This window comes from Pongo abelii, chromosome 23 (assembly GCF_028885655.2).
Source record: "Pongo abelii isolate AG06213 chromosome 23, NHGRI_mPonAbe1-v2.0_pri, whole genome shotgun sequence".
Lineage (NCBI taxonomy): Eukaryota > Metazoa > Chordata > Mammalia > Primates > Hominidae > Pongo > Pongo abelii.
Window position 1 is genome coordinate 42,041,251 of NC_085929.1, and position 71,186 is coordinate 42,112,436.

Sequence of the window (71,186 nt, forward strand, 5' to 3'; positions counted from 1 at the left end):
GAAGTCCCATTATTGGGTGACTATCCAAAGGAAATGAAATCAGTTTGCTGATATATCTGTACACCCATGTTTATTGCAGCACTATTCACAATAGCCAAGACATGAACTCAAACTAAGTGTTCCTCAATAGAAAACGTGATATATATGCACAATATTATTCAGCCATCAAAATTAATGAAATTTTGTCATTCATGGTAACGTGAATGAGTTTGGAGGACATGATGTTAAGTGAAATAAGCCAGGCACAGAAAGATAAATACTGCATGTTCTTACTGCTATGTGTTAGCTGAAAAAGTTGATCTCGTAGGAGTAGAGAGTAGAATAATGGTTACTAGAGTCAGGGACGGGTAGGATTGGAGGACAGCCAGAGGTTAGTTAACAGGTACAAAAGTGTATCCAGATAGGAGGAATAAGTTCTAGTATTCTACAGCACTGTAGAGCGACTGCAATTAACAACTTATTGTATATTTCCAATTCGTCAGAAAGGCAGATTTTACATGTTCCCAACACAAAGAAATGATAAATGTTTGACGTGATGTATATGCTAATTATCCTTATTTGATGATTATGCATCATATACGTGTATTGAAATATACTGTGCTGCATAAATGTGCACAATTATGTGTCAATTAAAAATAATAATAAAAGCAAGAAAGAGAGCATGTTCTTAAAAAAAAAAAAAAAAGGGTTCCAGCCTTCCCACCCAGATGTTGTCTTTGGGGTTTTTATGATGCAGGATTGGGAGACTCAGAACTGCAGGGGTTGGGGAAGGGCAGAGAGTGTGGGGAGAGTGGACTCCACTTGGAGGAGGAGTTTCCTTTTTTGCAGGGACAAAATGACAGGTGACAAAAGCAGCATGTGGGAGACAAAAGGGATTTTAAAGAAGTATGGCTAAAGACTGCATACTTCACAGAGTGAGAAAAACAAGCAAGGAACATGAGGGCTTTTTTTTCCCAAGTCAGGTCTATCAAGGTGTAATTTACATGCAGTACAATTCACTTTTGGAGGTGTACAGTTCAGTGAATTTTGATGACCGCCTACAGCCATGTAACCACCGTCACAGTCAAGATACAGAACATTTCCATTACCTTGAAAATTCCCCCATGCCCTTTTACTTAGAAGGATGTTTGCTGTTTTGTGAACAGTGTTGAAGAATCCATCCTTACCTGAGATCAAGTAATAGAGAGGAGAGAGAACTGGGTGTAGGGGTGCCCAGGGCACCCTCTCTCTACTCGAGCTGGTGAAAAACAAACCTGCAGTATTCATCTTTATATACACTCACAGACGTAAATACAGAGAGATACAGACGAGCAAGCCACAAAGCCAATTACATACCAAAGTCATGCCATTAACCTATACAAAGATTTCATAGGTTGTAGTTCCTCTTCCAGCCCCTGTTCCTGGCAACCACTGATTTGCATTAAAGATAATTCAACCTATCTCAATTTAATTTCTGTCCCTATGGTTTTGTCTTTTTCCAGAATGTCACATACATGTAATCATACAAGGATTAGCCTTTTGTGTCTGGCTTCTTTCACTTGAGAGTCATCTGTGTTGCTGCATGCGTCCATCTTTGTTCCTGTTTATTGCTGAATAATATACCAGGCACACCACAATTTGTTTACGCATTTACTAGTTGATGGATGCTGCAGTCGTTTTCAGTTTGGGGTTGTTTTGAATAGGGCTGCTATGAACATTCATGTAAAAGTCTTTGTGTGGACATACGTTTTCATTTTTCTTGCATAAATATCTGAGTGCAATTGTTGGGTCAGGTGATGTGTCTGTTTATGAGAAACTGACAAACTGGAATTACTTTTGTTGATGAACTGTGTTTCTCTGACTATGACCCTATTGTGAAACTGAGCCATGTGGCTCACAGGTTTATAAGGGTTGCTTTGTACTCTTGTTGGACGAATTTTAGGTGCATATGTTGTCTCTCCTAAAGATATTTGCATTTTAAACAGAAGTCAACTATTCCGTTCAACAAACACTCCCCCAAGCTTCAAGTCATAGAATTGGCTTCATTCTCCATGGGAGAGGTTTCCTATGAGCTAGCAGGCAGGAGGTTCTGGTTGCCTTAGACAGGGTGCACTTGGAATGCCATGTGGGTACCAGTGAACCATATGTGTGCCTGCAACTATAGGTAGATGAATCCCCTGAGTACTCCCACATCCAGGATTCTGCCAGGCAGAGGAAGCAGCTCTGGAGAGAAGAGGTTGCCGGAGTGGTCCTCCTCTAACACTGCTCCTTGCCGTTTTTGCTCAGGTCCCGCGTTCTTTCTTTAGACTCCACTTTTTCTGTCACCAGTGCAAAGCAAGCATCTTTTAGAGACAAAGGAGCGTTGGATGAAAGGTCCTCAGGGAAACCTCTTTCCTGTCTCCGATGCTTCCTTTAAGACGAGGACAGAATCGGAGCAGAAGGGGCTATCCAGATAACTCAGTTTTATTTCATGAATGTCTTTTTTTTTCTTTTTCTTTTTCTTTTTCTTTTTCGAGACGAAGTCTCACCCTGTTGCCCTGGCTGGAGTGCAGTGGCACAATCTCAGATCACTGCAACCTCCGTCTCCCGGGCTCAAGTGATTCTCGTGCCTCAGCCTCCTGAGTAGCTGTGATTACAGTCACTCGCCAACACACCCGGCTAATTTTTGTATTTTTGGTAGAGACGGGGTTTCACTGTATTGGTCAGGCTGTTCTCAAACTCCTGACCTCACGTGATCCGCCTGCCTTGGCCTTTCAAAGTGCTGAGTTTACAGGCGTGAACCACCGCACCCAGCTCATGAATGTCTTTGACTCCATCTGCTTCTCTATACCCCCACAGTGTAGGCCTCCCATTGTTACAGGAGCTAAAAAGAAATGATTTAGGCAGCTAGCAAGGGTAAGATAGTCCTTGGTAAGGCTTCCCTTTTAACAAAAAGCAGTACCCAAATCATTTCTTTTCTAACAAAGAGCAGCCTGTAAAATTGAGCTGCAGACATAGCTAAGCAAGCTGGAAGTTTGCACAGGTGAATGCTGGCAGCTGTGCCAATAGGAAAAGTCTATCTGGAAGCCAGGTCTCTTCAACATGGAGTCTCCATTTTCCCTTTTCTTTGTCACCACGTGTACAGAAAGAAACAGGGGACATGGAGCCAGCCAGGTAGATTACCCATCTGCATAATAAAAGATTAGGGGCTGGGTGCAGTGGCTGATGCCTGTAGTCCCAGCACTTTAGGAGGCCGAGGAGGGAGGATCAGTTGAGGTCAGGAGTTCGAGACCAACCTGGCCAACATGGCGAAACCCCGTCTCTGCTGAAAATACAAAAATTAGCCGGGCATGGTGGCGTGTGCCTGTAATCCCAGCTACTTGGGAGGTTGAGACAGGAGAATCACTTGAACCCAGGAGGTGGAGGTTGCAGTGAGCTGGGATCACACCATTGCACTCCAGCCTGGGTGACAGAGCGAGACTCTGCCTCAAAAAAAGATTAGGCGGGGAAGCCAGCTTCTTCGTGAGCTATGTAAATGGAACACCTGGTTTGCTCAATCTTCTGGGCTCTATGTAAATCAGACACTGTCTCCTCAAGCTCATCTATAAAACCTGGTGCATTTCACCAGGGAACCAGAAGACCCTCTTGGGAGCTCCTCTTTCTCTGCAGGAAGGAGAGCATTTCTCTTTCTTTTGCCTATTTAAACCTCTGCTCTTAACCTCACTCCTTGTGTGCCTTGTGTGTTCCTGTCCTTGATTTCCTTGGCGGGAAGCAATGAACCTCAGGTATGACCCCAGACGACCCCGGTGGGTGCCTCACTGACCTGCTGCCTTCTACTCTCAGTCCATCTTCTGGTCTCCACGTGGCAGCCAGAGGAGCTGCTTTATTTTTAAGGTTTTGATGGATTGATTTAAACTGGTAAACACATGGTTCAAAATTAGAAAGGTACAAAAGGGTAGGCAGAGAAAAGTCTCCTTTCACCTCCCCCCGCTCTTTAAGAGACAGGGTCTCACTATGTTACCCAGGCTGGTCTCAAAGTTTTGGCCTCAAGCGATCCTCCCACCTTGGCCTCCCAAAGTGCTGGGATAACAGGTGTGAGCCGCTGTGCATGGCTGAGATACATTTTTTTTAGAAACACACACACACACTCACAATGATCATGTCATTCCTCTGCTGATAGCCATTCGATGGTTTCCCATTTCAATGAGGATAAAACACCAAGTCTATAATAAGGCTCCAGGGTCAGGCTCAGGCAGCCCTGACTCCCTCTTTGGGATCTCCTTGCCACCCAGAGTTGGGACCCTTGGGCCTCCTCTCAGTCTCTCCAGCATGCTGGCTTCACCCACCTCAGGGTTTGTACACACACTGCTCCCATTGCGTGGAAGGTTTCTTTCTCCACTTCACCTAGTGAAGCCCCCTCATTTTTCAGATCTTGGCCTGAGAACTGCTTCCTCATGGATACCTTCCATGATCCCCATGCCTGGCCAGGTCCTAGGGTCGTGGGACTCTGCGATGCCACTTCAGATCTCTTACCACCATTTATCGCCATTCTGTTTTGAGATATTATTTGTTCACGGGACTTGAGGAATCCTGCACTAGACTGGCAGTGCCAGGGCAGCAGTTCTGCTTTACTCATCGCCATATCTCCAGGATCCAGCACAGTTCCGTGGAACACAAAGACAGCAGCTAGCATTGGCCAAGCACTTACCATGTGCCAGGCCCCGTTGTCAGCACTTTACACATAGCACATTCCTGTAATCAGCATGAATGCCTGGAGACAGGTACAATGATCATGTCCATTTTACAGACAAGGAAACTGAGGCTCAGCTAAGCAAGTCAACTAATATCACTACTAACTCTGACATTACATGCCTCCTGCAGGAGTTTGGTAAGTATTTGTTGAATGAGTGACAATAAGTAAAAGAGAGAATGAAAAACAAAATGAATCAAACTCTCATGTAATGGACAGAAAAGCTGAGACCCCCCTGGAGAGGAGCAACCTGACCAGGTTATTCAACGAGGTGGAGGTGGGGCTGGGAGGGCGGTGCAGGTGCCGCCTGTGGGGCCAGATTCTCCCAGCTGCCCCACCTGGCCTCTCAGCCACATGCCCCTGCTAGCCAGTAGCCCCAGCCCCAGCGGCTCAGCCTGGCCCTCACTGCCCTTCCCTCCTCCCTCGCAGTGGCTGTCCTACCCTTTCCCTAGAGCTTTCCAAAGCCTGTCCCTGGATGCCTCCTCCCAGAAAATCGGCGGGCCTCTCCCAAATCCCCCCAGCCCCTCCACTTCTGCTCTCAGACACCCTCTAGCACGGACCCACACAGCCAGGGCTACAGGTGCAGCCCCTGAATCAAGAGACATCTTCACCCTCCCCCGGCCATCTTTTCAGTTCTTCAAGCTGTTCTTGTCTTTTTTTCAATACAAAGTCCCTGTGTGATGCTGGGAGTTAATTAATTGTATTCTGGCCAATTAACTGTAAGGAAAGTTTTTCCTTCCCTATAGAAGAAAGGGCTTCCCTGTAGAAGAGATGGCTACCTAGGGAGACTGCAGCTCTCTCTCTCTCTCTCTCTGTGTGTGTGTGTGTGTGTGTGTGTGTAAAACTCCATCTAGCTTGGATATCATTTGGATATCATTTATGGGGACTTGATGTCCAGAGCTGTGGCAACCATTTTGTGACATGAGGCAATAAGCTTGAGGCTGAAAAGTCTAAATGCTGAGAAAGGCAGTGTGGAGAGAGCCTGGATCCCTCTTGATAATCTCCCTCCGGAGGGTTCATTAGGTAAGCACTATTGTCCTTACAGCCCAGTCACCATTGCTCTGATTTTCTGCAACTTGAAGCTGAAAGCATTCTTTACTGATTGGGTGAGGATGCCTTCACCTCCTTAGGAAGCACATAGGAAGTTCAGGCACAAGGAGACAGGAGGGAAAGCGCTGACCTACGGGTCAGCCAACATGGACTCTCCCTGACTCCACCACCAATTAGTGGCCTGACCCAGGGCAAAGTCACTTCCTCTCTCACTCCATTTTCTTCCTGGGAAAATGAGGGGCTGCATGACAGCAGCGGCATCTCCTAACAGTGACTCACAAGCCCCCCAAAGCCTCAGTGAGCTGCTTGAACTTTTACTGTTGCCAGTGAGGGGTGGAGAGGGTCTGTACTGAGCTCAATTGTGATGGTTTGGAGGTGACTCAGTGAGGAATCAGACAGCCCCGGAGTCTTTTTTTTCATCCCTGTTCCCCATTTGTCAGCAATCCTTCATCGTGCCCCAGTTTCAGGGTGTATTTTTAGTGAAAATAAACTTGCACAGCTCAGGATTACACAATTCCTTCAAGAGCTTCAGCATCACCTGCTGATGGACCCAAGCTAATGAACAGGTCACGTGGAGGTGGTCACCCGCTCCCTGACAGCGGCTGGGAGTAGCTGGCGAGGCCCACTGACCCCAAAGTTCAGGAAGGTGGGCTAACGAGGGAAATAATTTAATTTTGCCAGAAAAACAAAAAAAATCTCCACGGCCTACAGCCTGGGGCGAGATGAGTGTGTTCAGCCTGGGATTCAGAATCAGGCCTTCGAGGTATCCGGCATCTAGTGAGGAAAACAGAGCTGCTTTTTGAAACCCTTTGCCTACTAAATCCGGGCCTGGAGCTGGCTTGTGTTTTGCAGAGCAGGTAAACAGGTTTGATCGGTTTGCAAAAGCGTGTTTGGGAGTGGGGAGCTGGGGTGGTGGAGAGGTTAAATCCTCTGCCTAAATAAGGGAAGAGAATTTAGCATTTCTAGAGGCAATGGAGAAGGCAGAATATCACAAGCACTGTTGGTGACCTGCCCAGATACCCATTGCAGGAATGAAACACCCAGACCCCTCCTACTGGGAGTGTCAGTTGTACCCCTCAACTGAGAACCACCCCCAACCAAGAAGCCTGGGAGATGACACTGCCTCATCCTCATTCAATGACTGACCTATACAAGGGTTAAAGAGGCCAAGTCCCTGGGCTCAAGGTAGGATAAATCTGTGGTTCCTTCCACAGTCCGGAGGTTCTGGTAGGACCTGGCTGAGGCTAGGCTTCCACTGTCCCCACATTCCTGCCTGGCTTCTTCCCCTGCCCTGTCCTGACTCCCCCACTTCCTTACAAGTCCCTCCTGAGAGTACTCCTTCCCTCCGTAGATGACCTGCACAGGGACCTCTGTCTCAGATGCTAGTTCTGCAGAGCCAACCTATGACCTAGGATACAGAAATGAGGAGGAGAGTAGGGCACTCGGGCTGGATAAGGCCCCTCAAATGGGACAAAACAGCCAATGTCTAAGGTCTTCTAAGCACATGAATATTTAATGTTCTATAATCCATATGAATTGAAGTGTTCTGTATGAATCTTATTAGTTGGGTAGACATGGGCAGGTCTTTCAATCTTCTGCTGTGATGTAAGCTGTTAGCCCATCCCCTCCAATCTTAAGTAGAGTCTGTTATACACAGAAATGCCCTGCAAGTGTGTGTGTGTATATGTGTGTGTATGTGTGTGTGTATGTGTGTGTATGTGTGTGTGTGTGTGTGTGTGTACACTTAGGGTTAGGGGTTGGGTTCCACAATTGGATTGACCCCAAAAGGCCAGAACACGCAAGATGGTGATCTAATCCATAAATGGAATTAATTCAGCAGAAAGGAGCTAGAGGTGATCATCAGCCTATAAATACTTGGAGAATTTGCATTAGTGTTAGAGAGGACTTGGAACTTCCTTGGGAAATAGATGAGAATTGGAATCATTCTTATCTACATCTTAAGGAGCAGAAATACCTCAGCTGGTATGGAAGACACTACTAGTTGTCTACACAGCATCCATTCTCTCTTTCTTCCTTAGTAACAGAACATTGGTTTTATTCTGGACAGCAATGTGCTCAATTAAAAGAATATCTTTCCCAGAGTAGTCAGTATGGCCAATGAGATGGAAGCACTAGGTTTTGTTTTGAAGTCTCTGTAAGAAGAGCACAGCATGGACCCTTTGTGTCCTTTCCTTCTACTTCTTGCTTCCTACCTGGAACATAGATGTGATGATTGGAGATTCAGCAGCCATCTGGAACTATGATGAGACCTTGAGGAGGAAAGCTACATGCTGAGGATGGCAGAGCAGAAAAATCTAAGGACCTTCAGTTTCTGAAGACTTCATGGACGTGCCAGGCCAGCCCCTTTGGGGTTTAAACAATTGAAGTTAGAGCTCCAGTACTCATAGCAGCATGCGTTCCTCATGAATTCTGCTTTCACGAGCAGAGTCTTTGCCAAGTTACCCCCTTTTTACCAGGATCATCATTATTGCTTATTCCCATGTTTTCCATGGGAATGACGGTAGGAAAGGGAAAGAGTGTGGGCTTAGGAGTCAGACACTTGGCTCAGGGGACCTTAGCAGAGAGCAGTTTCAAGTTTGAGTGTGCTGTAGAACCATCTGGAAGGTTTGTTAAAATGCAGGCTGCTGCTGGCCCCTGACCCTGCAGTTTTTGATTCAGTAGGTTTAAGGGGGGCCTGTGAACTTGCATTTTCAACAAGCTTCCAAGAGATGCTGATGCAGCTGGTCTGGGGATTACATCATCCTCATGGCAATCACACTACCCTAATTTTAAAATCTCTTTTCTGTCATTAATTTAACAACTAGGTACTTCATCCTGTATTCATTTCAACACATGACTCATTCATTCATTTAACAAATAATTATAAAGCAGCCACTGTGTGCCAAGCTCTAGCAATGGGGACTCAACAGTGGAGAAAACCAAGCCCCTGATGTCAGCTAGGAAACTAACATCCTAGTGCAAGAGAAGGGCAATGTAACCGATTATAAATATAATAGAGCCAGGTACAGTACCATCCCAGCTACTCAGGAGGCAGGAGGATCACTTGAGCCCAGGAGTTTGAGGTTACAGCAAGCTATGATCATGTCACTGCACTCCAACCAGGGCGACAAAGTGAGATCTTGTCTCTAATGAGAGAGAGAGAGAGAGATAGTGTGTGTGTGTGTGTGTGTGTGTGTGTGTGTGTGTACTATAGTGACAGGCAGGGACAAATGCTATGAAGAAAAATAAATCAGGTAAGGGGATAGAGAGTGATAGGAGATGCAATTTTAGAGAGGATGATCAGTGAAGGACTTTTAAAAGAAATGACTTACAAAAACTCACATACAATGAGGGAGTGAGCAGTGCAGAATTCTGGGGCAAGAACATCTGAGGTGTAGGGAATGGCAAGTTCAAAGCCCTGGGAGAGGGTCATGTTTGCTATGTTGAGGGGCCAGCAAGGAGATCTGTAGGCTGGAGCAGGGAGAGCCCGAGGGAGAAAGGCAGGAAAAGAGGGCAGAAACACGGACAGGGCCAGCCCATGGGGGTCTTCCAGGGCATAGTAAGGATTTGGGGTTTTAGTTAAAGGTCGAGGGGAGCCATTGGAAGGAGTGACATGATCTGACTTCTGTTTTCAAAGGAACACTCTGAGTTAGGGGCTGCTGCTCTCGTTCAGGCAAGAAATGATGGTGGCTAGGGTAGGACAGATGGAGACAAGTGGACAGATTTAGTAGGATTTGCTGTCACTTTGGATATGTGGAGCAAGAACAAGATCAGAGCCAAGGACAACTGCTAGGATTTTAGCCTGGGCAGCCAGTTAAATGGTGGCTATTCAGGAATTCTTAGATGCTGTATCTAGTGGGGAAGGCCACAGGGAAAGGAGATGATGAAGACACAATGTCTGCCTTCCAGATCTCACTGTTCAGTGGGAGTCTCCATAAACATTCACTGAGGGCCCAGGCAAGATCATTCCCAAGGGTAGGGACAGTCCTATTTGGGCCACCTTTGTCAGTTTATATGATTAGGGAGATCCCTTTTGGGTCTCTACTTGCATAACAGATGTCATGGGAAAATCTACCTTGACATCAGAACTCTGCTGGTTGGGCAACCCCGTAGATTACGGATAGATGTGTGGTTTACAAATCGCTAGAATTGGAAAGAGCCAAAGAAATTAGTGAGGGAGGCTCAGAACAGAATTCCAGGTGAGTTCTATGCAGGCTTACTAAAATAACTCAGCATTGAGAGGAACAATGACAAGTATTGTGTCACAGGTGTGCTGTGCTGCAACAGCCTAGCAAACTCTTCTAGACTTGGGGAGCTAGAAACAGCATTTCAGGCTCGATTATTCATCAGTTGCTAGCTGGCAGGGGAGGGAGGGGGAGTCTCAGATTTTCTTTGCATTTTTTTCTAGTAGTTAATAATTCCTATATCATTCAAATATCAGCTAGAGCCTTCCTACACTTTGAGAACTTCAAAAATATTTTTATGTGGCCAGGTGCGGTGGCTCATGCCTGTAATCCCAGCACTTTGGGAGGCCAAGGTGAGAGGATTGCTTGAGGCCAGGAGTTTGAGATCAGCCTGGGCAACATAGCAAGATTCTGTCTCTACAAAAAATAAATAAAAAATTAGTTGGGTGCAGTGGCCTGTGCCTGTAGTCCCAGATACTTGGGAGGCTGAGGCAGGAGAATTGCTTGAGCCCAGGAGTTTGAGGCTGCAGTAAGTTATGATCATGCTACTGCATTCCAGCCTGGGCAACAGAGCAAGAACCTGTCTCTAATAATAATAATAATAATAATAATAAAATACTAGTATGAACTCCTCAATTCTATGCCTTCTGGAGTCTACATCAGAATTTCTGTGAATTTGGAGGGAGGGTCGGGACTCCTATTGTCAAGGTTACCTGGTGTCTCCAGGAGATTGCTTCTCTTAGCATCGCCTTTGTCTCACACAAAACTGATGAGACTCAAAGATCATTTTCTTCCTTATTTTCTACTGTAATCTTATTATAAGCAAGGGTCCAATATGGTCCAGTTTTTGGATGGAGTTGTATTCAGGATGCACAGTCCAGAAAACAAAGGTAATTAAAAAGTAATTCCAGGCTGGGTGCAGTAGTTCATGCCTGTAATCCCAGCACTTTGGAAGGCTAAGGCAGGAGGATCCCTCAAACCCAGGAGTTCAAGATTGGCCTGGGCAACATAGCAAGATCTCGTGTGAGAAAAAAAGGGAGGGGGATTCCAATTTTTACGTTCATCTTTCAAATCACCCTGAAGAGGACCTCCATCATATTTCATACCATTTCTTAAAACTCTCTTCTTTGTCTTGCCAGTTCTCACTCATATTTTCTTTTCTTTTTCTTTTCCTTTTCTTTCTTTTTTTTTGAGACAGAGTCTTGCTCTGTTGCCCAGGTTGGAGTGTGGTGGCATGATCTTGGCTCACTGCAACCTCTGCTTCCCGGGTTCAAGCAATTCTCCTGCTCAGCCTCCCAAGTAGCTTGAATTACAGGTGCGTGCCACCACACCAGCTAGTTTTTGTTTTAGTAGAGATGGAGTTTTACCATGTTGGCCAGGCTGGTTTCAAACTCCTGACCTCAGGTGATCTGCCCACCTCAGCTTCCCAAAGTGCTGGGATTACAGGTGTGAGCCACGGCACCTAGCCTACATTTCACTCTTACTCTTCTCAGCTGGCAAACCTTTCAAACTTTCTCCTAAGTCTTGCTTCCTCCCATTGGCCTTTACAGTCTCCCTTCCCTTCCCTTCCCTTCCCTTCCCTTCCCTTCCCTTCCCTTCCCTTCCCTTCCCTTCCCTTCCCTTCCCTTCCCTCCCCTTCCCTCCCCTCCCCTTCCCTTCCCTTCCCTCCCCTTCCCTTCCCTCCCCTTCCCTCCCCTCCCCTCCCCTCCCCTCCCCTCCCCTTCTCTTCCCCTTCCCTTCCCCTTTCTTCCTTCCTTCCTTCCTTCCTCTCTCTCTTTCTTTCTCCGTCTCTCTCTTTCTCCATCTCTTTCTTTCTTTCTTTTTCTTTCTTTCTTCCTTTCTTTCTTTCTTTCTTTCTCTTTCTTTCTTTCTTTCTTTCTTTCTTTCTTTCCTTTCTTTCTTTCTTTCTTTCTTTCTTTCTTTCTTTCTTTCTTTCTTTCTCTCTTTCTTTCTTTCTTTCTCTCTCTTTCTTTCTTTTTTCTTTTCTTCCTTTCCTTTCTTTCTTTTTTACAGTCTCACTCTGTCGCCCAGGCTGGAGTGCAGTGGCACAATCTTGACTCACTGAAACCTCCGCCTCCCAGGTTCAAGCAATTCTCCCACCTCAGCCTCCTGAGTAGCTGGGATTACAGGTGCCTGCCGTCATGCTCAGCTAATTTTTGTATTTTTAGCAGAGACAGGGTTTTACCATGTTGGCCAGGCTGATCTCAAACTCCTGACCTCAAGTGATCCACCCGCCTCGGCTTCCCAAAATACTGGGATTACAGGTGTGAGCCACCACACCTGGCCACTGTTTCTTTATTTCTGGCCATTCTTCAAGTCTCACAAAAGGATGCAAAAGAGGCTGCAAAAGTTCAAACTTGCATAGAGCTTGTGTGTACGTGTGCATGCACACATGTGTGCATGTGTGAGACAAAGGTTAGCTTTATTAATCTCCTAAATACCCATTCTCTCTCCCCATATGGGCTCAGTAAAGGTAATTTTCTTTGTCCACTCAACTTCTTTCCTCCCCCTGCCTACTCCCACAACACAGTCATTAGAGTAGAAAGCACTTCGCTAAAGATTTTGTGGGAGAGCCCAAGGGATTCTGTCAGAAATGCAAGTAATGTAACCATGCACACCAGGCATCTGAGTTCTTAAGAAGCCTCTCACCACCTACCCCACCTACCACTGGGGTTCTCACTGGCTGTCTATCCACATTTGCCCATTGTGACCCATTTTGATGGCTTCTTTATATATCACCTGTCTATACTGATTGCCACCGTCCCTCCTCTTCTTCTCTCAGGAGCAAAGTGACAAATTTTACTCCTCGTATTTTTTTTTGAAATGGAGTTTCGCTCTTGTTGCCCAGACTGGAGTGCAGTGGCACAACCTCAGCTCACTGCAACCTCCGCCTCCCAGGTTCAAGTGATTCTCCTGCCTAAGCCTCCCGAGTAGCTGGGATTACAGGCGCCTGCCACTACGTCTGGCTATTTTTTTTTTTTTTTTTGTATTTTTAGTAGGGACGGAGTTTCACCATATTGTGCAGGCTGGTCTCAAACTCCTGACCTCAGGTGATCCACCCGCCTCGGCCTCCCAAAGTGCTGGGATTACAGGCTTGAGCCACCGTTCCTGGTCTCACTCCTTGTCTTATGCAGAGCAGTTTAGCTCATTAGCAGATGGGTTGCAAGCATGGGAACTGGAGCCAGTCGGCTTGGGTTTGAATCCTGCCCGCTGCTGACTAGCTGTGTGACCTCAAGATGGCTTCATCACTTCTTGCTTCCTAGTTTCTTCATCGCCAAGATGGAATTAGTGCTAATCCCTTTCTCCTAGGGTTGTTGGGAGGATTAACTGAGTTGACCGACATCAAGTACTTAGGGAAGCACCTAGTATACAGCAGGTGCTCATGAAATCTCAGGTTTTATTAGTCTACTGAGCTCTTGGGCTCATCTGTCATCTCCTAATGGAGAGACTTGTCCAAGCTTTCCAAATAAAGGACACTTCCTCCTCAGGACGGATTTTGGTGCTGGCAGTGAATGCTGTTTAGCCTTGTTGCTTCCGTAAAGGGTCCTGGGTTTGAATCCTGACTCTGCCACTTTCTGGCTGTGTGACCTTAAGCAGATCCTTCAACATCTGTGAGTCTCAGTTTCCTCATCCTTTAAATGCAGATAACAGCACTAGCCACTTCCTGAGATTGTTAGGATTAAGGGAGCATGCATGTGAAGCCTCTGGAGTGGTAAGGATTTGTGGGGTGTCAGCGGGGCACTGGGTGCTGTCCAGTGTATCAAGTCAGCGCAGTGAACAACACCCTGGATGTGGTCCACAGATGCGCTTGCAGCCTGCCCCCCAGAACGGTGCAATGGTGGTTCTTTATGAAGGAAAGGTGCTCCTGGGAAACAGACAGAGTTGGGATCAACTAACAAGGTGATCTCAGGGGAGGGCAAGACCCCTGTGGGCTGGGAAGACTTTCTAAGGGAGGGAGAGCTTGGACTAGGCCATGTAAATGGAGAGGATTTGAATAAGGACCATGTGGAAGGAACTTCAGACAGGAGGGGCTCCTGAGCAAAAGCTGGGAGGTAAGACTGGGCTTTGTGTGCAAAGCCAGCTTCCCGGGAACCGCCACACCCTCTGATTCAGCTAAATCCACTAAATCCACAGATAGGGCTGAGCAGCTGGCTGGGCCTGAGAAGAGAGTTCATGTCGTGGGTGGGTAACTGACAAGAGCAGAACAGAGGGCTGCAGAATGTCCCCTGCCAGGCCGAGGTGCTTGGACTTCAGCGTTATTAGTGATAATAGCAAAGCAAAAGAACAAGCATCATTTGTTGCACTCTGAGATACCAAGCACTGCATCTCAGAATGCAACAAACACTGTGGCTTGGGGGCCACACATCAAATCTGTGCCAGAGCCTGGATGGACACTGAGGTCCAGTGGACCCCAGAGGCCAGGCCCCTGACTACAAGGAGAGCCCGCACTGTCCTGGGGCACCCACAGCCTCTGAGCATTGGCAGAGTCCATCCTTAGGGTCAGCTCTCTCCCAGGAAGGAGGGGGGTGCCTTGTGACCATCCTGTTCTCCATCTCCTCCCCTCCCCCTTTTCCTCTGCTCTCCGCTCTTCCTTCTGACCACACACTGGCTGGGGACACCTCCAGGCCACCCTCAGCCCCCAGTGGGTTTGGCCTCCATGGAGTGCAGCCCATGCCTCTCCTCCAGAATTCCCTGTCTGGATGGGACCAAGCAAGGTAGGGGTGGCGCGGGTGGAGAAGGAGGAGAGAACCTTCTCCAATGAGAGAGGGGACTGCACCTCTCCAACCCTGGTTTGGCATTTTATGTGCTGGGAATGAGAAGCCCAGGGTTGCTATGGAAACTACCATCCCCTGCTCCCTCTCTCATTCTCTGTGGGAAGTTCTTGCATGTAAGGGGTGTGGGGTACGTGGGTAGGGGGCACTCCTGCTGCACACGGCGCTGGAATGCAGAAGGACCGTCTATAGGGGTGGGAGATGCAATGGACCACTGGGAAAGAGCTTGGGCCCCACAGTTACCAAGATGTAGGCTTGAATACCAGCACAGCTCATGCTCCTAAGCTTCACTCTCTCTACTAGAAGATGTGCCTAGTGACAGCAGCCTCAGAGAGTGGTGACATGAAACCGTGATGCTATGCACCTGGTCCCTGCCTGGTGTCTATACAGCAGGCAGCATCCGGTTAAGAGAGGGCTCTTCTCTTCCCTTTCCCATCTCACCAGATCCCATTCAGGTAGGCAGTAGGAGCCCACTTTACAGATAAGGGGACTGAGGCCCAGCCAGGGGAAGGAAGGGGCTCAGGGTCCACAGGGGGTCTGGGCAGGGCCAGGAACTACACAAGCTCTTCTGCCTTCCTTTGCACTCTTGTCGCTGCTGCCTGGCACTGGCCTTAACTGTCAGCCACTGTGACCTGCAGGACTCCCTGCATCTGAGCCCGGTGCTAAGCCCCAGCACTTCTTGACACTCTCATTAGGGGGACCGGGCCTGTGACAGAAACAAATCTCTTTTGGCTTTTATTATTAAAATAGAATAAAGTGCCAAGCTTTCTCTGTGGGGGAGGGAAATGATGGAGGTGGGGAAAAAAAAACAGCCTCCCAGCCCCGATGCCGACACCCCCATGCAGCGCCCCTCTCAGCTCCCAGAAAGGAGAGTTCCTTCCAGGTGAGTTGTCAGCTCTTTCTGGGGCAGAAGAAGGTGGAAAACTAATTTTAACCTCTCAGGATTTTTTTTTTTTTTTTTAGCTTTCACGTTTTTCAGACCAGGGGAAGGACATCAGGTACCCCCACTATGTCCATTGACTCACGGGGGAGGAAGGTAACCAAGGGTGATTTTGCCTCCACCAGGCAGGTTTTGCAACCCCCAGGTGGATACTGATGCCACCCTGGGCTCAGCAGATCTCTACCTTCTCCCCTGCAACAGAAAATAAGATCCCTCCTATTCCACCTCTCCCCAAATCCAAGGAAGATGTCAGCAGGCTGAAGTCAGATATGTGAGTTTATGAAAACTGGGGCCTGAGTTCCAGACCACCTGCTTCAGGGATTTGCTAAATGCCCTTGAGTAAGTCACCTCCTCCTCTGGGCCTCAGTTGCCTCATCTGTTCCAAAGGGAACAATTACCATCTTGCTCACATCTCAGGGTGGCCATGGAGGCTTAAAGCAGTGTGGGCTGATGTCTAGGCTCCAGCATTTAGAGGCTGTAACCAAACTGGGGAGGATCCCATGGGGAGTGATTGGAATGGGGCAGGGACCCTTAGTCTGCCCACTTGATGGAGGAGAACCAAGAGATCAGCCTCCAAATTCATGTTGAACCCAGCCCAGTGCTTGGCATGTGGTCGTTAAGACACGTTTAGAACAGGATAAGTCAATCAGGGTTCCCATAGGGAATGATGGGACAAGGTTAGCCTGAGAAGACATTCATGGGAAATCAGCCAATTGATCTACAAGCTGTAGAATGGCTGTGACAAGGCATAAGGAAGAGATTAGAGATAGTTCCTGGGGACAAATGAGTAGACACTGTAAGAAGACAGATTTCAATGCTACACAAGGGCCACGGAGTGAAGGCAGGGGAATGAGCTTGGATTAGGCATTTGCAATGTGTCTGGGAACTGAATGGAAATGGCTATGATTGGTTGAGCCCTTGCTGAGAAGCAGTAAGCTAGGGTGAGGACTCAGTGTCTGGAGCCAGATGGCCTGGGTTCGAATCCTGACTCTGCCACTAATCAGCTGTGTGATCCCAGGAGAGTTACTTCCCATCTGTGTCTCAGTTTCCTCATCTGTAAACTGGGGAAAATAATGTTACCTGACTCAGGAGCTGCTCTAAGGATTACCGCACATGTGCACAGACACGTCCATAAATCTATCCAGGGCAGAGCCTGGCGAATAGTAAGTGCTTCATAAGCGCTGCGTGAGTGTTGGCCAGGAGCACTGTTCCCCCTTGCTCCTGAGCTACTTCGTTTCATGTAATCTTCCCAATGATCCTAGAAGAGGGGCTGTTATCATCTCCATTATCCAGATGGGGAAACTGAGGCCCATCTAGATTCAGCAATGTGCTCAAGGTCACCTATCTTGAAAATGGCAGCATCAAAACTCGAGTGTAGCTCTGCTGGCTCAGAAGCCAGAATTCCTAATCACTGAGTAATGTTCAGATCATCCCTCTTGAGAGAGACACGCTGTGCCCTGCTCTCCCAGCCCAGGTGCAGAGGTCCAGAGACAGCAAGTGTCAGATTCAATGCCACAAAGCTGTCTAGTGAAAGAACTCAGGTTTGGCTCCAAGGCTCGCGGGCTTGCTTTCCACGGCACCACACTTGACCCTGGGTGCTGTCTCGGGCCAGCACGGGTTGGGTGGGCCTTCCGGGAGGATGCCGAGGTTCAAGATGAGACGAGGTGACCTTTCTGCCCTCTTGCAGCTCTGAGTGGGATGATTAGGTGAGATGATGAACGTGGAGGCCCTCCAGAGGATGGAAATTGGGCGCACACGTGAGAATGGTGTGCAGCTGCTCGTTATCATCTGGGGCCAGAAAGCCCAGATTCCTGTTTGTGGGAGAACAGGAAGCACCCACACATCACCCGGATTATTTCTTCTCTTTCCCTCTCTCTGCCGCCTTGTCTCTCTCTCTCTCTCTGTCTGTGCTTCTGCCTCTCTCTCTCTCCTTGTCTCCTATCCTCCCTCTCTCTCTAGAAAAAGATTTGTTCCCTGCCACTCAGCAGCAGCACTCAACCAAAATGAGTAATTAATCCTCACAGCTCCCCTTTATCTGGCCCTCTCATATTTGGTTACTTTTGGCCCAATAATATTGGAAGATATGCTACCCAGAGTAAACTACCTTGTTTAACTGACTCTCTGCTTGGAAATATGTTACATTCTAAAGGTCATTTTATAAAAGGGATTACTAGATCAAGGCAATGCCACGTCAGCTTGATTGCTGTATCAACGTAAGAAACCAGGGCAAAAATAGAGAATCTAGAGTTATTTACTCATCTATGTCAGGAAGCAGGCTATTCATCTTTTCTGGAATCCAGTAAAACTGCTCCCAAGGCATTTTAGACAGGAATCTTGATATAACGGGAGATAATAATAGGAAGATACACTGGCTTGAGGGTTTTTTAAAGAGAGATTCGATGAAGTGGAGGGGTCTGGAGATATTCTGCTGTCATCATGGAAAATAATATATCCCCTCTCTCTCTTTTTCTTTCTTCTTCCTTCCTTTCTCTCTCTCTCTTTCTTTCTTTCCTGCCTTCTTTTTCTCTTCCTTTCTTTTTTCCTTCCTTCCTTCCTTCTTTCTCTTTCTCTTTCCTTCCTTCTTCTTTCTCTCCCTCTCCTTCCTTCCTTCCTTCTTTCTCATTCCTTCCTTCCATCCTTCCTTTTTTCTTTCTTTTTCTTTCTTTCTCTTTCTTCCTCTTTCTCTCCCTCTCTTTCTCTCCTCTCTCTCCTCCTGTCTCCCTCTCCCCCTCCCTCCCTCTCTCTCCCTCTCTTTCTTTCTGGATCCAGCGTTTACTCTGTTCTAGGCCCTGGAAATACAAAGAAGATGGACACAGACACTGGTGGACGAGGGGGCACATCCTGGCCTTCTGAAGCTTTGGGTCCGAGGGAGGACACAGGCAGGTAAGCAGGCAGTGAGGATGGCGGGTGCAGAGTGCCGTGCTGGGAACAGTTTGCCGGGGGTTCGTGTGGATCCCTGAAAAGGCTTGTTCCAGCTTAGGAAATGCTAGCCTGACCAGGTGGAAAGCTCACCCCTGCTCGCCATCTGCTGAAGAAGGGTCACATACATGCCACCTGGCTTCCTGCGGGGAGATAGCATCTGGAAGGCAGAGAAAGCTCCTCTGGGGGGAGAAGTTTCACTGGGCACCATCATGATTTATTCAGCAGCGTCAGACACCTGTACCCTGGGGCCAGCGCTGGCCTTGGTGGTTCTCCAGGATTCGTTGTGGGTGCACACACCTGTCTCTTCCTACACCCAGGGAATGGGGGGTGGGGGACAGAGGCCAGTCCAGAGGCAGCAGCCTCTCCCACCCTTAGCCTGGGTAGGGGGAGGAAGCAGTCCTGGCCAGAGCCCCAGACTCACAGCGGATGTGCCCAGCTCACCTGGTGGCAAGAGGGCGCCAGAAATGTCCTTGGGGCCCTGAGTTCCAGCGCCAGGACTGTTCCCCGCAAGATTTCTCCTCCTAGGCTCACCAGGAGACTCACTATCCCGTGAAGCCTTCTCTTAATAACCCCAGGCGGAACTCACTGCCACCAGCACCTGGCAGGCTCCCTTTGTGTGGATTGTGTGTGCACACACGTGCACGTGATGTGTTTACAAACTAGATGTGGGCTGTTTTGATACCTCCAAGCTAGGATTATGTTAACACTGTCTGAGTAATATAAATCATCATGGATTGAAAACAGCTTGCATTTGCATAACATGTTGTGCTTCTCCAGATGCTGCTCACATCTTCATTTTCTGCATCGGTCTCACCAGGATCCTGAGAGGTGGAGAGGGCGGGTATTAGATGTCCCCAAGAAGTGTCACCCAGCGTTAATGACTGAGCAAGGAGGAGTCAAATCTCCTTGACCCCATGCTCACAGCACAGCTGGAAGAGACAGAGGTCTCGCCTTCACCGAACTTAGCGGTATGACATGTTTCTCCAGGCCATCCTTGCAGTTTTTAACACCACTGTTTTAATGATAATTTTGTTTAAAAATTTATTTTTATTTGGCTAAAGATTGAATAAGGCTGGTGCGGTGGCTCACACCTGTAATCCCAGCACTTTGGGAGGCTGAGGCGGGCAGATCACAAGGTCAGAAATTTGAGATCAGCCTGACCCACACAGTAAAACCCCATCTCTACTAAAAATACAAAAATTAGCCAGGCGTGGTGGTGCACGCCTGTAGTCCCAGCTACTCAGGAGGCTGAGGCAGGAGAATAGCTTGAACCTGGGAGGTGGAGGTTTCAGTGAGCTGAGATCACGCCATTGCACTCCAGTCTGGGCAACAAAGCGAGACTCTGTTTCAAAAAACAAAAACAAAAACAAAAAAACCCCCAAAAAACAAGATTGAATAGTAAGCTAGGAACACAGTAGCTGGTTAGTGTAAAGATTAGTTACCTAATATTGATATTAGGCAAAGTTTTAATTTTTACCATGTACAGCAAAACCTAATGCTGTTTCTCTATTGTATTCTACTCTCTCTGGAAGTGTGGCCATGAAGACTGAGGCTGGCCATAGCCAGGACCCTCCCCAATAACCATGTCTTCTGTTTTCATTTTGAGCAGGCCCCAGGCTAAGCACTTTGCAGGCACGATCTCAATAAACTGTGCTAACAAATCGACAAAGTGTGGCCAGGCACGGTGGCTCACGCCAATAATCCCAGCACTTTGGGAGGCCAAGGCAGGTGGATCATCTGAGGTCAGGAGTTCGAGACCAGCCTGACCAACATGGAGAAACCCCATCTCTACTAAAAATACAAAAAATTAGCCAGGCATGGTGTCGGTCACTTGTAATCCCAGCTACTCTGGAGGCTGAGGCAGGAGAATCGCTTGAACCCAGTCAGTGAGCTGAGATCGCACCACTTTACTCCATCCTGGGTGAAAGAGCGAGTCTCCATCTCAAAAACAAACGAACAAACAAAAGACAAAATGGATATCAGTTTTATTCCCATTGTGCAGATGAGGAAACTGAGGTTCAGCAAGGCTCGGTGATTTACTTACAGTTACAGGTAGGAGTGGTGATACAAAGGTCCACACCCAGACTGTCCCCAGCTCCTGGGGGAGTAACCATTAGGTTTTGCTGTCTCACTCTTCTCCAGCTCCTCTGCCACAGTGGGGCTCCTCTTCCACTGCCAGGACCCCAGGTAGGAGCAGGGAAGTTGTGGGACGGGAGAGTCAGCCCTGGATTGCAGCAGTAGCCACCAAAGGCAGGGCCACTGGGCGATGAGCCTGCATTAGGCTTTTCATCCCTGCTGCTCCCTCCAGCTCCTTGTTACTATCCTTAATTATGAAATAACAGCGGTTCCCAGGCAGAGGGAGGGCGGGAGGGTGGCAGAGCGAGCATCCAGATGGCCCTCCTGGCAAGCGTGGGCCTCGCCTGGTCTTTATGTAAGAGTCGCTCTGCTTTCCAGATTGCCTTCAAGTCAGATGTTTAAACACTTGTTTTGTGTTTATGATACAGAGGAAGAAATTAAAAGGCCCCCAGGGGAAAACGAAGAAGGGAAAAACCAGGAGTGATTCTGGGGGGTTGTCAGGCCAGATGGAGAGACAAACCGAGTCTGGGACTGGTTTTCAGATGACCGTGAGCAGGTGGCTTCTCTGCCCTTAGGTGGTGAGATCCAGGAGTGCATGACAGAGGGAAGTGGGTGAGCTCCTTCAGGAAACAAAACTGGAACTGCCAGCGACTGATGGCCTGCTGTGTCCTCAGCACTGTGCTCTAGCACACTTTATATGCCCTCCCTTTTTCTTTTCTTTTTCTTTCTTTTCTTTTTCTTTCTTTTTTTTTTTTTGAGACAGAGTCTCCCACTGTCACGCAAGGCTAGAGTGCAGTGGCACAATTTTGGCTTACTGCAGCCTCAACTTCCCAGGCTCAAGCGATCCTCCCGCCTCAGCCCCGCAACTAGCTGGGACTACAGGCACGCACCGCCACGCCTGGTTAATTTTTTAAAATTTTAGTAGGGATGAGATCTCGCTATGCTGCTCAGGCTGATCTTGAACTCCCGGGCTCAAGTGGTCTTCCTGCCTCGGCCTCCCAAAGTGCTGGGATTACAGACGTGAGCCACCTTCCCGGCCTATGTACCCTCTCTCAATCTCTCAACAACCCTATTTTACAGATGGAGAAATCAACGCCTGGGCGGGGATTTGGTGACTCGGCCAAGGTCAGATTCCCTGACATGCAGAGTTGGCCAGGGACTGCTGGAAGTTTTTCCCGCCTGGAACATTCTTCCTGCATTCAACTCCCCCTCCTGCAGAAAATCTCCCCCAGCAAGCCAGCCCAGCTGCGTGCGCTGCTGCCCCCTAAACTTCCTGTGATTGTGACTTCTGAACCGGATGTCTTACTGCATCTGACCTTTGGTAGCTTGAGAACTGTTCATAGGCCCCTGGAATCTGCACTGGAAAAGGCCTCCGTAGTCAACGCTCCAAGCCTCCATTGGCTTTTTAGATTCCCTCAAAGGCATCCCAGCTCTGCTGAACACTGACACCAAAAGGGAATCAGTCAAATCACTGCTCCTTTAAACGGAGTTCGTGGCTTGACACTTCTTCACTGTAGACTCAATCCCTTAATGGACGGAACCAAGTCTTCTCTCTTTCGTATCCTGTAGTGGGTAGTGCAGTGCAGGGCCCACTAAGAGATGGCAGAAGCACAGCATAAGAGTTGCAAGAGCATAGAATCACCATCTCTTTTTACAGGTGAGGAAATTAAGGCCTAGATTGCTGGGGGCTTGCCTACAGTCACACAGTGAGTGGTGGACAGAGCTGGAACAAGGACTCAGACCCCTTCCTAGCCCAGAGCGTTAGCTCTACCCACTCTTTGCTGGCCTTGGGTCTTGCTCCTCCCAGCAGATTTGGGTGTTCCCTCCACAGTGCTCCCCAAGGGCCTTACACAGACCACTGTGAAAGCATGTACCAGAATCTGTTGTCACAAAATATCCAGGGTTTTGGAGACCAGGGACCTCGTGTCATGTCTCCGGACCTACGGCTCCTTCTGTAAGCCTGGCTCAGAGAAGGCACCAGGAAATGTTGGAAAAAGGCAGGAGAAGAGGGAGGGGGGCAGAGGAAAGAGGGATGGAGGAGCAGCAGGGGATGGCAGGGGCCTCCACTGTGAGGGGTCCCCCAAGACAGCCTGTCATTACAGCTGAGTCAGAAGGAACTATGACCTGGTTGACTGTGAGCAGGAGGTGTCTGAATATGGCTTCGTAACAATCATGGTAATATAGAGTTCACAAATACACTCTGCTTTATCCGATTCCCAACGCTTGTTGCATTTGGTTTGCACAGCACAGGAGGCATGGGGCTTGTATTATGTTGATTTTGTAGATGAGGAGACTGAAGCTCAGTAAGGTCCTGCTGTTAATTAAAGACAGAGCTTGGACTATTGAACCCACACCTACCAGTTTGTAGCCAGAATCGTTTCTGCCATAACATATTTCCTTCCTTTCTTCCTTCCTTCCTTCCTTCCTTCTTCTTTCTCTCTCTCCTTCTTTATATATATATATATATATATATATATATATATATATATATATATATATATATTTTTTTTTTTTTTTGACGGAATTTCGCTCTTCTTGCCCAGAACTGGAGTGCAATGGTGTGATCTCGACTAACCGCAACCTCCGCCTCCTGGGTTCAAGCGATTCTCCTGCCTCAGCCTCCCAAGTAGCTGAGATTACAGGCATGCACCACCACGCCCAGCTAAATTTGTATTTTTAGGAGAGACAGGGTTTCTCCATGTTGGCCAGGCTGGTCTTGAACTCCCAGCCTCAGGTGATCCACCCGCCTTGGCCTCCCGAAGTGCTGGGATTATAGACGTGAGCCACCGCACCCAGCCCATTCATTCTTTCTTTCATTTCTTTCATGACTAGCTCACATTCTTAGGCGCGTTGTTGCTTTTCCTTGAACATGCCAAGCACAGGCCCTCTCAGGGCATCTGCACTTGCTGTTCCTCTGCCTGGGATGTTCTTCCTACTGACATGCCCACCAAGCCCAACCCTTGCTTCGCTCTGCTTCAGTGTCACCTCCCTGACCACCTGTCCCCAGCAGCTCCCCCCATTACCCTCTCACACACCTGAGCCTGCACCATTTTTCTTCATAGAACCAATCACTCCCTGACTTTATATTGTTATTATATGCTATTTACTGTATTGTATTCTGTTTTATAGCTATTTGATTAATTACCTCTTCCCTCTAGAACATCAGCTCCTTGAGAGCAGGGTTTTGTCTCTGTTGTCCCCCATTCTATTCTCAGCACCTAGATCCATGCCCAACACATAGTAGGTGCTTAAATATGTTTCTGTTTACTGAATGAATAAGCACCTATTACATGCCAGAACCTACTCTGGATTCTGAGAATATGCACATGATTAAGACGATCTCCTGCCTCTAAGATGCTCATAGCAGACAGACAAAAATGGGTCACCAGGGCTGGGCATGGTGGCTTACACCTGTAATCCGAGCACTTTGGGAGGCCTAGGAGGGTGGATTACCTGATGGCAAGAGTTCCAGACCAGCCTGGCCAACATGGCGAAACCTGTCTCTACTAAATACAAAAAATTATTGGGGCATGGTGGCAGGCGCCTGTAATCCCAGCTACTCAGGAGGCTAAGGTAGGAGAATCACTTGAACCCAGGAGGTGGAGGTTGCAGTGAGCTGAGATCGCACCACTGCACTCCAGCCTCGGTGACAGAGTGAGACTCTGTCTCAAACACACACAAATGAAAAACAAACAAACAAACAAAAACAAAAAAGGGGCACCAGGTCAGAATGTGGGCTGAGGTAGGCCCCCAGTAAGATGGCTCCTTTAGCTGTTGTGTGGCAGAGCCTACTGGATGACCCCTAGTATAAATTCTACTCTATTTCCTTAATAACAGAACCCTAAATTTAACTGGGTGTGAGGTCACTTAGAGTTAAGGCCACATTTCCCAGCCTCCTTTGCAGTCCAGTGTGGCTATGTGACTCAGTTCTGGCCAATTTCCAGGAAGTATCCTTAGAGGAAAAGGGTGTCCCCTCTGCTGCCCTTTCCTCTCTCATTGGATTGAGAAGCGATGGGTGGACTTAAGCAGCCATCTTGGACCATGAGGATGAGGCCACACCCCCAGAATTCTGGCACACAAAGCTAGAAGCAGCCTGGGTCTCTGACCCTGTGAAGCACAAGTCATCTCACCTTCAGAATTCATTTAGCTGAGTGAGAAATTTACCTGAGCGAAAAGTAAATTGGTTTAATCTACTTTTATTTGGGGTTTTCTGTGGCTTGCAGTTGACTAATCCTAATCCTTATTGATGCAGCCTTAGAAGGAGTGGAGAAAGTGGCTAGGAGACTTGTTTTGGTTCTCAGAGAGTGAGATGGCCCCATCATTTGGCAGAGAGGCAGAAGTTGTGGTTCAAATGTATCTGGATCTAGGCAGGGCCTGTTGACCTTGCAAGTTTTATAAATCATTAATGGTAGCACTCATTTGATCTCCATTAATTCATTTACCTTTTCATTTATTTCTTCAGTTCTCCCACCATTCACTCATGAGGTTTATCTACCCATCCATTCATCCATCAAAACATTCCATGAGGCAGGTATTCATGGGGCTGGGGTGTGAGTTTGAGCCAGGCAGGAAACAGTTTGCAAATGAAGCTCAGCTGGGAGACTGGGAGCAGAGTCTTTGGATCTGGAGTCCCCTCTCTGAGGCCTGGCAGTGCTTGCTCTCTCATCAGGCTTCTGCCTCTACTGGAGGCACATCTGTGGAGTGGTCAAATTCAGGATTACAGGAGTGTACCAGTCCCAGGGAGGGCCAGAGAGTCCTCCAGGTTCCTTGGGGACTCCCAGGGCAGGTGTCCTCCCACCCCGTGCCCTGCAAGAGAGCAGGCAGTAAACCTTTTAGCTCAACTGCACCTTCATTGTGTCATGAATGGTGGTTGACATCAGCAAGAGAATGATTCATGTGTCTTGTAGTTTCTGAAAGATCTAGAAGGCGTAAAGTTCCTGCTTGGGACACATGCTAAGAATATGCTGGAAGGGAGTCAGAAACTCATGGGCCTTGTATGTTTTCTCCAAAATTGAGCCAGGATCCTGGGGGAGGAGTGGGATTAACAAAGATCACAGGACTTACTGGGGTGGAACGAGGCTGAGACAGCAGGGACAAGGCATATTTGATAGAAAACAAAAAGTGGATGAAAAAAATGACTCCCTGGATGTCTGTGGTTCACCCAGAATAAGCCGGTTTTTTTCTGGAACTTGATGAGCCTATACATTCACAGACGTTTTGGTCAAAACTGAAGGTTACAAGACAGAAACAAAGTGAAAGGATTTATTTCTGTAATCTTTTGTGATATAACAAAGCATCCCAAAACTTTTTTTTTTTTTTTTGGAAACAGAGTCTCGCTCTGTGGCCCAGGCTAGAGAGTAATGGCATGATCTTGGCTCACTGCAACCTCCGCCTCCCAGGTTCAAGCGATTCTCCTGCCTCAGTCTCCCAAGTAGCTGGGACTACAGGCATGCGCCACCACTCCTGGCTAATTTTTGTATTTTTTGTAGAGATGGGGTTTCGCCATGTTGGCCAGGCTAATCCTGAACTCCTGATCTCAGGTGATCCACCCACCTTGGCCTCCCAAAATGTTGGGATTACAGGCGTGAGCCACTGTACTAGGCCAGCATTTCAAAACTTGATGGTGTAAAACAACAATATTTTTATGATTTCCCATGATTCTGTGGTAAGCTGGGCAAGGCTCCTGCTCCACATGATCATGGCTGGACATGGAGGCAGCTGCAGTCAGCTGGTGGCTAGAAGGTTCTAGAAGGGCGGTCAGTTCTTCTCCACATGGCCTTTCTTGCCACATGGTCTTTCCCTCTGGCAGGACAGCCTGAACTTCCTTACATGGTGGTGGCTGGACCCTGAGAGTCAAAACAGAAGATTCCAGGCACCCCCCCACCTTTTTTTTTTGAGATGGTGTCCAGCTCTGTTGCCCAGGCTGGAGTGCAGTGATACAACCGTAGCTCACTGCAGCCTCAAACTCCTAGGCTCAAGTGATCCTCCCATCTCAGCCTTCTGAGTAGGTAGTACTACAGGTACACACTAACACAACCAGTTAATTAAAAAAAAATTTTTTTTTAGAGATGGTGTCTTGTTTTTAGAGATGGTGTCAAACTCATAGACTGAAACGATCTCCTACCTCAGCCTCCCAAAGCACTGAGATGACAAGCATGAGCCACTGCTCCCAGCCACTTCCAGGCCTCTTGGGGCCCAGGCCTGGAATTGATACAGCCTCACTTTTGCCACATTCTATTGGTCAAAGCATGTCCCACATTATCTCAGACTCCAGTGCAGAGAAAATAAACTCCATCTCTTGGGAGGCATCGTCAGTGGCCATATTTGCAGACAAAGTTCCGTCGGAAGTGGGATCGTGGAGCCTAGAAAAAAAGTAAGATGTGAATGACACAGGTTTGACCTACGCACAACTTCATGGACACACACTTGGTGCCTAAAGTGAGGCTCATCATACATTAGCTTAGGGCTTAAGCCAGTGTTTGGTGTGGCTGACTCTGCCTCTCTTCCACTATACTGTTTTCCTCTTCATCAAACAACTCTATCAACTGGAGACCACTAAAAGGAAAGAGAAATACACCAAGGCCACAGTCATTAGCATGCTGGAACATTGGATTCTATTTCTGGCAGATCAGAGGTAGTTGGCAAACCTCTGCCTCCCGTCTCCCCAGCTCAGCACTCTGAGGTAATGAGCCCACTGTATTATGTGGCATTAGCAGAAGTGCTGGATGCTGATCAAGAGAGGAAATAGACTCCCGTCCTCCATCATCAGCAGCCTGCACCTGGGGCTTGGGGTTCAGCTGTGGCCTCAGGGGAAGGCAGCTCCCATTTATTGAGGGCCTACTGTGTGCCAAGTGCTGTGCTAGGTGCATCTGGTCCCTGCTTTTTTCTCAAGCCTCATCTTGTATTCTATTCCCTCTCTCTGATTTCCAACCAATCTGGATCTATTTCAGTGTTTTCAAACAGGCTGCTCTTTCTCTTCCAGGTCTTTGTATGTACTGTCCCCATTGCTTGATGCACTGTCCCTGTCTCTTAGCCGGGTTAACTCAAATGCATCCCTCAGACCTTAGGTTCTCTGCTTTCTCTGCTGGACTGAAAGCTTCTCTGGGGTAGTGCCACACCCCCCGAAGTACTGCTTGGCTCCCGGCCCAGTGTTCTGTATTTGTTGAATGACTGAATGATGGAGTCAATGACTTCTCACAACAGCCCGTTTTGACAGATGAGGCAACTGAGGCTCAGAGAGAACTAGTTTGTCCAAGGCCAAGATAAGGTGAGAGGCAGAGTCAGGATTTGAACCTGGGTCTGTGTGGTGGCCAAACTCGTGCCCTTTCGACTACACCTGGCACTCAGGGGTAAATGAAGGAGTGGACAATGGTGATGCGGAGCGGGGATAAGGTGTCCAAGAAAGAGGCAAGGGCAAAGGCACCTCTGTCCCATTGCTTCCAGGTAGTAACACCAGAAATGGAGGTGGAACCTGGGGCTGAGCTACCAAGTCACACAGAGTTCGGCTAAGCCTCTGGGAGCCTGGTCTCCCAGTGTCTCTTAGACTGAGGGCTTACAAGTGCCTGCTCTGTAGACAACAGGGTCAGGCCAGCAGCTCAGCTGCTGCCAGAATCTGGAGGGTTGTGCTAATTCCCAGGGTCTTCGGTGCCCTCCGGTTAAAGGGACCCACAGAAGATTCCAGGTCAGAAACAGGAGGTGTTACCACCAGGGAGCTGCATGGGAGGTGGTTCCTGTAGCAGAGAGAGCACTGACTCCAGAGTCCAAAAAACAGACTAAGAATCCCAGCTCCACCAATTATTGCTGAGTGACCTTTGCTCAGTTACTTCACCCATCTGAGCCTCAGTCTCCTTGTCTGGAAAATGGGGATAGTAAGACACTCCTCATATTGTTACTGAGAAAGTTAAATGAGTTAACTTTGTAGCAGACTGAGAACAAGGCCTGCCTCTCCAGCTGGAGCCTGGCATAAGGAGAGCAGTTGGTAAATGTTAGGCTAGAAGGCCTATTGTTCCTCCATTGCCATGGAACCTTTGCTGCTTCAGCTTCTCTCCCACATAATAGTTTGCTCTGCATGTTTCCCAGGGCTGTTGGAAGGATCTGATGTGATAGAGGATGGAGGAGACACCTGTAAAATCCTGTCTGAAGGGAGAAAGCTGGAGGAAGTTGTGTTGCCTTTGTGTCTCCATTTGGACCACACTGGGCCCAGGCCAAGGGACCCAATAAACACCTAAAAAGGAGGAAAAGGTCCATGGGCTTGAGAGATGATGATGATGACAACAATGATGGTGGCTATGATGATGATGCTGATGGTGATGATGGTGGTGATGATGGTAATAATGATAGTGATGATGGTGATGATGGTGATGATGATGATGGTGGTGATGGTGGTGGTAATGGTGGTGATGATAATGGTGATAATGATGATGATGGTGATGATGGGAATGATGGTGATGATGATGGTGATGATGGTGATGATGGTGGGGATGACGGTGAGGTTGATGATGGTGATGATGATGATAGTGATGATGTGATGATGCTGATGACAGTGATGATGATGATGACAGTGATGATGGTGATGATGATGATGATGGTGGTGATGATGGTGATGATAGTGATGATGATGACAGTGATGATGGTGATGATAGTGATGATGATGACAGTGATGATGATGATGATGATGGTGGTGATGATGGTGATGATGGTGGGGATGATGGTGAGGTTGATGATAGTGATGATGATGACAGTGATGATGATGATGATGATGGTGGTGATGATGGTGATGATAGTGATGATGACAGTGATGATGATGATGGTGATGATGGGGATGATGATGACAGTGATGATGGTGATGATGATGGTGATGATGGTGGGGATGACGGTGAGGTTGATGATGGTGATGATGATGATAGTGATGATGTGATGATGCTGATGACAGTGATGATGATGATGACAGTGATGATGGTGATGATGATGATGATGGTGGTGATGATGGTGATGATAGTGATGATGATGACAGTGATGATGGTGATGATAGTGATGATGATGACAGTGATGATGATGATGATGATGGTGGTGATGGAGGTGATGATGGTGGGGATGATGGTGAGGTTGATGATAGTGATGATGATGACAGTGATGATGATGATGATGATGATGGTGGTGATGATGGTGATGATAGTGATGATGACAGTGATGATGATGATGGTGATGATGGGGATGATGATGACAGTGATGATGGTGATGATGATGATGATGGTGGTGATGATGGTGATGATAGTGATGATGATGACAGTGATGATGGTGATGATAGTGATGATGATGACAGTGATGATGATGATGATGATGGTGGTGATGATGGTGATGATGGTGGGGATGATGGTGAGGTTGATGATAGTGATGATGATGACAGTGATGATGATGATGATGATGGTGGTGATGATGGTGATGATAGTGATGATGACAGTGATGATGATGATGGTGATGATGGGGATGATGATGACAGTGATGATGGTGATGATGATGATGATGGTGGTGATGATGGTGATGATGATGATGGTGATGATGATGACGGTGATGATTATGGTGATGATGGCAATGGTGATGATGAGGATGATGGTGATAGTGATGGTAATGATGGTGATGATGACATTGGATGGAGGGATGCAGGCCAACCCTTAAGAAGTCAACAGGGCATCATAAAAAAAAGATCAAAGGATAGTTGTTCAAACACCCAGATATCTTTAAGTCCAGGCTCTGCCTCTTACTAGTCAAGTGACTTTGGGCAAGTTGTGGAATGTCTCTGAGTGTCAGCTCTGCCACCTGTAAAACAGAAACAAGAACCCTGCCCTGCATACTTCACAGGTAGCCTCCATGGGGATCACGAGCATTTTCATACACACAGGCAGGTGTGGTTGCTGCTGCTGTATCTGAGAGCAGATCCTAGCCCAGGCAGCTGTTGCTATCAAGCAGACTTAGTTCAAGCTACGTTGCTTCCTCGCTCGGGTGTTGTCAGCCGCAGTTTTCTCATCTACAAATGATTCTAATAATGCTTCTCCACATAGGGTTGTGGTCTGGCTAAAATAGGTCCATGTAATTATTTACAGGGATCCACCCAGTGCCTGCAAAGAGTGGGGGCTCCATGAATGGTCCTCATTATGATTGCAAGCCTCTGGTCCACTCTAGCTCTTTCTCTCCTGGCTGCCCACTCAGCTTGGCGCAACCTGGTTGATCACAGTCATCACAGTTCCCTGCAAAAATATTCTGTGGTGCATTCTCAAGGACTAGATGAGGTCACAAAGGGCTGCCCTGTATGGTTGTGTAGGTTGCTTACTACTCAAGGGCACTCAGCTGAGGAAATAGCTTGTGCCTTTCCTCTCAAAGCTGAGAGCTTTCCCTCAAAGCTGAGAGCTTTAAAGAGGGCTGCATCTGCCTGGGAAAGGAACCTTTCTTTTATTTGCATAAAAACAACACATGGGCTGGAAGGCACCTGATCACCCATGGTGGGATTAAACCAGCTTGGAAATGTAGACTCAGATGGGTCTCAGAGAGCACCCAACATTCTTGTTGGACAGAGGAAGAAACTGACCACTATTTATTCATTCATCCAACTTTTACTGCCCACTAAGTGACAAGTACCACCTCTCCTCTCAAGAGGGTGAGGACACCATGACAGATTATTACATGCTTTTCAAACCTATTTGGATATTGATTCTGGACATCAAGAATTTACATAGGAAGCTCTGGCCAGATGCAGTGGCTCACACCTGTAATTTCAACACGTTGGGAGGCCGAGGTGGGAAGCTCACTTGAGCCCAGGAGTTTGAGACCAGCCTGGGCAACATAGCAAGACCCTGTCTCTACAAAAAATTTAAAAATTAGCCAGGTGTGATGGCACATGCCTGTAGTCCTAGGTATTTAGGAGGCTGAGGCGGGAGGATCGCTTGAGCCCAGCAGGTTGAGGCTGCAGTGAGCCATGATCACGACACTGCCCTCCAGTTTGAGCTACAGAGCAAGACCTTATCTCCAAAAAAAAAGAAAAAAAAAAAAAGAATTTACATAGCAAGTTCAGAGAGTAAAAGATGATGCATTATCTGAATCTATTGGAACCCCAAGTTTCAGATATGAGTAGCAAGAGTTCAGACAGTGAGGGTTGAATCCAAAAGCAAAAGATTTCTGTAAGGTAGCTCCATGGAGCACAGAAGAGAGAGCAACCAAGACTTCCCAGAGGCAGTGATGCTTGATTCCAGAAGGAAAACTAGGAGCCTGCCGGCAAGCCAGAGATGAGCAGCCCCTCAGGCACAGGCTCCAGCATGTGCAAAGACCTAGGGTACAGAGAGCCTGGCAAGCTCAGGGAACTACAAGTCAGTCTCTTTGGCTGGAGCATAAAGGAGGGGAGGAAGAATGACGGGCAATGAGGGTCAGAGAGGTTAAGTGGCCCATTCAAGGATCACACAGCGAACTTCTGTTTTGTTGGGATTAGAACCCAGGTTCCTGACTGAATTGGGGCTTGCTCAGATCATCGGGCTCAGTGGGTAGGGGGAGGGGCAGCAGGAGGCAAAAGTGGTCAGATGCACTGGGGGCAGGGTGTGGCTGGTTCAGCTGTGCTCCTGTTGACCTTTGGCCTGGTGGGTCACCCCTCTTCCCATGTCATTGCCAGTCTGCCTTCAGGGATGTTTGGCGAGGCCCTGAATGCCAGATGAGGTGCCAGCCTGTTCCGGCTATCTGCCCTCTGTACTGACTGGCACCTGACCCAGTGCCCCAGTCCAGCTGAGCTTAGGCAGCTGGTGACCCATTGACCTCTGCTGAGGTTCAAGGCTGGCACAGATGCCCAGGCCTACCAAGGCAAGAGACTCAGTTAGAGGCTGTGTAGTCTGGGATGGTGCATTCAGCAGGAAAGAACGCTGTCATGAGCATGTGTTGAGCCTGTCATGAGCATGTGTTGAACTTGGTCAAGCCACAAACCATCTCTCTTTTTTTTTGTTGAGACAGAGTCTCACTCTGTCACCCAGGCTGGAGTGCAGTGGCGCAATCTCGGCTCACTGCAAGCTCCGCCTGCCGGGTTCACGCCATTCTCCTGCCTCAGCCTCCCGAGTATCTGGGACTACAGGCGCCTGCCACTACGCTCAGCTAAGTTTTTCTATTTTTAGTAGAGACGGGGTTTCACTGCATTAGCCAGGATGGTCTCGATCTCCTGACCTCGTGATCTGCCCGCCTCGGCCTCCCAAAGTGCTGGGATTACAGGCATGAGCCACCGCGCCCGGCCCCGTCTCTTTGTCTACAAAACAGGAAGGCTGGGCCACATGACCTCTATGGTATCGCCAACTTCAATCTTCTGGCCAGTGCTTCTCAAACTTTGGCTTGCATCAGAATCACCAGGAGGGCTGGTTAAAACCAGGTGGCCTGGCCTCACTCCCAAAGCTTCAGGTTCACTGGCTTAGAGTGAGGCCTGAGATTCTGCATTTCCAACAAGTCCCAGATGATGCTGATGCTGCTGGTCCAGGGACCACACTTTGAGAATTACTGCTCTAGCAACCCTGGGTGCACATTAGAATTACTTAGGGGAGCTTTAAACCGTGTGGTGATGAAACCCAACTCCAGAGCAATTAAATCAGCATCTCTGAGTGGGGAGCCTGGGTTCTGATATCTTTTAAAAGCTCCCCTAGGTGATTCTAATGTGCCGCCAGCGTTAGGAACTGCTGTTCTAGAAAAGCAGCCTGACGTGTGCTTTTTTTCCTATTGGAATAATTTCTCTTGGACCCCAGCTCAGCCTCTCATTAGCTGCCTGGTTTTGAACAGTCTCCCTGAACCTCAGTTTCCCCTTCTGTAAGTGGGGCTGTTAGGAGGACTAAATGAAACTCTGCTTCACTGTGTCTGTCCACCCTTCCCTGTGTCCAAGGAGAGCTTGTATGTTTCTTCTGCTCTGAGACTGTTTGGCTGAACACAATTCAATAAGCATTTATTAAAAACTTATAATGTGTGAGATGCTGCCCTTAATGACGTGGGAATACAAGGATGAATCAGGCTCGGTCCCTACTCAAAAGAGCTCACATGCTAATGGGGGTGACGAGGCATGTGTCCAAAATATGAGGCAGGAAGTAACACCGGCTATGGAGGAAGTAATCATGGTGAAGGCCATTATGTGTGAAGCACTTCGCAGTTTATTTTAATCCTCCCAACAACTCCATGAGGCAGCTACTATTGTAACACTCACTTTTACAGGCCAAGAAACTGAGGCTTAAAGAGAGGACCAGTTACCCACAGCACAAGAGCCAGGCTTTGGTGCTGTGGGAGCCCAGAGGAGGAGATTCACACCATTAGAAAGGCTGGGAGTAAGTTTTGTGGGGAGAGGTGTGGACACAGTGCTTTGAAGAATGTGTAGGAGTTTGATGAGTAAATATAGAGAAAAGGGTATCCCTGATAAGAAACCAGCATACACAAGCCCAGAGGAGGGAAAGCCTCTCTTCTTTAGAGACCCAGAAGTGATTTGATTTTGTTGGAATGGAGGTTGGGTGCAGCACATGGTGGGAATCACGTCCTGGTTGGAGGCCTTGTATGCTAGGATAAGGAATTTAGATTTTTAGATTGTATATCTTTTTTTTTTTTTTTGAGACAGAGTCTTGCTCTGTTGCCCAGGCTGGAGCACAGTGACACGATCTCGGCTCACTGCAACCTCTGCCTCCTGGGTACAAGCAATTCTCATGTCCCAGCCTCCTGAGTAGCTGGAATTACAGGCGCACGCCACCACGCCTGGGTAATTTTTATATTTTTAGTATAAAATTATTATATTTTATATTTTTAGCAGTAGGGTTTTGCTATGTTGGCCAGGCTGGTCTCAAACTGTTGGCCTCAAGTGCTCCTCCCATCTTGGCCTCCCAAAGTGCTGGGATTATAGGTGTGAGCCACCACACCCAGCCCTAGATTTTATATCTTGAGCAATGGGGAGCCCTTGAAAACTCTTGAGCAGGAGGTGGCAGTTTTAGAACAGGGGTGAAATGGTCACAGGTTATATGGGAGAGTGTGACAGGGAGCCCAGGGACGAAGGGGGCAGCTATGACAAAGGGTCTGATGAGGGATAACGAAGCAAGTGGGTGGGGAGGGGGGAAGGGGAGAATAGGCACATGTGAGAAGTGCGCTGTTGCTACGCAAAGCTTCCTTGGGCATCAGTTGATCCCTTATGTGTACTTGCTTATTGACTGAGCCATACCATACCAGGAGTGGGGGAGGGCAGGAGCAGAAGACAGAGGCTGGGGCAAGTGGACCTCCCAGGCTTCTCACTCCACATGCAGCTCCCATCGCGATGGGGATATGGTCAGTGGGGCATGACCCATTCTGTTGAACAACTCTGCAGAAGCAGGGAGCAATTGGTTCTTGGGCCGTCTGCCACATTTCTGTGATGGGGGTGGCAGAGCTGGCCCAGCGACCTGAGTCTTCCTGACCCCAGCCTTCCAGGTGAAGCATGCCACCCTGCTCACCTCCCACTGCCAAGCTCACTGCCAGCTCAAGGCTCACAGCCTCTGTGTGTCATGCCCAGCACAAACCCTCCTGGGCTGAAGCCAGTTCCCAGAGGCAAAGTCTGGATGTGGAAAATGCACCAGGCTGCGATCCTGCCACTTGCCACCAGGTGACTTTGGCCACATCCCCTTAGCCCCTCTATGGCCTAAATTGGGGCATTAAACACAATCGGGTAGTACAGGTACTGCACCCTCCACCCCCACCTGCCCCATCCTCTCTGGTTAACTTCCCTAGAGAATCTCAGGATGTTACAGAGACAGGCAAAGCAAGTCACTTCCCATATTCAAAGTCCCAGGCCATTTTAGTACTTCTGTCATTCTGTGGACCCATCAATATCATACCCATTTTAGAGATGGCACAACCAGGACCCAGAGACTTTTCATGACGGCCCAGGGTCAGATATCTAAGTAGTTACCAAGACAGGACTTGAACGCCAGTCTCTCAGCCAATGGAGCTGGCCCCTCAGGTGCCCTCCCAGACCCCTGCTGCCTCTTATGAGGTAGGGAGGCCAGATCTGGGTTGGGGGTGAGGCTGGCAGACATCCCTGAGGTCCAGGGATCTGGAACTGAGGGACACAGACACAGCATCGCATCCCTTTGCTGTATCACACAATGAGAACATTCTCTTTTAAGCCTCCTGATACGTGAAGGAGACAGTCTCTGTTAGGTGCTAATGGGTATGTAACACCTCTCCAAACCTTGCCAATCTCCCTCGTTCACTGAGGGCACATCTCAAGCCTTGGCAGGCCACGGTTTCCAGCCAGAATTTAATAACCTTGCTTTGTTTTCACTGTGCTTATTTTAACTCTTACTTTCTATTTATGGCAAGTGATACTGATTTCCCATTTAAGGCAGTGATATAATGATTCTCTAAAAAAATGTGTTTAAGGGGTGGGGAAAGTGGATCTGATATTTAAAAAAATATATTAAGTAATAAGTGGTGTGGCAATATGGCGCAGTGAGAAGGCCCGATGTCTGGCCTAGGTCAAGCCCCTCATTTAAAGGTGGGGAGGGAGAATGCAGGCAGGAGAGGCACTGCTCAAGGCACCTGGTGTGTCCCCGTCGGCCGTGCTCTCTGAGACTCGCATGCCTCTAAGACTTCTGGCCACTAAGCCTAGGTGACTCCCTGCCCCTCTGGGCGACACGTGCATGGCCCATGTGCCAGTCCGCAGGGTCCCGTGGGCACCGTGTCCTCGGGAGGGAGGCGGCGGCTGGGACAGGCAGGTTGGACACCTGGGAGGTCACCCGGGGACTTCCGCGAAGGAGGGCGCTGGAGCCGTGGCGCGCTCGACCTGGCCGGGCGCAAGCCGCTGGAGACCCCGGCCAAGTGGGCAGGCGGCCGGACCCCATGCGGGTCACCTGCGGCCGGGCCGGGCGTGCGTGTGAGCGCGTGCACAGACGTCAGTCTCCGAGGCCCGTGCCGCCTTTTGGGCAAGGTGCGCGCGCCCAGCGGCCCCGGCCCCACGCGCCCGGACACGCGGAACCGCAGACCGAGGCGCCCCGGGGGCCGCGAAAGAGATGGGCGGGGCCGGGCCGCGGGACCCGCCTCCCATTGGCCGGGCGCCGGGGCGAGGCGGGGCGCCGGGGTGGGGCGGGGCGAGGGGGCTCTGGAGGGCAGACGCTGGCGCTGGGCGGCGGGAGGCGCGGCTCGCCGGGGGCCGAAGGAGCAGGTGGGCGACGCTAGCAGGGGCGCGGGAGGGTGCCGCTGGGGCCGTCATCAGGAGCCTGGGGTTCTGCCACCTTTCGGAGGGTTCAGCGACCTCTTCTCCCTGCAGGTGACAGTGGGGCATCTGCCTGCGAGAGGGGGAAGGAGGGAGAACCCAGGGCCACACACAAAGTTCTCATCTGGGGACAGGAGGAGGTGAAGGAGGAGGAGCCGGGTTGGTGCTAACTTGGAGCTGCGAAACCTTGGGGCGGCGTTCAAGGCCCCCTCCCACACGCGCGCAGAGCAGAGCGCCCTGCTCCTCCTTCAGCTGCTGGCGTCGCCGCGCGGGGAGAAAGAAGCCGTCCCTCCGGCGCTGGGAGAGCTGCAGAGCCGCGGGCAGAGGAGAAGGCCGCGGCCGAGCCCGGCAGCCCGATACCCCCCATCCAAGCGACCCCCTTTGGAGCAGGCGGAGAAGGTGGCATAGGCGACCAGGAGGGTTCGCCCACCCGGGACACGCACCCAAGTCACCTCCAAAGGACCCCCCTCCCCGAGTCTCTAGGGGCTGCTCCTTCATCACCGGAGTCGCCCCTACCTCTCTGCCCCCAGCCCCAGAGCCCCAGGCGGGGACCCCCGGATCGGACGTCCCCAAGCCTCCGGGCACCTGGCTCAGCAGGAGGCCCCCGGCTCGGGGCAGGGCAGGGCCGGCGGCGGCGAGCCGGAGCCCGCCCCCTGCCCGGGCCCCGCCGAGCCCTCGGAGCCCACCCATGGGGCACCTGCCCCTTGCGCCTCCTTGCCCGGCCGCGCCCAGCCCGGCGTCCCGAGCAGCGCAGGGGAGGATCCCCGCGCAGTGACCCGGGAGCCACCACAGACTCTGGGAGGCTCGGCGGCTGGAGCAGCAGGCAGCTCCCCGCAGCTCCCGGCGCTTCCAGGCAGCTCTCTGAGCCGTGCCAGAGGCCCGGCCCGCCATTCCCAGGTAGGAGACGCCCCAACAGAGCTGGGGATCTGGGGGAAGTGGAGCAGCCGGGAAGAAAGGGTAGAGGCTTGGAGGAGGAAAGCTCAGTGATTCCTTAGATGACCAGAGAAAGTGAAATTGATTGAGCACCTACTATGTGCCAGGATCGTCTGGCAACTTTGCATACCTAGAGAAAATTAAATTCGTTGAGCACCTAGTATATGTGTCAAACTGAGTGCTATACCCTTTACTTAATCCCAGGAAAGAAAGATTTATTGAGCTTCTACTATGTGCCACAGGCTTTCCATTTAAAGAGCTAGAGTAATAGCCCATTTAAATAGGAGGAAACTGGGGCTCAGGGAAGACGAGTCAACTACCCCAAACACTCCTGTCCCTCTTCTGGAGCTGGCTGCGGCCTGCATTACCTGCAGGTGGGGAAGGAAGATTAAGAAGCTCCTTCCTTATCCAGAGTTCTTGAGCTTTTTCTGGGTTGGTGCAGAGTGACTTTCCTGGATGATTCCCTTCCCAGGAGGGGTTTCCTGTAACTTAGCTGTCTTGGAGGGCCCAGAAGGCAGCTCTGGAGGCCTCTCTGTGCCCTCCCCTCCCCTTGTCCCCAGCACCGGGAGGATGACAGGGGATGTTGTCCAAGACCTCATGGAAGGTGGGAAGCCAGGCTGGGAGGGAGCAGCCAGGTCAGGAGCCAGTGAATCAGGCCTCCCGTGGTGTCAGAGACAAGATGGGGTCCCTGCAAGACCTGCGCCTGCATTCCAGTCCAGCCTCACCAGGCTGCTCTAGGCAGCCCCACGAATGCCAAGATAAAGTGCCACCAAGAAAAGAACCCATCATGTGTTCAGGTTTGCTGCGGGTCAGGAGCTGGGTCAGCCTCCAGGCTTATTGGAAGCCCAGGGCCACACAGGGGGTTTATGTCTTACCATTAACAGAGGAATAACCTGAGCCCCAGGAAGCCAAGTCATTTGCCCAGGGCTGCCGGGCTGGTGAGAGGCAGAGCTGGCCTGCCGGAAGTGGATGCCTGCCTACCTTCTACCACCTGAGCTGCCAAGGGTGGTGGGGTTGGCTTTGCCAAGCCCCTGGACTCTCAGAGTGGCAGCTGGAGGCCAGTGACGGCAATGTGCATGTCCAAAGAGGCTGAGTGTGCACTGATGGAGGAGGCATGGGGGTGTGGAGGAGGGGCAGTGCAGTGAAACAGGCTCTGGGGCATACACTGGGAAGACACGTCCAGACTCTTGTCCTGCTGCCTGTGCCCGTGTGACCCCTTCATCTTTCAGGCAGGCCCTGGGAGAAAGGCTCAAGGGAGAAGAAGTGGTGAATCCACAGGTGCACTTGCTCAGAGGTCGCTGGCAGGGTTAGGGGAGAATCCTGGGAGGTGCCTGCCCCCTTTCCACTCTGCTGCCTGCAGGGAGAGAGGGAGTGAGAATATAATATGTCTCGGGGTCGTCCCCCTGCCTGACGCCAGCTGAGGCTTCATTGAGACAGACAGTGTTTTGGAAAAGACCAGTTTTGGCCGGGGGTGGGTTTTCATAGAGTTGAGAGCCCAGACTTTGGAGCCAAACAGCCTGATTCTGATCCCAGCCCAGCTAGTCATCTGCTGTGTGAACTGGGGCAAGTGACTTAACCTCTCTGAGTGTCAGTGTCCCCATCAGTCAAGTGGGCTGATGGATGCCTTCCTGGCTGTGGTTACTGTGCCCCCAGGATGGCGCCCCCTCATCTCTGCTCTGGGAACTTTCTGGCTTCCACCTGTCCTCAGAATGGCCCTGTGATGGGGTCAGTAGTCACAGTGTGCGCATTCAGATACCTGTGCTGCTAGGGGGTCTCTGTTGAATTTCCTGCCTCTCTGTGCCTCCTCTCTCTGATTCCTTACTTCCCCTCTCTGATTCCCTGCCTCCTCTCTCTGACTTCCTGAAATCCATTCAGTCACTGATATTGAACTCTAAATTCCCAAAGGGCTCTTCAAACTCATCCCTGTCTGCCCCTCGCTGTGTGAGGTCAGCCTGGCTGAGGATGGAGAAGGGAGAACAGGCTGCATAGGAGAGATGTGCCCACGAGGGTGCCCATGGTGCCACCTCTGGGGGAAGAGAGGGAAGAAAGATGTGGAGGCAGGAGGTGGAGCCCACAGAGGCACTGTCACCTGGCGTCCAGGTGTCCAGATGTCTCACACAGCCCCGCGTGGCTCAGGCCATGTGAAGAATCAGTCTTCTCTCAGAGATAAAAACCACAGAGGATTTTTTTTTCTCCTTTTTTGCCCACCCTGATTCCCTGTCTCTTATTTCTGACTCCTTGCCTCCTCTATCTGTCACCTTGCCTCCTCTCTCTGACTCTTTGCCTCCTCTCTGGCTCCCTGCCTCCTCTGTCTCCCTGCCTCCTCTGTCTGACTCCCTGCCTCCCCTCTCTGTCTCACTGCCTCCTCTCTCTGACTGTCTGCCTCCTCTCTCTGGCTCCCTGCCTCCTCTGTCTCCCTGCCTCCTCTGTCTGACTCCCTGCCTCCCCTCTCTGTCTCACTGCCTCCTCTCTCTGACTCTCTGCCTCCTCTCTCTGACTTCCTGCCTCCTCTCTCTGATTCTCTGCCTCTTTGATCCTCTGCCTCCTCTCTTTGACTCCCTGCTTCGTCTCTCTGATTCCCTGCCTCTTTGACTCCCTGCCTCCTCTCTTTGACTCCCTGCCTCCTCTCTTTGACTCCCTGCCTCCTCTCTTTGACTCCCTGCCTCCTCTCTCTGATTCTCTGCCTCTTTGACTCCCTGCCTCCTCTCTCTGACTCCCTGAAGCTCATTCAGTCATTGCTATCAGCTCGTCTGTACCAAGCTCTAGGCTGGAGGCTGGGCAGGGCAGTGATGGAGACAAACACTGTCCCTGGGAGCTTCTGCCCCCTTTCCTGTCCTGTTTAGACAGAAGTGACCACCAGCAGAGTCAAGCTGTCTGCAGAAGGACTTGGGGAGGGGGCTGTCATGGGAGGTAGGGCTTCTTTCCCCCCATCTCTGCTGAAGGCCCAGGCTGGCTGAGACAGCCCTGGCAGAGACTGAGAAGGGCTCCCTGCTGTGGTCTGGCAGCCCCCTTGCCACCCTCCTCTCTCTCATTTCCTGCCTCCCACACGTATGCCTTGGGCACCTCATCAGGGCTGCCCTAGGGGAGGGCCCTCCTTAGCACAGCCCCTGGGCCAGTCAGGTGGTTGAGGCTGAGGAGAGAAGGTCCCAGAGGGGGGCTTCAGGCAAACCCAAAGACAGAGCCATTTGCCATTTGATGAATGCACAGACCATTTATTGAGCCCCTGCTGTGTTCATGGCATGGCAGTTTTGTGAGATAAATTCAAAGACAGCTTTAGGTGGGAGCTGGGTGGGGGACGTGGGGGTCTTAGGCTTGAACAACTGCCCAGGCTCCCTTGTTAACCAAGTAGGCTAGTCACGTAGCCTTCTGAGCTCGGGGCAGACCACCTGGGATCAAACCTCTCCTCTGCTGGTTACTGGCTGTGCAGCTGTAAGCAAGTAATTTAACCTCTCTGTGCCTCAGTTTCCTCATCTGCAAATTGGAGAATAACACCACCTGCTTTCTGGGGTTATGAAGGGAGAAATAGGTTAACATGTGTGCAGCACTTAGAACACTCTGGCATATTTTAGCTGCAAAATGAATGCCAGCTATGATTATTTCTATACTTAGTGCGGGGCTTGGCACACTGCATGGGCTCAAGTGGCAGCAGTTGTCGTCCTTGTGGCTCCAGGCCTGGGGTCCGCCGTGTGCTGAGCTGGCTTATTGTGCACGTCCCTTTGTGATTCATTCATCGAAGTCACATTGGTAGCTTAGAACTGACCGTGGTGGGAGCATTTACGCCATGGAAATTGGCAAATACCACCAATCAGGGCTTTTAACAAAGGTATTTTTGAGAGCCGGTTTCCTGCACAGAGGCTGGTAGTTGGGCAGGGTGAGCAGATCCAGATGTGTGCCAGGGACTCGCACGCAGGCAATCTCGCCACCTCCAGTGGCCATCTCAGACCTTAGCATCATAATAGCCAGGAAGCGATGGTGTTGGAAAGCGCCTTGGGTCAATGGGCGAGGCACTCGAGGAAACCAACTTGGGGCATCCCGGGGTGGGGACCGAGTTTGGGCACATACGGCCCTTTGTGTGAATTTAAAACAATGCCTCTTCCTCTACACAAGATGCCCCTTCCTCTGGGATACAGCCCCCACCTCTGGGATGCAGCCCCCACTTGCCCACCCAGCCATGTGCCTTGTGCAGTGCCCAACCTGCACAACCTGTGGCAGCCTGTGGAAGACCGAAGGGGTTGATAGTTCAGCAGGCCTGTGCCCATTTGCAGTTCAGGGGCTGGAAAGCTCTCCTCTGGAGAGGGGAGGGATTCCTGCTAGGGTGGGGGGATCAGAGAGGCCTTCAGAGAGCAGGTGGCACATGAGCTAGACCCTGAAACATAAGGGGAAGAGGGTGTTCTGCAGAGGGGTGGCATGAGCAAAGGAGTGGAGGCTGATCTCAGCAGAGCTCAAACTGACTAGGGTGACTGGGGTCAGGGGTTCTGGGGCGGGGATTCTGGTGGGCGCTCAGGTAGGAAAGGAGGGAGGGCTGGGCTGCGAAGAGCCTTTGGGGTGAGCCTGGTGGAGCCTGCGGGTTTGCTTATACAAGAGCTTGGATCCATGTTAGCCTCTTTCATGAAGTCAAGAGGCTCCCATAGAAAGCTCTGGGTTTGCCCCAGAACCATAACCCTTGGAGTTGGGAGGGAAGCTTGAGCCAGCCATGGGTCATTCCCCATTCCACATCCTCTACTCCAGGCCTCTGGGTCTCCTGGAGGCAAGTAAATACCTAGGGCCTGGGAGGCAAAAATATCCGGACAGGTCATGGAGCGGAGGGAGCCCGCCAGATGCAGAGCACAGGTCTAAAGGTGGGTCCTCCTGAGGTGGCTGCAGGAGCAACCCCAGGCATCAGGCTTGGAGCATGTGGTGTGGACATAGCCTTCCCTTCTTCCCAGGAGGGCTGAATGGCCACAGAACCACCCCCCGCCCCAGGCTTAAGAAATGCATGCTAGTGCCTTCCCCATGTCTTATCCTAGAATCACAGGCTCCCGGAAAGCCAGATGGATGAACCAGGGAAAGAACAGATTCTCACGATAGATACCATTTTTGAGATTTCACCATGTGCTGAGCCCTTTGCAACAACTCTATCAATTGGGCTCATTTTGTAGACGAGAAAAGTGACTTCTAGAGAGGTTAAGCTACTTGCCCAAGATCAGTAGCTAGAGGCAAGGCAAGGATTCAAATCCCAGGAGTCCGGTGCTTGCATAAACGAAAGGATGAATGAACGGACATTGAGTGAGTGAGTGGATGAAGGAAGGAGTAAAGGAGAGGGCATGAATAAATGAGAGGGTAGAACTCCAAGGCCCCTTAGAACCTCATCTGATGTTCCCATTTTACAGACAGAAAACTGAGACCTAGACAGAGGCCCCAGAGAGGAGGTCAAGGCCTCTAACAAGAGGTGGCAGGGCCAGGTTGGGGGTCCCCTGATGCCTGCTATTCTCGCTTTGTCACAGCCCCGAGCCATGATGAAGACTTTGTCCAGCGGGAACTGCACGCTCAGTGTGCCCGCCAAAAACTCATACCGCATGGTGGTGCTGGGTGCCTCTCGGGTGGGCAAGAGCTCCATCGTGTCTCGCTTCCTCAATGGCCGCTTCGAGGACCAGTACACACCCACCATCGAGGACTTCCACCGCAAGGTGTACAACATCCGCGGCGACATGTACCAGCTCGACATCCTGGATACCTCTGGCAACCACCCCTTCCCCGCCATGCGCAGGCTGTCCATCCTCACAGGTGAGGCCCACTGGTGCCTGGGCTGGGGTGGCAGGGCCAGGGCATGGGTGCGGAGTGTGCTGGGGACTTGGCAGTTTCCATAGTACTTGCATAGCCATCGTCTGAGACAGGCGTCATCCCTGCACAATGAGGCTCAGAGAGGTTTTGCCATGTGCTGGAAATAGTGATGATGTCGGGGGCCCTGATTCCATTCTGTTAGACTCCGGATCGATTACTCATGGCTGTTGGGGCTGCCTTCCAGATCAGGAGCTGATACCAGCATGCCAGGGATATTCCTTTCTAGGGAACAGAATAATGGCCTGGCTGCTGCTTTCCTTCTCTGCGAGATGACCCACCAGAACTCCGAGGCCCACGGTCAGTCCACGGGGCTCAGGTCTCCCACAACCCAGGCCTTTGCCCCTTCCTAGAGAGATAAGGGCAGGACCCAAGCAGTGGTCACCAAAGGGAAAGGGGCTTGGTCACAGTAACAGTGGCGGTGATGGCAGTAGCTGACACTTATCAGAAGCTATGGGCCTGGCCCTGTTCTTAGAGCTTGGCATGTAGTTTTTTTTTTGTTTTTTTTTTTTTGAGATGGATTCTCGCTCTGTCACCCAGGCTGGAGTGCAGTGGCGCAATCTCGGCTCACTGCAACCTCCGCCTCTCGGGTTCAAGCGATTCTCCTGCCTCAGTCCCCCAAGTAGCTGGGACTACAGGCACGTGCCACCATGCCCGGCTAATTTTTTGTATTTTTAGTAGAGACGGGATTTCACCATGTTAGCCAGGATGGTCTCAATCTCCTGACCTCGTGATCTGCCTACCTCAGCCTCCCAAAGTGCTGAGATTACAGGTGTGAGCCACTGCGGCCAGCCAGCATGTCGTTATTTAACCCTCACAGTAAATAGTTATTCATTCCCTTTTTACAAGTGGGGAAACTGAAGCCCAGAGAGGTTAAGTAACTCACTCCAGTGGTAGCACAGCTCATAAAGGCAGTCTGCTTTTGTGCTTTCAGACAAAGCCATACCACAGCCTCTCAGCCCTGCTGGGAGGGGGGAGGAGGGACAGGGAGGTTGGGGGGAAGAAGGGGTGAGTGGAGCTGAGGGGCTGTGCCCTCGTTTACACTGCATTAGCATGGTAGCTAAGAGGACAAGCCTGGGACCCAGCACCTGGGTCTGAGTCCTGGTTCTGCTGCTTCCCGGCTTTGTAACTCGAGGCAAGGGATTTTATCTCTTTGTGTCTCAGCACACTCATCTGTAAAACTGCACCACATCAACACTCATCCTAAAGCGACTGTGAGAATTAAATGAATAAATATATGTAAGGCACTTGGTGAGCAGATAGTAAGTGCATAATAAATCCCCAAGTCTTCTATTGAGTCAGCATTTGCAAGTGGGCCTGCTATGGGTTACACGATCATTTCCCAAGTCACTCCCCTAAAGTTGCTGAGCAGGGATAAGGGAAGGAGTGAGCAGGCAACTCTCTAGGCATCATTAAGATAACCCCCCAACTGAGATACTTCTATACAGAGGAACCCATGCCATGCCCAGCCCTGCCGCCACCTGGAGGCCAAGACTGAGGCTGTGGGGTGGCCCCTCCTTGATTGCTTTCTCTTCCAGGCTGGCTTTTCGGAGCGTCTGACCCAGACAGCAGTCAAGCTCTCCGCTCCATCCCGAGTTTTGGAGAAGGGGCATGTAGATAGGAGAGCCCTGGGTCGACCTGTGTTTGAATCCTCCCTGGGCCTCTTGGCTTAAATGTGTGACCAGAGGCACATGCATCCTGTCTGAGTCTCAGCCTCCCCAGCCACACAGTGAGCTTAACCTCATACCCCGCAGGGAGGCTATGAGGACTGCAAGAAGGCTTGTGGTGGGAGCTTCCAGCACGTGACGGGTATTGCATTGGTGTCAGCCCTCCCAGCCTCGGGGAGGGGACTGGGTACCCGCTGCTATGAATAAGGCTAATGACAGAGGGAAGGAGAGGGGAGATGTAGAGAGGAAGCACATGCATATTTTCAGCATTAATTTTCAGTGACACAAGTAATACACAAACACACCCTCCTGCAAACGCTACAGATAAAGCTAATGCCCCTTTGACCCATGTCCCCAATCCCAGGCTCCTGCCCCTGCCCCGGAGGTGGCCACCCTGGTAGTCTGTCATGGAGCCTTCCGGGCCTGCGTGACTACACTGGCATTCGTATTTGTATCCCCACAATGGAGAGTATTTTTGTCTGTCTCTATTTTATGGCGCATATCATTCTGAGCACATCTGTCTGATGCTTGTTTTTTTTTCACACACCAACCCGTGCCTCATTTTCCAACCTGGTGGAACCTCATTTTTTCAACCTCATTTTCCTGCTGCTCAGGAAATTCTGAAAGCCATTAATTCCACTGCCAGCTCTTCTTCCAGCTGCCAGACGGGCCGATCTCTGATGCTTGGCATCGCAGTCTCGCATTTGAATATGTCAAGGCCGCGAGTCCTCAGGGGCCCCGGATTAGCCTAACAGGATGGGGTTTGGCAGCCCAAGCAGGAAGAGTTGCCAAGCTCACGCTGCTTCGCAAGTGCCTTTCAGAAGAGCCCACACTGCAGTTCCCTCCATCACCTCCCATCCATTCAGCCTGCCCTGGTGAACACTGACTATGTGCCAGGCCCTGGGGAGACCAGGACGAGTGGGTGATGGAAACCACTTCTCTGTGCCCGAGCTCACTGTTTGGAGCACACCCTTGACCTGGACACCATTCTGAATGTGCCACATGCCATTAAGTGGGGGCAAATGATGTGCTCTAGGGGGTGCAGAGGAAGGTGGCAGCCGTTCTGCCAGAAGCTGGAACTGCTTGCTTCTCTTCTCGAGAATTTGGGCCAATTGCTGATTCCTCTGGGCCTCAGTTTCCTCATCCGTGAGACAGGGATCTTGTCACACCACAAGGCTATCAAGAGTTTGAGCAAAAGTGGTTGGATGCAGTGGCTCACGCCTGTAATCCCAGCTCTTTGGGAGGCCGAGGTGGGCAGATGTCTTGAGGTCAGGAGTTCGAGACCAGCCTGGCTAACACAGTGAAACCCCATCTCTACTAAAAATACAAAAAATTAGCCAGGTGTAGTGATGGGTGCCTGTAATCCCAGTTACTCGGGAGGCCGAGGCAGGAGAATCACTTGAACCCAGGAGGTGGAGGTTGCAGTGAGATGAGATCTTGCCATTGCATTCCAGGCTGGACAACAAGAGTGAAACTCTGTCTCAAAAAATAAATAAATAAATAAAAAATAGCCAGCCATGGTGACAGGCGCCTGTAATCCCAGCTGCTCCAGAGGCTGAGGCAGGAGAATCACTTAAATCCAGGAGGTGGAAGTTGCAGTGAGCCAAGATCACACCACTGGACTCCAGCCTGGGCCACAGAGAAAGACTCCGTCTCAAAAAAAAAAAAAAAATGTTTAAGCAAAAATGAGGAAGGTGCTTATTAAAAGCTGGAAATCAGGATGGAGGCACCAGTCCAGACAGCCTCCCCACCGCCCCACTGTCTCCACAGCAGCCCCTGTTTCAGATTCACAACCCTGCCTTGAGTGATGCAGTGAGTTATCCTGGAGGCAGTGTGGGCCTTGGAGGCCAGTGCTCACTTTTTCATCCCACGATTTATTTGAGAAGCAGAGAGCACCTACTGGGTGCCAGACACGAGCTAGGTGAGGACAGAATCAGGTAGAAATCTCAGCCTAGCCACACGGAAGCTGTGTGATCTTGGGCAGGCTGCATACCCTTTCTGAGCCTCAGTTTGCTCACCTGTAACACAAAGGTAACAAAATCTTGACAGAGGCGTAGTGAGGAATCAAGAGAACAATGGGCCTGGAGCATACCCAGTGCTTGGCCCCCAGCAGGCCCTCATTCTCATCATTACTGACACCTGAGGTCACTGAGCATGTGCCACTGTCCATTCATTATCTTGCATAACTCTCAAAATCATCCTGCAAGGTAATATTTCATCTGCATGAAACAGACAGAGAATTTGAGGTTACAGAGGTTTTGTGATCTGCCCAAGTCTGCTGGCAGCTAAGCGGATGAGGCCAGATGCAAACTAGGCATTGAGCAAGACAGGCAGGACTCCTGTTCTCATAGAAATGATTTTTATTATTATCTGAACACAGTCCACACAAGTCACCCACCCCTCTCCAGCCCTGAAAAGAAATATGAAGTGAGTTAACTGTATTTGAACCAAGTGGTCCACGTGTTAGCTATGCGACTGTGAACAGGGGCTTCAACCCCCTCAGCCTCAGTTTCCTGTCCTGGAAAATGGAGAGAATAATCGCAGCTACCCCAAAGAGTCGCTATGTAGGTTAAATCAGTTACGCCGCATAACTGCTTCAGGGCACCTGTGACTCCCAGCTGTTAGGGCTGATGTTCTGTGGCCAGAGGAGGGCAGGGGTCGCAGCTGGCCGGTGAACTCACTACCTGGGCTCTCTCCCTGCAGGGGATGTCTTCATCCTGGTGTTCAGCCTGGATAACCGGGAGTCCTTCGATGAGGTCAAGCGCCTCCAGAAGCAGATCCTGGAGGTCAAGTCCTGCCTGAAGAACAAGACCAAGGAGGCGGCAGAGCTGCCCATGGTCATCTGTGGTAACAAGAACGACCACGGCGAGCTCTGCCGCCAGGTGCCCACCACCGAGGCCGAGCTGCTGGTGTCGGGCGACGAGAACTGCGCCTACTTCGAGGTGTCGGCCAAGAAGAACACCAACGTGGACGAGATGTTCTACGTGCTCTTCAGCATGGCCAAGCTGCCGCACGAGATGAGCCCCGCCCTGCATCGCAAAATCTCTGTGCAGTACGGTGACGCCTTCCACCCCAGGCCCTTCTGCATGCGCCGCGTCAAGGAGATGGACGCCTATGGCATGGTCTCGCCCTTCGCCCGCCGCCCCAGCGTCAACAGTGACCTCAAGTACATCAAGGCCAAGGTCCTTCGGGAAGGCCAGGCCCGTGAGAGGGACAAGTGCACCATCCAGTGAGCGAGGGATGCTGGGGCGGGGCTTGGCCAGTGCCTTCAGGGAGGTGGCCCCAGATGCCCGCTGTGTGCATCCCCCCACCGAGGCCCCGGCAGCAGTCTTGTTCACAGACCTTAGGCACCAGACTGGAGGCCCCCGGGCGCTGGCCTCCGCACATTGATCTGCCTTCTCACAGCTTTCCTGAGTCCCCTTGTCCACAGCTCCTTGGTGGTTTCAGCTCCTCTGTGGGAGGACACATCTCTGCAGCCTCAAGAGTTACGCAGAGACTCAAGTTACACCTTCCTCTCCTGGGGTTGGAAGAAATATTGATGCCAGAGGGGTGAGGATTGCTGCGTCATATCGAGCCTCCTGGGACAAGTCTCAGGATGGAAAGGACACCGAAGGCCAGATGAGAAAAGTCTCCTCTCTCCTGGCGTAACACCCAGCTTGGTTTGGGTGGCAGCTGGGAGAACTTCTCTCCCAGCCCTGCAACTCCTACCCTCTGGTTCAGCTGCCTCTGCACCCCCTCCCACCCCCAGCACACACACAAGTTGGCCCCCAGCTGCCCCTGACATTGAGCCAGTGGAGTCTGTGTGTTTGAAGGGGGCGTGGCCACACCTCCTAGACCACGCCCACCTCTTAGACCACGCCCACCTCCTGACCGCGTTCCTCAGCCTCCTCTCCTAGGTCCCTCCGCCCGACAGTTGTGCTTTGTTGTGGTTGCAGCTGTTTTTGTGTCATGTATAGTAGTAGAAATGGAAATCATTGTACTGTAAAAGCCTAGTGACTCCCTCCTTGGCCAGGCCCTCACCCAGTTCAGATCCACGGCCTCCACTGGGGACGCCTTCCTCCTCTGCTCCCAAACAGGGTTTCCATGGCCTGTTTGCAGCTAGACATTGACCTCCGCCATTGAGCTCCACGGTTTACAGACAATTGCACAAGCGTGGGGTGGGCAGGCCAGGACTGCTTTTTTTTAAGGCTCCCATTTCAGAGGATACCACCGAGACTCAGAGGGGACATGATGAGCCCCAGGCCCCACCCTTGTCTCCTAGCAAATTCAGGGTACAGCTCCACCTAGAACCAGGCTGTCCTCTACTGTGCTCGTTCCTCAAGCATTTATTAAGCACCTACTGGGTGCTGGGTTCACTGTGTCCTAGGAAACCAAGAGGGTCCCCAGCCCTGGCCTCTGCCCGCCCCTGCTGCCCCACCACCTTCTGCACACACAGCGGTGGGGAGGCAGGGAGGCGCAGCTGGGACCCAGAACTGAGCCTGGGAGGGGTCTGACAGAAAAGCTCAGGGCGGGTCTTCTCCTTGTGCCCGGGATTGGGCTATGCTGGGTACCACCATGTACTCAGGCATGGTGGGTTTTGAACCCATAAACCAAAGGCCCTTGTCATCAGCTCTTAACAAGTATATTTTGTATTTTAATCTCTCTAAACATATTGAAGTTTTAGGGCCCTAAGGAACCTTAGTGATCATCTAATGGGTCTTTCTGAGGTTCAGAGAGGGTAAGTAACTTCCCCCAGGTCACACAGCAAGTCTGTGGGTGGCAGAAGCAAGCTAGCGCTGGGCATTCAGTACATACCACGATGTGCTCCCTCTCTTGATGCTTGGCCCCTGGGGCCTTCAGGGCTTTGGGACATCTTGTCCTCAACCCTCTCCCTATATCAGTCTGTGAGGGTCCCTATAGATATTGTGTACACCATGTCCATGTATATACAAGTACACACAGATGTACACATGCTCCAGCCCCAGCTCTGCATACCTACACCTGCACCCCAGCCTTGGCCCCTGCCTGCGTCTGTGCTCAAAGCAGCAGCTCCAACCCTGCCTCTGTCCCCTTCCCCACCCACTGCCTGAGCCTTCTGAGCAGACCAGGTACCTTGGCTGCACCGGTGTGTGGCCCGCTCTCACCCAGGCACAGCCCCGCCGCCATGGATCTCCGTGTACACTATCAATAAAAGTGGGTTTGTTACTAAGCTGTGTCCTTGCCCATGTGTATTTTTTGTATTTCCAAGAGGAGGTGTGCCCCCTCCCAGACCAAAGCTGGCCTTTCCCTCCCAAAATGCACCTGCCGTGTGCCCTGGCCCTGAGGGTCAGCACTGAGTCCAACTTCAAGTGTAAGTGTGGGGAGAGGGGGATAAGTCCCCCAGATGGAAGGTGATGCCCTCCTTCAGTCTGGCCTTCCTGGGTCCTCTGGGTGTGTGTACTGAGGTGTCTGTGTCCACACAGGAGGGGCCCCTGTGGACCATTAGCTCCAGGAGGTTCTCCGTGTCTGAGTTCTTCGTGGTTCCTGTACAGCAGCAATTTCACCCGCAGGGGACAGTTGGCAATCTCTGGAAACCTTTTCCAAGCCTGGGGCTTGGGCTGCTACTCTCATCTGGTGGGTGGAGGCCAGGGACACCATTCAGTATCCTCCGACGCACAGGCTGCCCCTCCACCCCCACCCCACTGAGAATTATCTGGCCTCAAATGCCAAGCGTGGGCAGCCTTACTTAGACTCACCCCAGGGGCCGGGACACGGCCCCCACCTGCGTGTGGTGGATTTGTTGGACCACATTCTGGACGGAACCCAGTACACACGGGGCTACAGCTTGAGCCTTCCTGTGAAGTGAGACAGGATGTGGGTGAGGATGGAAAGTGGAGGCTGAGGCAGAAGGTCTGGGCCCTGACCAACACTGAACGTCCCCCATGGGACTGAGAGGCTTCGCTTGGCAGAGGGAAAGGAGGAAGTCAGTGAGGGTTCACTGTTTGTTTTACCCAGCGGGTCTCACGCCATCCTATCACCCAGCCCTGAGGGAAGCCCACTCATGTTCACCCCATCTGAGCATTTAGGCTCAGAGAGCTCAATATGTTGTCTAAGATGACACAGCTGGTGAAGTGGCAGATCAGAGATTCAACACCAGAGGCTGTCTGATCTCCGTCTGGCTGAAGAAATATTTTGCATCCGGGAGGTGGAAACAGTCTGTGCTTTTGATCAGCAAATACCACCAGCAGGATCAGGGAGCCAGGCCACAAAGGAGGTCGAGAGACAGGCAGTGTAAGGTCCATTGGGAACCACATTGTCCACTGGGAAGCCACAACCTCTGTGCAGACATTCGCAAAACAAACAGGGCCAGGCTGTGGTGGAGGCGAGACCACACAAGTCCATAGTGTGGGGAGCTGGAGAACTCCCAGCATCCTCCTACCTGGGGGCCCCGCTCCCAGCCTCTGCATATCTGGGGGCCCTGCTTTCAGCCTCTGCCTACCTGGGGGACCCTGCTTCTAGTCCCTGCCTACCTGGGGACTCGGCTCCTAACCTCTGCCTACCTGGGGCCTGTCTCCCAGCTTCTGATAATCTAGTAGCCCAGCTCCCCTCCAATCCTTTGCCCAAACCAGCCACAGAAGGTCCGTGTGGGAGGCATGTCCCTCGGACACTTTCTAGATCCTGGTTTTCATACACACGAAGCATGGAGGCGAACGCTCCCTTCTGCATCGCCGTCAGCGCTGCACCATAACAAGGGCGCTGGCGCACAGAGCCAGGCCTCCACAGTGTCCCGCTGGAGCCCAGCCTGCTGCTGCCACTCCCTTTCTCTATGTGGGTCTGGAAATAAGTCTCGTCCCCTCGCAGGCCTCCTTTTCTTCATGAGTAAGTGGGAGGCGGGAGGAAGGCATCGGAACCAGATACACACCAACAGCCTCTCGCAGCCCTGATGGTCTCTGCTAGAAGGAATTAATATTCCTATTGCATAACTCACAACATTCCAATCATCACCAAACAGAACACGCTCGCCCCAGCCCCAGCTCTAGCCCCACTCTTTGTTCCCTGCATCCCACAGTCCTTGCCCTGGAATTGGGTTGACAGCGATGGGCTGCCACAGAGGAGAAAGACACATGTCTTCTTAGCCCTGGGACAGAGGGTAAGATAAGATTGTAGGAAAATTCCCTTCGTGATGAGGCCATTTAGAGCCAAGCCCAGGATAGCCGGCTAATCCCCCGACCCTAGGAAGGGAGCATTGGGAACATGATTTCAAAGAATTCTGCGCTGTGAACTCTAAGTACTTGTTCCGTTCCGCCTCCCTGAACCTGTCACTTACTCGAAAGAAAAACTTCAGTCTGCGTCACGGTTTGGTAGGGGCTGATGGGAGGCCTGCCAGGGGCTCAGCAGTGAAGGCTGCCGGGAATGGGGGAAGGGAAAAGGAGCTGACCTTTGCGAAGACCTTACTCTGTGCCAAGCACTGTGCTGAGCCTTTTACCTGCATCCTGTCATTGAATCCTCATGGCAGAGCTAGCTGGAATCCCTTTTTGGATAAGAGAGAATGGAGTTCAGAGAGGTAAAGTCACTTGTCCAAAGTTGCACAGCCAGGAAGGAGCAGAGCTGGATGAGAAACCATGTCCGATTCCAAAGCACATTTTTATCTCCAGGGCTTTTACAACTGAGCCAGCTGAGGGGTTGCTCTCTAGCGGGAGAGTCCAGTGAATTGGGGTGCAGTGTCTGGACGTGGTTCAGGGAACTCAGAAAATGGGGTGCTCTTCTGCTCACAATAAAAGGCTGAGCTGCTGTCACAAGAGAAGAACCCAACTTCTTTTTCATGGCAAAGTCACTTTGCTCCACCTGGTCACTCAGGCACCCAGGTTTCTTCCATCTTCAGGTTCTTCCATCTCTAGGACCTAGTCACCATCTGCACGGTTGAAGCCACTGTAACACTCAGGTTCAGCCGAAGGGATGGGGAAGAGAGTGTGGAAGACGTACACCTGCTGTTTTCAGAGCCATGGACTCATCACTTCCACTTTCTAGCAATGGCAAGAGCCCAGCCGTGTGACTGTACCTACCTATGAGAAGGCCTGAGAGATGCAGTCCTTTGCTAGGTGGCCCCATGCCTAGCGGTGACTCTGCTGTGGAAAGGAGGAGGAGAGATCTGGTTGGCCAGCCAGTTGTCTCCAAGCAGCCACCCTAATGCAGTGGGCCAGCCTCGGGACACCACGAGCAGTCTGACTTCAAACAAGCTCCACTTAGCAGATGAAAGCAGAAAGCAGCTCTAGGCTCCCAAGGCTGCTTTAAATTGGCTCTGAGCAGGCCGGGTGAGGTGGCTCACGCCTGTAATCCCAGCACTTTGGGAGGCCGAGGTGGGTGGATCACCTGAGGTCGAGAGTTCGAGCCCAGCCTGACCAACATGGAGAAACCTTGTCTCTACTAAAAATACAAAATTAACCAAGCATGGTGGCGCATGCCTGTAATCCCAGCTACTCGGGAGGCTGAGGCAGGAGAATCGCTTGAACCCGGGAGGCAGAGGTTACAGTGAGCCGAGATCACACCATTGCACTCCAGCCTGGGCAACAAGAGCGAAACTCCGTCTCAAAAATAAACAAATAAATTAAAAAAAAAATAATTGGCTCTGAGCACTTATTCACATCCAACCCCCCATCCCCAGATGAAAACTTAGACTATCCCATGATTTTTCTCATCTGTCTTGGAAAACAGAATATACCGTAGGCATTTTAAGTAGTAAGTACAGTCTCAACTAAAATTCCTTGGCTAGTGTGATCATCAATTTCCAGTCTTCATTCAAAAGAGTTTCCCTCCCTTGCCCAGCGGTGGTCTACTGCACACAAAAAGTTGGAGACTCGGGAAGAGAGGGGTGGATAGTTCACTTTTCTCACTTGCCTTCTCTCTGTAGCTACTTCTGGTTCCTCTCTTCTCCATTCTTGGGAGGTGGGTTTGGGAGTGGAGGGAGAAGAGGCTGAGAAGGGGGTGGAGGGAGAAGAGCAGGGAGGTTCTTCCTTGCCTAGTTACTACGGCACTTTGGGAAGATGGTGTCACGTTCCAAGCATGGCCAATGTTTAATGATACCATTAAAATCTCAGGGATTATTCTGGAGATTGTTCCCTGCCGTCACTAGGAATCTGTCATCTGCAGAGGCTTCTATGCATCTCTATCTTCCAGGTGTACCTCTTCCACACTCTCTTCCCCTATCCCTTCAGCTGAACCTGAATGTGGCAGTGGCTTCAACTAGGCAGATGGTGACAAGGTCCTAGAGATGAAGGAACCTGAAGACAGGAAACCTGGGTTGGTTGCTTAGTCCCTTCGCAGCCCCAAGGAATCTTCTGATGCCTTTTGATTCTCTGTGCAGAGGCTTTTTGCCTCTTTGGGGTGTTCTATTGGACAGGGCCTGAGGCACCCCCATGCCAGCTTCCTCTTGTGGTCAGCCCACATCTGGCACATATGAAACTCACACCCTCTACCCCAATCAACTCTAAGAGTGTAAGTTGCTCTGAGTTTACTGGTATCTTTAGCATCTAACCCAGCCAGTCTGTCACACATGAGATTTATCAGGCAGAGGACAGTGGCCCACAGAGCCACTCTGCTCAGGGACACATGTCCAGCTCTCTAGGCTTGAGCTAAGGGCAGTCCCTGTCACAGCATACTATAGTGCTCAACAGTGATTCTCTTTCCCAGGAAATCTTCTTCCTGCTGACTATTGTATATCTTGAGAAGTACAAGAGTCAAGGAGCTGGTTCTTGGCCAAATGCTTTGAAAATTTTGCTCTTGGTTTGACACCTTACTTTGGAATCTGAGGTCAACCTTCTTAAAGTGTCAGCCAAAATGAAGAGGCCAGGGTCATCCACCAGATAAAGGGGTCTGGGGAATGGCACTCACAGAGGGACCCCTGCCTCATCTAGGAAGAGGAACACTGAGCAGGAAAGTGAGTTAGAGAGTTCAGGATTGAACCATCCCAGGTATCCTGGGTGCACACCTTAATGCACCCCTCAGTAAGAGAGGCAGAGCATTTGGCTTGTTCATAACATAGTCTCTGGTCTGAGGCTGCCTGAGTTCAAATCTCACGTCTGCCATTTGCTTATCTGCTAAAAGGCAAATGACTTTTTGTATTGGTCAGCTATTGCTGCAATAGTGCTGTGTAACAAACCACCCCAAAATTCAGTAGTTCTCAACAACAAGCATTTCTTCTTAGGTTTACAGGTCCCTAGGTCAATTGCGGTTTGAGTGGACTAGGCTGAATATAACCTCAATACTGATCTTGTCTTTATTTAAATTTTTGAGATTTTGTTCTTTATGGATTTTTTGCATTAATTTTTATTTTAAAAATATTACATGAGTCTGTGAACCGTGGCTCCCACCTGTAAACCCAGCACTTTGGGAGGCCAAGGCAGGAGGATAGCTTGAGGCCAGGAGTTCGAGACCAGCCTAGGCAACATGGAGAAACTCCATCTCTGCAAAAATTACAAAAATTTAGCCAAGCGTGGTGGCACATGCTTGTGGTCCCAGCTACTTGGGAGGCTGAGATGGGGGAATCACTTGAGCTCAGGAGGTTGAGGCTGCAGTGAGCTATGGTCATGCCACTGCACTCTAGCCTGGGCAACAGAGTGAGACCCTGTCTCAAAAAATTACATCTATCTATCTATCTATCTATCTATCATCTATCTATATTAACAATAGCACTAAATATCATTAATTTATAATGATAATATATAAATAGTAATAATAATTATAATAATATAAAAACAGAATTATAATTATAATATAAATTAATATAAATATAACATATAATAAAAATTATAATAATATATAAAATATTAACGATAGCATGAGATATATATGTGTGTGTGTATATATATATATATATATATATATATATAAAATGAAAATATTATTCACCTTGATTCCTAGGGGTTTTGGTGGGTGAGGGGGCATCTGAAATGTAGTGCTTAAGGTAATCGCCTCCCTTGCCTCACCCTAGTTCTGGCTGTGGCTCCTCCATATCTTCTCCATGATTCAGCATCCTCATTTGTAAAATAGGAATAATCACGCCACCTCACTGGATGGTTATGAGAACTAAATGACTTAATACTTGTGAAACATTTAGAATGGTGCCTGACACATCATAAGCACCAGCCATAATGATTTCTGTGCCACTGAGGCTCCTTGCAGGTGCACCTGGGGGTGAGCAGCATTCCCACTGGGGCCCCACCCTGGTCAGCATGGACTCTTCCATTTCTTCATCCTGGACTCTCAGTGAGGATCACACAAGCTGGACACCAAAGCACTTGGCGATTTGTCACATGGGGTACAGACGTCGGTCATCAGGGTCACTTGACACATGTTCAATATCGGGTTTTAAGACACAGCCCCTACATTCTTTGGCGCGCCTCCCATCAAGAGGTGGAGTCTATGCCCCTCCCCTTGATTGGGGCGAGATGCTGATTGCTTTGACCAATGGTATGCACTGGAGTAATGCTCTGTGACTTCTAGGGCCAGGTCAGAAAAGGTCACACAGCTCTGCCTGGTTTTCTTAGGGTGTTCTGTCACTGTCAGGATGCTCCTGCTAAGAACCCAGCTGCTGTGCTGTGAGAAGCCCATTTCATGAGGAAAGGCCATGTGGGGGTGCTCAGGACACAGTCCCAGCTGCATCCAGCCCGAAGGCCAGGCATGGTGGTGCAGGAGCCTCCAGCCCCAGCCATGGACATCCTCTAGACACAGCAGAACAGAGATTAGCCATTCCTGATGTGCGTGGGCCAAATTCCTGACCACAGAATCTGACAGCAGGATAAAGTGGTGTTTTATGCTACTAAATTTGGGGTGGTTAAGCAGCAACATAATCAGAACATTCACCAAAGCCTTCTTCATTGTCAGAGTCTCAGGACACAGAAATGATTCAGACAGTTTCTACTCCACAAAGAACCAAAAAGCAGCCCCTGAACCATCCATTGCAATATAATCTGTCTGTGCTATAATAGGTGCTGTGAAAGCTCGAGGAGGAGCCTCTAACCGAGCCAGGGTGAGGTTCTGGACCAACCTCCCTGGGTGGGGAGATGATGCTGGCGTTGAATATAACAGATTAACAAAGGCTAACCAGAAGAATGAGGGAGGATGTTTCTAAATGGAGTGTGCAAGGGACTAGAGGCAAGACAGTGCCTACTGGAAGTACAATGTAGCTGGAGCACACAGGGCAAAAGCCTACTGGTCCTTGAAATACTGGAGACATCCAGCTGCCACAGGACCTTTGCACATGATGTTCTCGCTGCCTGGACAGTGCTTCCTTTTGGGACCGTGTTGGCTTACTTGCTCACTTCATTCCTATCTCAGCTCAATGTCACCTACTCAGAGAAGCCTCCCTGACCTCTCTACCTAAAATTACTCCCTAATCCATCCCTCTCCCCAATTCTCCCTGCCTTCTCTTTCCTCATAGCATTGATCATCATTTGACTGTTTTGGTTTTTTTTTTTTTTCCCTCTCGTGGTCCAAGCTGAAGTGTAACGGCACAACGTCAGCTCACTGCAACCTCCGTCTCCCGGGTTCAAGTGATTCTCCAGCCTCACTTCCCGAGATAGCTGGGATTACAGACATGCACCTCCATGCCCAGCTAACTTTTTTATTTTTAATAGAGACGGGGTCTCACTATGTTGGCCAGGCTGGTCTCGAACTCCTGACCTCAGGTGATCCACCTGCCTTGGCCTCTCAAAATGCTGGGATTACAGGCGTGAGCCACTGTGCCTGGCTAATCACTTGACTTCTTATAATGTGTTTATGATATGTTTCTTCTGCTAAAATGTGAATTACAGGAGACTAAGACACACTTCTCCCAGCATAGCGTAGTGCCTGGCAGACAGTAGGTCTTAGATAAATATATCAGGAGTTGGATGGATGAATGAAGGGAGAGACATGATCAGATACACCTTTTGGAAGCCCCCTCTGGCTGCAGTGAGTGGATTGGAAGGGTGTTTGAAAGGAGGCTGGGAGAGGGGATTTCAGTTATCCAGGTGGGAGCTGATGGCACGAGTCTCTCTGGAGAGCCAACATGAGGATGATGAGGGGTTAGGTTTGAGGTGGGAGACAGAAGAGCTGGAATCTCCCAGGTGGAGGCATGGCATTGGGCGGGGATGCAAAGGTGGTGCTCAAGATTGCCATGTGCGAAGCTGGTGGATGGTGATGCCGCCCACTCAACTGGGGCTCCAAGAGGAGAGAGTGCACATCGGAAGGCCTACTGCGGTGAGCATCAAGGAGATGAGTCACATCTGTGTTGTGTGGCATTTGAGGCTCCCAGAGGCCCTTCAAGTGCAATTGCCTGACAGGAGCCTGGCTGTAAGGGTCTGAAGCTGAGGAGAGAAGGCTGACCAGAGTGAAAATCTGGGGTTCCATCAGCCATGGAGAGGGTGGCCACTAGGCCATACAGCGAGAGGAGGACAAGGAGGAACGCCGTGACTTAGGGAAAGGCAGAGAGGGGAGGGATGGAGGAAGAAAGGAGAGACGGACAGAAAACAAGATGGTGGGGTCACGGAAGCCAAGGGCAGGGGAAGGTTTGAGAAGAAATAAATGGTCTCCGATATCAAAAGCTGCCAAGAAGCCGGTTGAAGGGTGTTGACTAGGCCCGTGACAGGAAGGTCACTGGAGGCTTGGAGCCCAGGCTGTGAAGACAGGCTGTGTTCCATGGGAAGAGGAGGGGGTGGTGAACAAATACCAAGAGCATTCTTTTCTTTCTTTAAAAAAAAATTTCAGGCCGGGCATGGTGGCTCACACCTGTAATCCCAGCACTTTGGGAGGCTGAGGCAGGTGGATCACCTGAGGTCAGGAGTTCGAGACCATTCTGACCAACATGGAGAAACCCCGTCTCTACTAAAAATACAAAATTAGCCAGGCGTGGTGGTCCATGCCTGTAATCCCAGCTACTCGGGAGGCTGAGGCAGGGGAATCTCTTGAATCCCGGAGGCGGAGGTTGTGGTGAGCCAAGATCGCACCATTGCACTCCAGCCTGGGCAACAAGAGCAAAACTCTGTCTCAAAAACAAACAAACAAACAAATTTCAATAAGGGCCAGATGCAATGGCACACACCTGTAATCCCAGCACTTTGGGAGGCCGAGGCAGGTGGAACACTTGAGGCCAGGAGTTCGAGACCAGCCTGGCCAACATGGTGAAACCCCATTTCCACTAAAAATACAAAAATTAGCCAGATATGGTGGCACACACCTATAATCCCAGCTACTTGGGAGTCTGAGGCATGAGAATCGCTTGAACCCAGGAGGCAGAGGTTGCAGTGAGCCCAGATCAAGGCACTGCACTCCAGCCTGGATGGCAGAGCAAGACTCCGTCTCAAAAAACAAAAACAAACAAACAAAAACAGGAAATTTCAATAAGCATAATTGTAAAACTGAAAGAGAAACATGAGGCAAAATAGAAGGGAATGAGGTGTTCTGGAAGGGTGGCTGTTAGTATTATCAACATTCTTTAAGAGGGAGAGACTTCAACTCACTGAAATGCTGATGAGAAAGATCCAGAAGAGAAGGAGGAGGATGCTTTGGGGAGAAGGAAGGGGTGATTGCTGGAGAGGGGACTCTGGAGACAGAGGAAGGGCTGGGACCCAGGCGCAGGCAGATGGGTGTGACCATCAGGAGAGATGGTGATCTCCAAGGAGAAGGCTGGGAGAGGAGACTGCAGTGGACTGAGCTGAGCCTGAGCTGCGGGGAAGCCTTTGTCCTGCCGTCCAAGGCTCTTGGCTTCCCGGTGTGTTGCCTGTTGGAGACGGAGCTTGGGCCCGAAGAGAGGACGTTCTCAGCTCTCTAGTGTTTTTATGAGAAATTAAACTTGAATTCGAAAAGCCCGAATCAATTTTGTCTCAAATGAGAAGAAGTGAACAGAGACAAAGGCTTTGGTCCAGAAAGGAGGGGAGTGGAATTCATAGGACATTTAATATTCACTCCACAAACACAGAGCTCTCTCTGGGCCCTGGCGGCTCTGGGTGCTGGAGACAGATGAATAAAGTTCTCAAGGAATCTGGGGGGCAGGAGGGACACAGACAGACATTGCAATTAAGGAATGTAATTGCTAACATGAATAGGAAAATTTCTCAGAGGAGGTAACAATTTTAGCTGCCTCTTAAGGATTTATAGAGTTTTACCAGGAAACACTCCTAGAAGTGAAGAATCATATTATTCTACTTAATATAAGTGTAATTTTACTTAATGTAAAAGCCCTTGGCTCGGTACCAACATACCATCAGCTTTCAATATCATTGAGCTATTAAAATATTATTATTATTTATTATTATTATTTTTGAGACAGGGTCTTGCTCTGTTGCCCAGGCTGGAGTGCAGCGGCACAATCATGGCTCATTGCAGTCTCGACCTCCTGGGTCCAGATGATCCCCTCCTACCCCCCCTCAGCCCCCCAAGTAGCTGGGATTATAGGCATGTGCTACCACGCCTGGTTAATTTTTGTTTTATTTGTAGAGATGGAGTTTTGCCATGTAGCCCAGGCTGGTCTCAAACTTCTGGGTGCAAGTGATCCACCCACCTCAGCCTTCCAAAGTGTCGGGATTACAGGCGTGAGCCACCGCACCTGTATCCCAATTTTTTTCTGATACTTACAATTACTGTGAGCCCTTGACATTCACATGAAATAAGACAAGATCTCTAAGAATCTCACGCTGGGAAATACTGTCTTCTGCATAAACTATCCCTCTTTAAAAGGAGCAAAGCGTAACTGAAATGTTAAGCTACTATCCTGGACATTTAATGACTATAAGAACAGGACCAAAGCCATTTCCACAGTTATTAACACATTGGAGGCCTGAAGCCTCCAGTCTCACTTGAGCTGTTCTTTGCTGGCTCCAGAGGCTCTCTTGAGCTGCGTGGGGAATCTCTTTTCCTGGTTTCCACTGAGAGCAGCATATGGTGGGCTCACTTGGAGCCAAAGATTCAAGCCAGGGCCAAGTTCAACCCGCCACTCTTTAATCCACTCCTTGCTCCTACTTTTCAGACTAAAAGCCAACAGATTCCCAGATATCTTCATCTGTCTCTCCATTATTAGCACTAGCGATTGGAGTTCTTCTGAGGTCATTTTCCAGAAAGAAGCCGTGTTTATTGCCGGTTCATCAGCTGGCCTCACTCACTAGCTCAGTTCCATGCTGACATTTTTGCCCCAGCAAAATTACAAATTAGTATCAGCCACGGACCTTTGGATTATTTGAAACGACTCAAAACTGCATGTTAAATTCTTGAACGTCAAGGATTTCCTGGGCTTTCCAGTCTCTACCACTCCTGAACTCAAGCTTTAAGTCACCTAATGTCCCATGCCACCTAACACACACGCACACATGATGTGCACAAAGCCACGTGCATGCATGCTCACACAGACACATGCATTGGCACATGTGTATATAAAAATGCACATGAACACACAGGCATCTGCCATGCACACGTACACACGTACATATATGCACCCCCATACATGCTCAATGCATGAACACATTCATGCATAGTATGCACGCACATATCTACCCTCTATCATCACACATGCATACACGCATATAATGCATACACACAAATGCACAACACCATACACACAGACGTACACATGCATTACAGCCATGCACACACACAGCCATACAAATGCTTGCACACACATGCTTATAAGCACACACAACCTGCATGCATACAGAGGCACAGCAGGCACAGGCTTGCCCACACACTCTGCCAAGAACAAGTCAGGAGGAGGAAGGTAGACACATCATTCTTCTCTCTCTATTTCAAATGACTTCTCTTCCTTGGCACAAACTTTTGTTTTGATATCTTTTGTTATTTTTTTAGATCTCAAAGACATGGGATGGAAACCAAATCCCTGGGGTTTCCAGATGGAAGATGTGGTTTCTAACAATGCATCTACTTAGGCAAACTGGAATAGCAAAAGAATTTGGAGGCCTGTTGGAGTGTTTGTTATATCTGCAGCACCCCCCAACTTCTCCTCCCCCTCTCCCCCGCCTACCCCACCACAGGGAGGCAATGCAGGGCGTCCAGCCCTGCTCTTGCTGCTAACTGCAGCTCTGCCATGTTTTCACTGTGTGAACTCAGTCAATGCACTCCCCATCTCTGGTCTTTCCAGATTTGATGGGGAGTGGATAGACCGAGGTTCAGGTATCCCCATACACAGATGAAGAAATCGTGGCTGCAATAGGTGAAGAGGGCCTCCTGAAGGTCATACAACCAGAACCCACGTGTTGCAGCTTCCTCCCAGCGCCCATCGCTACAGGGCTTCTCGTGCTTGAATGTGCATATGAATCGCCCTGGGGTCTTGTTAAAGTGCAGACTCTGATTCAATAGGTCTGAGGTGGACTTACGCTTCTTTCTAACAAGCTCCAGATTTAAGGTTCTTTCTGGCCAGGTGTGGTGGCCCATGCCTGTAATCCCAGCACTCTGGGAGGCCAAGGCAGGTGGATCACCTGAGGTCAGGAGTTCAAGACCAGCCTAGCCAACATGGTGAAATACCGTTTCAACTAAAAATGCAAAAAATTAGCCAGGTGTGGTGGTGCGCACCTGTAGTCCCAGCTACTCGGGAGGCTGAGGCACGAGAATTGCTTGAACCTGGGAGGCAGAGGCTGTAGTGAGCCAAGATCATGCCATTGCACTCCAGCTTGGGCAACAAGAGTAAAACTCCGTCTCAAAAAAAAAAAAAGATTATTTCTGACAAGCTCCAAGGCGATGCTGATGCTGCTGGCCTGTGAGTCTGTGAGTATACTTTCACTAGAAAGTTATGTCACTCAGACCGGGCACTGTGGCTCATGCCTGTAATCCCAGCACTTTGGGAGGCTGAGGCGGGTGGATCACAAGGTCATGAGTTAGAGACCAGCCTGGCCAACATGGTGAAACCCCATCTCTACTAAAAATACAAAAATTAGCTGGACGTGGTGGCGCGTGCCTGTAATCCCAGCTACTCAGGAGGCTGAGGCAGGAGAATCACTTGAACCCAGGAGGCGGAGGTTGCGGTGAGCCAAGACTGTGCCATTGCACTCCAGCCTGGGTGACAGAGCAAGACTCGTCTAAAAAAAAAAAAAAGAAAAAAAGAAAGTTATATCATCCTTCCATGGTTTTTAAAAAGGTGTAATGGGGCTGAGGTTTGGCTCTCCTGCACAGCTCCCCACTCCCCTGGCTGGGACAGTGATAACAGCATCTCGTGTCCTCACTTTCTCTTTGGTTCTACGCCCCTGGTGCCACCTACCTCCCCTTCCTGAGCCATTTCCTCACCTATCCCACCTTTGGAGCTGAGGACGGTCAGTGGGATGGAGATCTGATTCCACACTCTCCGAGTGCCTTACTACCTGGATGCCTAGGGCACATCCCTTCTCCTCCTGAAGCCTGTTTCCCCATCTGTACAGAGAGTGGGTTAGATTTGTCCTCAGACCTGGCTGCACCTCAGAAGCACAGGCAGAGTTTTTACAAAGTACCCTGGCCAGGATGCCACTCAGATTTTATTTAATTGGATGGGGGTGAGGCCCAGACATGCATATTTTTAAAAAGCTGCCCAGCTGATGCCAACGGGGTGCCAGGGTTGAGAAGCACAGATCTGGTGATCATTAAAGGTCAGCCCAGCGCCGACTGTCAGAGTGTGTGGTCCCATGGCCAGGTCTGCACACTGACACCATGCTATCCTATGCAGAGCTCAGAAGCAGACTGGAAAAGTCTCAAAAAGATCTCAGCGCAGCTATTAGACAAGGTCACGCGCCCCCTCATGGGAAACGGCTCTTGAGTTGATGATCAGGATACAGACCCTGGCAGAGAGCTGAACTTTCTTTTCTGCTGACTGACACATGATGAATACTTTAATTAAAGACTCAACCCCACACATCAATCATCAGCAGACCTCCCCCACCAATGTGCCCTCCCACGGGAGGGCTGAAAACGCTGTCTCTGTGTGCCAGGTGGGACAAGGGGAGGGTGCACCCAGGCTGCCGCTGAGCGCTGGGAGTTAAGCTGACATCATGTCCAAGCAGGGGACCCGATTAGCAGGAGGACCCTTGGCTGCCTCACAGCAGAGAGAGAACCATGAAAAGGTTTTCTTGAAGCCAGCCGGTTGTACGTCTGTACAGTCCAGAGGTTTCCATAGCGACCCGTCTCTTCCTAAGGCTGACAATGGGCTCCAGCACCAGGGGAAGGCTTTCGATGTCCTGAGGATCCCAGCCCGAAATGGATGGGCTGAGCCTGTCTAATCTTGGCTCCAGTGGTCCCTTGAGGCACGTCCTTTCAGAAAGGACGCTGAACAGGCAGCAGCCCCACCCCCACTGACCCCTCAGAAGATGGGAAAGCAATCTTTAGGATGGGAAAGCAATCTTTAGGATGAGAACAGTTAGCAGGTACCTCTCCATGGTCCCTCCCCACCAATTAGGGTGGTGGAGAAGCAGCTGTACCCTGAAGTTAGACCACCCAGGATTCAAATCCTGGCTCTGCCACCTGGGTAACTATGGGCAAGTGACTTGATAGCTGCCTGCCTCAGTCTCCCCAACTGTGAAATAGGGATAATAATACTATCCTCTTCATAGGACTTTTTTGAGGATTACCTGAGTTCATTAAGGGAAGTCCTTACTACAGAATCCGGCACATTGCTGTCATTTTTTATAGCCCAATAGTCATAGATCATGAGATGGTCTCAGTCCCCAGGCTAGAAGGGCTATGCCAGGCCCCCAGTCTCTTCACTGCCCAGAGCGGTGTTTCTGAGGCTTGACATGGAGGATTTTTAGTCACCCCAATGTCCAGTGCACCCTCAATCTGTGCACCAGGTTCTCTGAGGGTGGGACCCAGGCATCTCTTTTTGGAAAACTTTGTAGGTAGTTTCAATGCTTAACCAAAGTTAAGAACAATGGAAATCTGTCAGCATTTGTGCCTGTGAAGTTTATTTGGCCTGAGTCGTGAGACCCCATGGAGCGCCTGCAGCCTGTGTGGAATCAGGGGAGGGAGGAGTGGACACGAACAAATATTTGCACGGTACTAGGCACCCTTTGTGTGCTCTTTCATTCATTCATTCCACACAAGCACTTATGCACTTACAATGTGCCCATGCTGTGCCTGTAGCCAGGAATGAGACAGAGGGTCCCCGCCCCGTGGCACTTACTGACCCATAGGGGAGGCAGACATTTATGGTTTATCACACAAACACACTGGCAATGATGAGAACCACACAGAGCAGCTGAAGTGGTCAGATGTCTTCCCATTCCAGGTGAGATCTGGAGGTTGCAGGGCAGTTAGCAAGTGGGAGAGAGCTGCGTGCGGGGAAGGTGGGAGGGGTTGCAGGAAAGGTGAGGGAGACATAGCTGAGCTGTGGTGCTGGTCAGCTGGGGCCTTGTGCCTTATCTGGGCACTGTGACGGCCACTAACAGGTTTTAAGTACCGGAATGACATGATCGGATTTGCAATTTAACTAGATCCTTCTGACTGCTGTTGGGGGAACAGACTGTCAACCTGACAACAGCACTGTCAGCTGAGTATTAGACAAACGATGAACCTGGGCCCAGGGAGCTGAGTCACTCAGAGACGTGTGGCCAGCAAGTAACAGAGGCCAGGCCCACACCAGGCCCCTGCTCTCAGATCTGGGTTCTTTGCACCCCCTCCCCTGGCTGTGTCCATCTCTCTCTCTGCTCCCCGTTTCGTCCCCATTATCTCAGGATCGACTCCAAACTCCCCGTGAGACAACGCGATCATCCACATTGGATGACAGCCTTTCTCAAAGCCTCTGTGAGCACAAATCTTCATTCTCTAGGGATCACTCTGATTTTAAGAAGCAGCCAAAGGCTTTCCAAGCCAAACTTGGCAGGATAAGGTATGTGATTATATTAGTCACCTATTGCTATGTCACAAATTGCCCCAAAACTTAGTGGCTTAAAACAACAATAAACCTTAATTCTTTCACACATTTCTGTGTGTCAGGAATTGGGAGCAGCTGAGCTGCATAGTCTAGTTCTGGTCTCTCTCCTTGCCGAATGCCTCAGTTTCCCCAATTATAAGCCATGCTGCTTGAACCAGACCCTAATATCCCTCTTAGCCCTGATGCTTCCAGAAAAGGTTTGATTCTCCCACTCTTGCCAATTCCTCTTCCTCCCTAGGCGGTGGGCCCAGGCTTACAGAGACCTGCAGGTCATCGGCCAAACTTTTTTTTTTCTTCCACAAAGCTCTTCGGCCCTTAGCTGGGCCCTTCCTCCCTACCTGCTGCAAAGTGCCAGAGATGAAACCCTGAACCTGAGATGAGGTCAGAGCAAAAACCCAAAATGACATCCCCCAAGACCCCTGAGCTGTGGCAGGGTGCACTGAGAATGGGTTGCAGACTTCCTTGTGGTCCGCTGCGGGGCCGCTGACTGCTCTGAAGTGTCTTTTCCCTGAGTTCTCTGAAACACTGGGCACCTAATGGAGAGCAGGCACGCAGCAGATGGGTGACAGCAGCCAGGCACGCCTGCTGCACTCTGATCCCTCCTGGCTAGGGGCTAGGTGTCTTGGAACGCTTAGGAATGGGGTCTTCAGCTCTGCATCCCCCAATCTCAAGACAGCTGGCTCTGTTCTGCCCATCAGGTCCTGAACCTGGAGGCAGGACCTGAAATACCCCAAGGCAGGGACTCACATCCACTGACCTGCTGTGTATCTGGGATTAACTGGAGTCTGGAAGACAACGGGGAGCCTCCAGCTCACCCCCAAAATGAAAGACAGCTCCTGGGGAGCTTATCATTTAGTAGGGCAGGTGGATAGTTGCCAAATAACCATGCAGGTAAAGGGACCATCACAAGTCTAGCAAGGGCTATCAGGGGCACAGTGGAGCTGGCTCTTAGTGGAGGGCCCCTGGTGAGGCCTCCTGGGGAAGGGATGGTTCAGCTGAGCTTACATCACAGGCAAAAATAAAACAAGGGAAAGAATATCCACCCTCCAAGGGCCCATTTAACTTAGCAAGGGAGAAATGGGGCAGGGAGATTAATGGAAAGAAGGAATTTGGTGGCCGTGCAGCAGGGTCCTGAGCGTCAGCAGCCCGTCATCCTAGTGCTCCTGGGAGGCCAGCACTGGGAGGCACTGGCATCCCAGCCAGCAGCCAAGGGCAGGATTCCAGCCAAAGAGACCTGTCAGGGCCTTGGTACCACCTTGGAGGGACTGCACCGTTCCGCTATCCGTTGCTCCTGGAAGTGGGCACTACCCAGCCTCCTGGCTGGTGCCGGCCCCTCTGAGCCTCAGCCTTGCTGCTGCTTCCCTGGCTACATCAGATCCAAGTGGAACAGTAACAGGCTAGCACCCCCAGGGCTGTCCTCGGCTCCCCCCAGGGCTGTCCTCGGCCCCTACGAGAGTCTGCCCTCTGTGGAGTGGAGTCCGGCTAGGACCGTCTTTGGCCGCATGCTGAAAGCAGCCCCCAACCCCTCTGACCTACCAGCAACCCACCCACCAGCACATGGTTGCAGCCTGCTTCTTGGGTCTCCCTGTTCTCGGTGCTTCACCCATCCAAGGCAGGTCACATCTCTCCCAGAGCCAGACCTTCCAAAGGCTTCCCACTTCACCCAAACAAACCCAAGATCCTTCCCCAGGCCTCCGAGGCACCGGCACATCTCTGGCCTCATCTGCTACTCCTCAACCCAGACCTCTTTGCTGTGCTTCCAACTCACAGGTACGGACAGCCACAGGGCCTTGGTACCTGATTTGCCCACTGACTTTTCTTCCAAATACACATGCCGCTTCATCTGTCACTTCCTCCACATCTCTGCTTAAATCCCATCTATTCAAAGAGGTCTTCTTAGCTACTCCATCCAAAATAATCCCTCGGGCACTCTTTACTCCCCCCTCTCTGCTTTTATTCTTTATAGCATCTATTGCATTATATATATATGAAATAAAAATTTTATTTATTATTTGTGTCTCCCCTAGAATGTAAATCTCAAAGCTCAGAACACTGGTTTTGTTCACTGCTATATGCCCAGTGCCGGCCGGATGCGGTGGCTCACGCCTGTAATCCCAGCACTTTGGGAGACCAAGGCGGGCAGATCATCTGAGGTCAGGAGTTCGAGACCAGCCTGGCCAACATGGTGAAACCCCGTCTCTACGGGGTGCCTGTAATCCCAGTTACTCGGGAGACTGAGGCAGGAGAATCACTTGAACCCAGGAGGCGGAGTTTGCAGTGAGCTGAGATCGCGCCACTGCACTCCAGCCTGGGCAACAGAGTGAGACTCAGTCTCAAAAATAAATAAATAAATAAATAAATAAATAAATAAATAAATAAATAAATAAATATCCCTAGTGCCTATAGCATGGCCTGATATAGGAGGCCCTCAGAAAATATTTGTTGAATGAACAAATGAATCAAGCACAAATTAGGTTGTCAAAATACAGAATGGATGGGGAAGAATGCTATGATTGCCAAAATTGTGCCGAGTTGTTGGGTGGCAAATGTTTGTTGAATGACTATGTGAATACATATTGACCGGGGGTGCCATATGAAGAGCTCTCCTGCTAGGTACATGTCCCAGCTCTGCCACTGATCAGATAGGCCTGTCATAGGCCTATTCATGCCTATCTCCTTTTGAGGTCTTGATCTTCATTTCTGTAATATGAGAGAATTGTGTTAATATCAGGTCATTTTTTTTTCCATTTTTTAAAGCAGCTTTGAGGTGAAAACACACATGGCAACCCAACAGATAAAGCAGAGGTGGTGGTGTTGAAGGCAGGAATCTTAGAACCCTGCCCATTTGGACTCCTTTTTTTCCCTCCTCCCCTGTGCTCCAAGGTGGTTGGAAAGACCCCTTCTGAGAACAGTTTAACTCCCCTGGACTCACAGTTCCCTAAATCCTGGTAGTAAATTGCATCTTTGTTTAGCAACTATTCATCACCAGCTCTGCCCATTGATGTTGACTTGACTACATGACTTTATTTTCCCCCAAAATATGGGCCCGTGTGACAACGTGACAGATTCCAGTGGAGGCTTTGAGAGACATTGCAAGTTCCTCCCACCACCTTACACTCCTGCCCCGGACCCTGGGATGAGAGACACGTGAAGCAGGTCTGACTCTGGCCACAGCCTGGACTAGAGCTTGTGGCAGTGGTTCCCCCTGCCACTGGCACACAACCTGGGGGAGAAATAAAGATTTATTGCTGCAAGAAACTGAGATCGAGGTTGTTTCTTATGCAGCACAACCTGGTGAAAACGAATACGAGCCCCTCTAGCTTTGCTGTGCCTGCAGCTTAGGTCTGGAGGGGGGTGTTGGCATTATTCACAGAGTACAGGAACCCAAATTTGGCATTTCTTTTGTCAACTTTTCAGCTGTTTCCTCACCTTGTGCTCTTCCCCTTAAAATACTACTTCTCCACCTTACCTTAATCAGAGATCTCAAACTGGTGGTTCCTGGCTACTTGTAACTCGAAGTCATGCCTTGTTGGGCTCCAATTAATTAATTAATTAATTCAACTTACTATCTGCCTATCCACTTACACGTGAATACAGATGATTGCACAATTGTAGTTTTCTGAGTGGCCATTCAGAAAAAAATCTCCTTTTCAGTAAATGCTAATAAGGTACCTACTCTGCCAGGGCTGCATAGATGAAAAAATAAAAGTGGTCCCTGCCTTGTTGAAATTTAAGCTATTACACTCAGGATATGAAAAGAGTCTGTCATAAATAAACCACCATCAACAACATTTAAAAAAAAACCCATCTTCATCTCGAATTCAAAAAGCCACCCATCATTTCTACTTAGTGAGGCTGGATAATTTCTGAAATTAACAGATGCTTATAGCATACCCAAGAAAAGCATTTTTGCAACAACACAACCTTTTATCTGGCTTACAGGCAGCTAAAAACATCCCAACCCATCCTTCTTAGCTGTCTTTACTGAGACTAATTTTCACAAACATCGTTTTGAAAAGGAGCTGTAGTGTGCCAAAGCAGGAAGCTCAAGCCCCGGATTCAGGCACGCCGTGGGGCCGGGTGTCCTCGGGAAACTGGTTCTCTGAGCCTCACTTTCTTCATCTGCAACGTGGGCTGTGTGAACAGAGGGGGCTGGGCCAGAGGGCCTCTTATTATCTTAGGGCTCTTTGGCTGAATGCAGAATTTCTTTTCTTTCTTTTTTCTTTTCTTTTCTTTTTGGAGACAGAGTCTTGCTCTGTCGCCCAGGCTGGGGCGCAATGGTGCGATCTCGGCTCACTGCAACTTCCACCTCTCTGGTTCAAGCAATTCTCCTGCCTTAGCCTCCCAAGTAGCTGGGATTACAGGCATATGCCACCACATCCAGCTAAATTTTTGTATTTTTAGTAGAGGTGGGGTTTCGCCATGTTGGCCAGGCTGATCTCGAACTCCTGACCTGACCTCAGGTGATCCACCTGCCTTGGCCTCCCAAAGTGTTGGGATTATAGACGTGAGCCACCGCACCTGGCTGAACGCAGAATTTCAAGCGTGTGTTCCTGTCCATCAGCTAAGTTCAAGTTGTTACTGCTTTTGGGGTCCAGGGTCTCAGAGGAGTGATCCCAAAGAACGTCCCCTCTCCCCAGCTCCAAAAGCAAGATGGCCTGAGGGTCCCCTCCCAGACCCTCAAGCCCAGGATCCTGAGCCAGGTTCTCCACCATCCTCTGCCCCCACCTTTCCTTCTCTGAGCCCGCCTGGCTCCTTGCTTGCCAGCCCCAGTGCCTTCTTGCTGGTTCTCAAACACATCAAGTGGGTACAGCCCCGGGCTTTGCACGCACCATGCCCTCCTCCCAGAATGTGCTGGCCCTGATTGTCCGTGTGGCTCCCTGCTGACTTCCGTCAGGGTCCTGCTCAAATATCTCCCCTGGAAGAGGCCTTCTCTGATTCTCCCACCTCACGAGCAGCCCAGTTACTCCCCATCTCCTTCCCCTGCTTGGTTTTCCTTCATAGTATTCATCATTATCTGCTCTCTGCAGTCTGACTGCCCCTACCAGAATAAAGCAGT

The 71,186-nt window shown here is 50.3% G+C and overlaps 1 protein-coding gene across 2 annotated transcripts; it reads left to right on the top strand.

The window, feature by feature from the left end:
• Positions 1-36,868: 36,868 nt before the first annotated feature.
• RASD2 (RASD family member 2) lies at positions 36,869-50,485 on the top strand. 2 transcript variants are annotated; one of them, XM_002831055.6, is made up of 3 exons: positions 36,869-37,777; positions 43,297-43,576; positions 48,001-50,485. In XM_002831055.6, the coding sequence occupies exons 2-3, from the start codon at positions 43,306-43,308 to the stop codon at positions 48,528-48,530; spliced, it is 801 nt and encodes a 266-aa protein (XP_002831101.3). In that variant the 5' UTR covers positions 36,869-37,777; positions 43,297-43,305; the 3' UTR covers positions 48,531-50,485. The 2 variants fall into 2 exon arrangements, with proteins under 2 accessions (XP_002831101.3, XP_024095707.1); XM_024239939.3 differs by lacking the exon at positions 36,869-37,777 and having other exon boundaries at positions 42,391-43,576.
• The last annotated feature ends 20,701 nt before the right edge of the window (positions 50,486-71,186 follow it).

Coding starts and splice junctions, on each gene's coding strand:
- RASD2 (XM_024239939.3), top strand. CDS start 43,270: ATGCCTGCTATTCTCGCTTTGTCACAGCCCCGAGCCATGATGAAGACT. Junction 43,577..48,000: donor CAGGCTGTCCATCCTCACAG/GTGAGGCCCACT, acceptor CTCTCCCTGCAG/GGGATGTCTTCATCCTGGTG.